This window comes from Filicampus tigris, chromosome 15 (assembly GCF_054856515.1).
Source record: "Filicampus tigris isolate MCC_2025a chromosome 15, RoL_Ftig_1.0, whole genome shotgun sequence".
NCBI classification, from domain to species: Eukaryota; Metazoa; Chordata; class Actinopteri; order Syngnathiformes; family Syngnathidae; genus Filicampus; species Filicampus tigris.
In genome coordinates, this window is record NC_141231.1 from 11,029,597 (window position 1) to 11,099,498 (window position 69,902).

At 41.5% G+C, this 69,902-nt stretch overlaps 6 protein-coding genes across 24 annotated transcripts in view; 2 read left to right on the forward strand and 4 right to left on the reverse strand.

Moving 5' to 3' along the window:
* Positions 1-7,386: 7,386 nt before the first annotated feature.
* LOC147135465 (uncharacterized) lies at positions 7,387-19,327 on the reverse strand. 6 transcript variants are annotated; one of them, XM_086053784.1, is made up of 8 exons: positions 19,119-19,322; positions 18,305-18,329; positions 18,001-18,042; positions 17,111-17,189; positions 12,432-12,560; positions 12,276-12,335; positions 9,406-9,462; positions 7,387-9,297 (listed from the first exon to the last, which is right to left on the reverse strand). In XM_086053784.1, the coding sequence occupies exon 8, from the start codon at positions 9,179-9,181 to the stop codon at positions 8,396-8,398; it is 786 nt and encodes a 261-aa protein (XP_085909910.1). In that variant the 5' UTR covers positions 9,182-9,297; positions 9,406-9,462; positions 12,276-12,335; positions 12,432-12,560; positions 17,111-17,189; positions 18,001-18,042; positions 18,305-18,329; positions 19,119-19,322; the 3' UTR covers positions 7,387-8,395. The 6 variants fall into 6 exon arrangements, 5 of the variants coding, with proteins under 5 accessions (XP_085909910.1, XP_085909909.1, XP_085909912.1 ...); XR_015089866.1 differs by lacking the exons at positions 7,387-9,297; positions 9,406-9,462 and adding an exon at positions 10,701-11,106 and having other exon boundaries at positions 17,111-18,042; positions 19,119-19,327; XM_086053783.1 differs by lacking the exons at positions 18,001-18,042; positions 18,305-18,329; positions 19,119-19,322 and having other exon boundaries at positions 17,111-17,195.
* dipk1b (divergent protein kinase domain 1B) lies at positions 9,711-17,042 on the forward strand. Of its 6 annotated transcripts, none has more exons than XM_086053777.1 (6): positions 9,711-9,781; positions 11,498-11,747; positions 12,419-12,532; positions 13,146-13,253; positions 14,027-14,203; positions 14,433-17,042. In XM_086053777.1, exons 2-6 carry the CDS (start codon positions 11,682-11,684, stop codon positions 15,243-15,245), a joined length of 1,278 nt encoding a protein of 425 aa, XP_085909903.1. In that variant the 5' UTR covers positions 9,711-9,781; positions 11,498-11,681; the 3' UTR covers positions 15,246-17,042. The 6 variants fall into 6 exon arrangements, with proteins under 6 accessions (XP_085909903.1, XP_085909907.1, XP_085909902.1 ...); XM_086053781.1 differs by having other exon boundaries at positions 9,763-9,781; positions 11,532-11,747; XM_086053776.1 differs by lacking the exon at positions 9,711-9,781 and adding an exon at positions 9,791-10,060.
* A 749-nt stretch (positions 19,328-20,076) lies between the features above and the next one.
* mrps2 (mitochondrial ribosomal protein S2) lies at positions 20,077-21,740 on the reverse strand. The gene is made up of 4 exons (XM_086054049.1): positions 21,594-21,740; positions 21,320-21,406; positions 20,877-20,997; positions 20,077-20,723 (listed from the first exon to the last, which is right to left on the reverse strand). The coding sequence occupies exons 1-4, from the start codon at positions 21,616-21,618 to the stop codon at positions 20,177-20,179; spliced, it is 780 nt and encodes a 259-aa protein (XP_085910175.1). The 5' UTR covers positions 21,619-21,740; the 3' UTR covers positions 20,077-20,176.
* On the reverse strand, positions 21,647-32,442 carry ppp1r26 (protein phosphatase 1, regulatory subunit 26). Of its 2 annotated transcripts, none has more exons than XM_086054047.1 (5): positions 32,241-32,442; positions 26,264-29,139; positions 23,481-23,583; positions 22,486-22,535; positions 21,647-21,774 (listed from the first exon to the last, which is right to left on the reverse strand). In XM_086054047.1, the coding sequence occupies exons 2-5, from the start codon at positions 29,107-29,109 to the stop codon at positions 21,702-21,704; spliced, it is 3,072 nt and encodes a 1,023-aa protein (XP_085910173.1). In that variant the 5' UTR covers positions 29,110-29,139; positions 32,241-32,442; the 3' UTR covers positions 21,647-21,701. The 2 variants fall into 2 exon arrangements, with proteins under 2 accessions (XP_085910173.1, XP_085910174.1); XM_086054048.1 differs by lacking the exon at positions 21,647-21,774 and adding an exon at positions 22,174-22,423.
* Positions 32,443-36,450: 4,008 nt separating this feature from the next.
* ttll11 (tubulin tyrosine ligase-like family, member 11) lies at positions 36,451-47,988 on the forward strand. Its single transcript, XM_086054308.1, has 10 exons — positions 36,451-37,330; positions 40,371-40,470; positions 40,552-40,685; positions 41,080-41,373; positions 42,723-43,007; positions 44,277-44,372; positions 44,435-44,547; positions 44,770-44,994; positions 45,446-45,552; positions 46,291-47,988. The coding sequence occupies exons 1-10, from the start codon at positions 36,929-36,931 to the stop codon at positions 46,614-46,616; spliced, it is 2,082 nt and encodes a 693-aa protein (XP_085910434.1). The 5' UTR covers positions 36,451-36,928; the 3' UTR covers positions 46,617-47,988.
* Positions 47,989-48,430: 442 nt separating this feature from the next.
* The window catches only part of dab2ipb (DAB2 interacting protein b), a 91,153-nt gene continuing 69,681 nt past the window's right edge, over positions 48,431-69,902 (reverse strand). For all 8 annotated transcript variants that reach the window (XM_086053355.1, XM_086053357.1, XM_086053358.1 and 5 more), the window contains 13 exons: positions 68,450-68,548; positions 67,236-67,790; positions 62,036-62,180; positions 60,507-60,651; positions 60,184-60,420; positions 59,353-59,554; positions 57,546-57,733; positions 57,033-57,438; positions 56,488-56,955; positions 54,823-54,960; positions 53,483-53,685; positions 53,325-53,412; positions 48,431-52,994 (listed from right to left, as the gene is read on the reverse strand). In XM_086053355.1, the coding sequence (XP_085909481.1) occupies positions 52,827-52,994; positions 53,325-53,412; positions 53,483-53,685; positions 54,823-54,960; positions 56,488-56,955; positions 57,033-57,438; positions 57,546-57,733; positions 59,353-59,554; positions 60,184-60,420; positions 60,507-60,651; positions 62,036-62,180; positions 67,236-67,790; positions 68,450-68,548 (3,042 nt within the window). In that variant the 3' untranslated portion in view covers positions 48,431-52,826. The remainder of the gene's footprint in view (positions 52,995-53,324; positions 53,413-53,482; positions 53,686-54,822; positions 54,961-56,487; positions 56,956-57,032; positions 57,439-57,545; positions 57,734-59,352; positions 59,555-60,183; positions 60,421-60,506; positions 60,652-62,035; positions 62,181-67,235; positions 67,791-68,449; positions 68,549-69,902) is intronic.

The following is a 69,902-nucleotide window of genomic DNA, read 5'->3' on the forward strand; positions in this document are numbered from 1 at the left end:
GTCAGAAATGATGGTAAATTATAGTACAATTAGGACTGTCGAAGCCTCACAAAATTCCAAACTTTTAAAATTTTCTGTGCCTCCTCTGTATCCATATGCATGATTGTTCTTTTTGTTGTCGTTATGCACGTTGTCCTCTTAAAAGTTTTACCTGTACGCCGAGAGTTTGTTTCTTGGCAGCGTCATGATCTTTGTAATGCTCGTCCAGTCCCATTTTATTTTTAGCTTTTGGCGCTGTGGCGGTTGGCCGTTAACTTCATACTCAGATGCCAGCAAGATGAAACAACCTGAAACCTTTTTTATTTTTTAATCACGCCGCTATTAAGAGTATATTTGCGGTTGCACTCATTGGTTTAATTGCGTTTGAAGATAACCAGTTGTGATATGGTAATAAATTACAACAACAAAAAATACAATAAAGAGCATGTGTGGCTTGAAGCTTTGCCGAGGAAATTGTCTGGCCATGTTCTCTTCTTGATCAACAAACTCCGTCACAGCTTGTATTTGCATAAGCTCTGAATAATACATTACTGTTTTTATGACTGCAGTTTGCTTTTGTTCACAAGCTTCGACAGCACAGGGGCCGCAAAAACGCATTACTTTGGTTTAATAAAGAGACCAAATGGTCTGAGATCAACTATTTGGGTATATCAATCACGCTAATTGTGATAAACTGTTTATTACAGGCTGACATTGACATTTTCTTTTGGTACAAAAATATCAATTTCCGCCAACGCTAGGAGAAAAAATACTAAGTCACTCGAGTTCTCCTGATAAATTAATCATGAAATTAATCGCAGAACAAGAATAAAATAAAGGTTAATGTTTCAGATGAGTAATCATTTGGAAAAATTGATCAAAAATATTTATTTTAGAGTTGGATGATACGAACTAAATATTCATGTGTCATCTTCCAAACCGCTTATCTTATACAGGGTACTAAATATTTATGATAAAGGTTAAAGAATAATTTGAAAATAGTGACACTAACAGTACAAAAAGTATAGTAAAACTAACCCTATGTTTACTTAAATTGTTAAATAGATAGATTGCTAGGTAGCTAGCTAGCTTAGAGTTCCCTGATAGGGGAAATTCACTGTCAAAAACTGTTTATTTCTTTATATTTTATGTCACTGTGTTGTTACTGTGTTATTTTATACTGTAAAATACTGCACTGTGCTATTGTGCTTAAAAAACTATTACAAAAAAATGTCCAGATTGAACAGTAAGTCAAGCTACCAGTGTATTTGCAACTTGTTGCTTCCCATCACTTGCGACAGTTGAAGTCTGGTTAAATGTCTCCATGTTTGACAGCCCTACCTCCGTTTGCCCTGTGAAAAGTTCCAACACGACGCGTAAGCTTATATCAAACTCAACATGAACTGCTTCTTGTTAGCGCAAAACCGAAGCGACGTGCGCGGAGGCTGGGCTCGTAGCATCCATAATTTAGCCCGTGGTGATGTTAAGATGCACGGAATCATGCGGCCTTCTCTTGTCTCTTGTCGCATTTACTTTACTTTCCCATGTAAGACAAAACATCGGCAGAGTTCACCAACGCTAATACGGTTGCGAACAGAGAAAAGCTAATTTCCAAAAGTGCAGTCAATGTATCCAACTTAGCAATTTAGGTGCTGTATTTAGCCATCTTTTTTCACCATTTAGAGGCTAGCAATTTTAATTTGGACAGAATCAGTGGAATCATTTTAAGATTGTTTGCCGTATGACAAGAAAGGGTGGAAGGAAAGTTACGTTAGTTTCTTTGATATTTACGAAAACACGTTTGAAAGGTTCATTTGAGACACTAAACAGTTTTCTATCTTTGCAAAAACACAAATTTTAGGTCCGCTTTCCAAAAATGTGGATCAGCGGTTTGAATAATGGATGGTTCCAGTAATGGATGGTTGGACGTTAGGTTTGTTGAAGACTCAAACTTGTCTTAGATGTTTACAAAAAAACATGCCAGCTGTTTGCAGCTGTTGGACAATTCCGAATATCCGGAAATTTCTGTTAAAACCCATGATGCAACGCACCTTAGTCAGTGAAAACAACCCACCATACTGTATTGCTTTTGTCTAGCATATAAAGCTCGCAGAAAATCATGCCTAGAAGTTGTTGTGCGGTTGGATATAACATATAAACTAAATTATCATTCCATCTTACTGTGTAGAATGTGAAGTCCGGAGAAAGTGGGTAAAAGGAGCGAAGAGAGTTGGGACTGGATGGTCCGCAATGGAACCTAACCAAGACAGCATTGCTTTGGGGTGAGCTCTTCTTAGGTGGTTAGACTCATTCTCGAGTGAGATAAAAATCACACTTTTGCCTCTACAGGCAGATTGTTATAGTAATCAAACATTTCAGCACATTTTGAAATCAAAATAATCTTCACAAATCAAATGACGACGACCCAATGTTGAATGCTATTCAATGAGCGGAGAGTTTGTTCTCACCGACTTGACCGCGATCTTGGCTTGTGATGTCATTTTGACATAAGATCAGAATTGTCCATAGTCCACCTCACCTATGAGTTATTTCTCCAATCCTCGATTTAACACGACAACTGAGCTTGTTCCCCATGTCCCAATTCATCTTGTCAGAAGAGTTGAAAAAAAGGCTACTGGATCACTGCCAGACTTTTTTGTCCCTGACGACCAACCCGAAAACACCATCGAGGCATCTAAGGACCTCCCAAGAGATGAAGATTCTTCTCCCCAATGATCCCATCGGGATGACCCCTGATGGATGTTGTTGACATTGTTAGCTTCGTAGGTTAAGTTCCCAGAGGCTAGCTACTTAGCTTTTTAACCACATTGCTGTATTTATGCTACCAACCACAGGCTTAAGTTACCGTTATTGGTGCTCCTAGCCACCGGCTAAGTACAGTATGTTAACCTTCATTGTTGATGTTGAGAAACATCCTTTAAGTTGAGTGAAGACACTAAATAGACCTTCGATCTTTGCTAAATGCAAGTTTAACTTTTCAAAAGCCCCAGTTGTCTTCAATGTTTACGATTTAGATTTACATTTACATGTTTACATTAGATTTGATTAACCTAATCTTTAATGTTAATGCAAACATATGTTTGGTTTGTTACCGACGATAAATTGTCTCTGATAATTACAAAAAAAAGTTCTTTTTTTTTTTAATGTTTAAGAAAAAAGATCATTAAATTGCCTTGGATGCTTGCAAAAACATGAACGCTAGCATATAACTAAAGACTAAATTGTCATCAGTGATTACGAAAAAGCATGGCAAGTTTGTCAAATACTTTATAGTATCCTAAATGTTCATGATGATGTGCTAGGTTTGTTATGGATTTGAAATTGTCTTTGATTTGTACACAAAACTTACATTGTCGCACTAGATTCAAAACTGGCTTGATGTTTGCAAAAAAAACATTAGGGTCAGTGAAGAAAAGAACCTACATTTTGTTTGATGTTTATGCTAGTGTACATTCGGTTTCGTGGAAGACGCTAGATTGTCTTCAGTGTTTTAAAAAACAACAACATATGTTCACTGAACACTGTCAATATTCTTATGGGGCTTTTTTTCTTCTTTGTTCTTTATTTGGTCAACCTGCGCAAAACACTGTGCTTTGCAAACATGTTTTTTTTAATCCACATTCTAGTCGTTAAAAAAATAATAGGAAAAAAAAAGTAGGACTGAGAACCTTTAGGCACTACAGTGTTGTCTCCTAGCAACCAGCAGTATAAGAAAAAAAAGGGGTAGGCCGTGCAGAAGAAAGGCGACGTTCTGCAAAACTACTATTTAACCATTCCAAGGTGTATTTTTACCATATTAGAAAAAGACAAATTGTCACATTTTCAAGGGTTGAGGCGCTAAGTAGATAAAACCTCACAAAAATCAAAGTAACCTGGAGCCGAACTCACACAAGCAATATTCCCAGCCATTGTGGCAGTTGGATTGATTTTATTTTTATTTTGCTGCGGGGCTACAGGCAAACTTTTCACAGCCTTATTTTATGTTTTCCCAACAAACAAAAAAAAGTGTGGCGCTGTCCTTCCTTTTTTGTGTTGTTTTGTTTTTGTTGAGATGCTGGAGGCATTGTGGAAACAGTGAGAATGGGGAGGATGTGCATCACCATCATTGAAGTGATGTTAAGATGCATGGAATCATGCGGCATTGTCTTGTCTCTCATCACATTTAATTCACTTTCCCAAAAGTACCTTTAACTCCAATTCCGATATCAATTTTGACTCCATTTACGATCATGGGTCAAGACATTCACGGCACATATTGAGTGATTCAGTTCATTCCAAATGATGATGGGATGCGATACGTTTCGTTCCAGTAACGGTACGATTACGAAGATTACGATAGGTTACGTTTATGGTATGAGTCTCCCCATTGTAATACGACATAATCATCGCAACTGATACAATTCACGGCAATTGTGATACGATACACCAATGACAATACAATGTGATACACTCCAATTGCGACCCGATTTTCTCCAATTACGACACAATACATTTGTGGTATGATTCACTCCAATTACGATGAGACACAGTTCATTCCAATACCAATTTGATTCATTCATTTAGAATGTGATAATTTTCCATTACACCCTAATGATGTTGTATGATGACGTGTGTGATTTAAACCCAACACAATCTGATTTATTTAAAAAAATTCGAAAATTGATGGATGGATGTTACACTCCAATGACAATTCTTTGACTTTGATTCACTCCAATTGTCATCCCATTTATTCCAATTCAAATATGATTTACTCAATTACAATATTAGATACAATTCACTGCAAATTATTTTGAGATGTGATATGATTCATTCTACTCCAATTGCATATGATTCACTGAATTACGGTGCGATACGATTCACTCTACTGACAATACGATATGTTCCAGTGGCGATATGATTCAGTGCAACTCCACCATGGTTCACACCAATTACGTTATGATATGCTTCATTTCAATGATGATACCATCATTCCAATTCACCCAATACGATTTACTCGGGTTTCCCCACAAATAACGATCCGACACTCATAATTGTGATCCGAGTCATTCCAAATCCTTTATGATTCCCGCCAATTGTGACGCGATACAATCGACAAATGACAATATGACTTATTACAATTCAGTTACGATTTGCTTCAATGACAATTTGACTAATTAATTCCTTCTCCAATAGGATTCACTCAATTATATCATATGATCAATGTGCAAACTATCGCTTGACACGTTTCACATATTAATTTGAATCATTACGGCTGCTTCATTATTCACATGCATAAATCTTCCTTCTGTCTCACACATGCGCGCGCGCACACACACACACATATAACGCCAGCAGTGCCTGCTGTTACATGCATATTTTATGGGCAACCTTTCACTCCAATTTTCGCTGCACAGTCTGCAGGGGGCATCCTGGTCAAAAAGTCACCAAGACTCAGTGGACGAACGAAAACCTAAACAACAACTCCACTCGTGCGTATCCTCAAATAAACGCCTCAAGTAGACGCCTCCGTTTTCCCCTTAGTGACAGGTCGACAGGGAGGCCACGATGACATCGGAGTCTCATGTGGATGAAGGAGTGAGAAAACAAACGTGTTAAGTATGTGGTTATGGTGTTAAAAATCTTGCCTTTTATACTGTTTTTGTGCTTTCTGAAATGAGCTGGCTGCCACAACAGAGTGCCAAATCGAGTAGCACTAGGATGCCACAAGCTGATGCTGATTATCAGAGCTGGGCATTTGACTAAAAATTCCCGGTCCATTTATTGCGTTCCTCCTGCAACTGGGGTACCCTTCCGCCGTCGGTCTAGTCGCCTTTTTGTCCGGCCGGACCAAATAGTAATGGCCTATAGGCCGGTCCGCCTATCATTTTAAACGGGCTTCTGTTAGCGTTTCCGTGTAGCAACTTCCACTACTTCCACTGTCCGTCCCTCTATTCATCCCTAATCGGGTCAAATACCGACTTGTGTTGTGCTGGGTTCTTTTAAAAAGCAAGACCACTGTCCTCTTCTGCGATACCTCGGAGCCGCCTCAATTAACTGCCTGCGCAACACTTTTCATGTGCCTTCCCTGCAGTAACATTGCACAGGCATAGTCTGCCCTCTAGTGGTTCAATGCATGTAATATCATGGATTACGCCACAGGACTTTCACTCGCGGACTGACAGAAACACGCCCTGCCTGCCTGCCTTGTGTGTGTAATCCAAAATAAAGTATGCATTGAGCAATGCAATTTTGTTTTGTTAACTAGCCGTTAGCATTTAGCACATACCTTTTCCCTATGCATGCAAAGTATACCCATGTGTGGGACATCTTTAGAGCGTAAAAATCTCTGCCAGCGCCTACGCACACTTAAAAACCACGGAAGTGGAAGTCCTTTGTTTCCTCCTAAAATAACCTTGCGTTATTTCGCAAAAACTATTTTATTGCGAAATGACGCAAAAAAACTGAAAACTCATTGCGTTATAATGCAAAAGTTTGGCAATAACGGAATGACGGAAATAAATAATGACAGAAGCTCTTTAAAAGGACGAGGACAATTATTTTTATGAAAAGGAACGGAGGGACGAGGACGGAAGCGTACGCAGGTCGCGGACGGGGGACACGCCTGCAAAAAAGGGTAACGTGCACATCTCTGTTAATTACGATGCAAATACTTCCAATTACTAGATTATGAGGTGCACCCAATTCACTACATTCTCAATACAATACACTCCTATTATGCTCCAGTGTATACATATATATATATATATATATACATATATATATATATATATATATATATATATATACATATATATATACATATACATATATATATATATATATACATATATATATATATATATATATATATATACATAAAACAGATATATGAATTTTAAAATCCAACACCGCATCTGTTAGTGATTGAACTCCAGGCAAAATATAAAAAATGCTTCATTTGCAATCATCAAGTGTGAACCAGGAAAAAAATTCAAATCAATGCGTTTCGACCAAATCATCACATCGTCGGCCTTGAGGGCGTTAATGGGTAGCTATCATGATTTTTTATTTTTTTTTGCATTCTTGAAATAATCCCTAGATTATTCATAAACTGGCCGTATTTTGGGGGTAATTATGAATCGTGCCGAATCAAATTTCTCTGGAAAAAGCAAATAGAAAACACAGCGGATCTCTGCTGTCCTCTGCAGGCCAAACTGCATGAAGTGGTATTAAGTCATTTCATTTGGTTGAGGCATTGAGGTGATTCAAATGCCTGTCATGATGTCATTGTAGTATCTAAATTACTCAAATATAGGAATCCGCGATAGCACTGTTTGTGTCGCAGATTTTTATTTTAATTTAAGTGTTATTGAGAGCTATTACTGTCACGTTTTGTAGTGTGGAGGCAAAAGGTAGCCCGAAATGTTGGGAATTCATTTTTACTTGCAAAAAAAACCTCAAAGGCAAACAAAGCACGTGGAATTATTGAAATACTAAATTAACAAAGTCAATAACAACAAAAAGAAGCAAGTGTCTATGCAACAAAAGAAACACAGAGACCAAATTCATCATGACATGAAACAACACCACAAGACAAGGTTTACATGACATCAACACAATGAACCAACAACTAGAACAAACCAGAGAACTAATACAAGAAAACTAACGAGATAACGAGGCACACCTGGACAAGACCCAAGTAGCTGGAGGGAGATGAGTGGTAGACACACACAAGGAACGGCTAGGGCTAACGAGAACAGGTTGGAATGAAAACCTAACGAGTAGACGTGGCATGAAAAACATCAAAAATAAAAACAAAACTAAACCTAATCAAAACAAAGTCAATAACCTAATCAAAACAAAGTCAACCAAAACACAGATCATAACAGTTACTCTATTTTTTAAATATAGTTTTGTGTTATCCATTCACTGCCATAAATGCTAGAAAAACATGTATCGACATAGGGTATTTCTATTTCATGGATTTCCAATCATTGTTAGCTTCCATAACACATCTTCTACATTTCGTGGACATACATACTTAGTACCATTTTGTATACCTGATCTAGTAGCAACATTTCATACAAACACGTGGCTGAATATTGAATCTTGTTGCAAAACTTTGTAAAGATACTACATGGTATTATTGTTTTTAACCGTATCTGGTTGGCTAGGTTTTGTAGAGATTTGTGGTTCTGCTGTTGTTCAATTTAACTGGTATCTACATGTTGCTAGATGAGATACAATTGTTGTATACCTTATCTGGTAGCAACATTTCATAGAAATATACGTTACACACACCTTTTCAATTAACGACATTTCTTAGAGATAAGTGGCACTGTTCTCAAATAACTTCTCAGATATGTGGTATCATTTCGTAGTGGTACTTGATACTGTTGTGTCCTTTATCTCATAGCTAAATTTCATAGAGATATGTGGTACCATTGTTGTAGACCTTATCAGGCGGACCCTGGTTCGTAAAGGACAGGTAAGTATCATTAGCCTCGATGGTAATGTCATCAGAAAACAAGTATGACCAAAAGTGTCCGCTATGATGGTCCACACCGGTGTGGCAAATGACAGAGGCGAGGCGGTACGTCTGCTTGGTGTTCTCGTCCACGTCCATCTCCAGTTGTTCCGGAGAGTAGACGCGGTCGTGACTCACAAAGCCGTCGCCGGCGATCCGGTTGACGAAGAAGGTCAAAATGTCTGGATGGGTCCAGAACTGCTTGCGGACCGTTTTGTGCCCGCACTTCTTGCACCGGCGCCGACGGCCACCCGTGGCGCGCTTAATCAACGACACCAACGTTTCGCCATTGAGGGGTTTGGGCAACGTGACAATGTTGCCCAAGTTTGCGACGGACGAAGTGGTCAGGTGGCACTGCGGGCACCGGGAGACGTCGCGCACCTTGATGCCGGTGTGGATCCCGCACTGATTGAACCACGACAGGAGTGGCACCAACAGGTCCACTGAGTCGTTGTTCTCGTACAAAATGAGCGCCGGCACGCAGTCGCAGAGCTCGGCCAGCGCCACGCAAAGCTCCGCCGCCGTGAAGCACACGCCCGGGTTCTCCAGGGCGCTCAGGTAGAGGCACGCGAACGCCGGCATCTCAGAGAGTAAAGCCACAAACTGCTGGATACGCTTGGGCAGCTTCTCACGCACCACGTTGAGGTTAAGTGTAGCTTGCAGCGTGGAGTTCATCCAGCAGTTGTTGCAGTAGTTTGCGAAACGGCAGATCTTCTTGAGCGGGCTTTTCTTCCGGTCCGACGCCCCTTCGAGGGGCTCCTCGTCCCACAAGTCGACGCTTCCCGCTCGAACTGTTGGGTTTGGCAAAACGGCGGCACGTTTTAGAACAGCCGAGGGTTTAACCTCGGCGGGTGTGGTGGATGTGATGGATGTGATGGATGCGGTGGTGGTTTTAGTACCGGCGGGTGGACAGGGTTGACCGCCCACGACAGTCCTCAGCGTTTTCGTGGCCACCGCTCCCAGAGCAAAACCCAGGAAGAGAAACGGCATGTTGCCCAGGAAAATCACCGTGATACGATGACAAACAAACAGCCAACATGTCAAGTCAACATGGGGACGAATACCACTTTGTCACATCACAGTACTGTGGTCATTTTTCTGTTGTCTGACATCATGGCCTCTGTGACAAAGCCGCCTCAAAAGGCCTTGTGAGCGACTTGGAGACCAAGCCGCCTTGGGGGTACACCTCTTGATCATGATAGCATGATTCATCTTTATACGGTTCCAAGATTCTCACCATTGCCTCAGACTTAAGACTTAAAAGAAGCTAGGCGGGTAAGAACAGCTACAAGTACGCAGGAGTTGAGTTAAACTACAGGGGGCCCTCATTTTACGAACGAGTTTCGCTCCTACACTGGCGATGTAACGTGAATTTCCGCGTATATGTCGGATTTCACCGTTAAAGTCAAAATTTACGTCAAAATACTTTGAATAAAATCAACAAAAACGCATTCAAATAAAACACATAAGATGCTGTACTTAGCATTACTGCTGAGAAGTGGATGGAGAAAGAGGAGGGCAAAAAAAGGCAAGATATTGCCGGCGTGCAACCAGGTGAGTGATGTGAATATGGTGCGAATATAAAACTAAATAATGTGTAAATAATAAAGTGTTTTATTGACAGTTGAAAGTAACAAGCGGAAATTACGTCCGTTTGAGTCATGACGCCGTGTGTCGCCGTACACAGTGGGTTCTTCAAATGCCGGAGCAACTCTGTCCGCTCAATCATGTAAACGGGATATTCAGAACGTTTTGCTTATTGTTTATAAAAAATGCTTATTGTTGATATAAAATGCTTATTTTATTAAAAACATCTATACACATATTTACCTTATTTTATGCTATTTTAAATAGTACACTATGTACATACGTATATTTAAATAGAATCCAAATTTTAAAAGAGTAATGGTAAAATTATAAATAATAATTTTCCAAATTAAAATACAAAGTACTAAAAATGTAAACTATAAATTACACATGCAGTGATGTATTTTATTCTCATTATATTACTATTGTTATACATTCACTGTGAAATCACATGTACATATAGTAAAGTGATAGAATAGTTTGAATATGAATTAGAAATTTGAATATACACCAAAAATGGCATGTTTAGTCACCCAATAACATTTCATTGTCAAAGAGAGCAAGTCATTGTCAACACTTTAGATTGGTCAATAATTTCTTATATATAAATAAACAAATAAATAAATAAACACATAAATAAAAATAAATCAATAAATACAAATAACACCCACACATTTCGACGGACCAAAAGTGAAGATTTGTGAATAAAATATTAAATTTACTAATGAACAAATGCGTGCATTGTGTTGTATTTAAACAAAATTCTTATCAATGACAACATTTGATAATGTAATATTAGTATTTTATTAAATAAAGTATACATATTGTAAACTGAAAACAATGACGACACGGTGGTAAACTGCTAAGCACGCCCGCCTCAGTGAATGCTTGTTCGTCTATGTGTGCGTCCATGTTCGTCTTGTGTACCCTGCGTTTGGCTGGCAAAACCAGTTCAAGGTGGACCCGCCTGCTGACCGTAGACAGCTGGGAAAAACTCCAGCACACCCGCGACCCTTGTGAGGATAAGCAGATCAGATAATGGATGGATGGATGAATTTAAACGATTTCATTTTCCTTTGCGATAATGAAATAGTGCAGGGGCGTCCCCTTTAAGAGGTCGGCCCTGACGGGGAGAGATGGGAGAAGGGAAGGGGAAGGGGGCGGGGGCGGGGGTGGGGGTGGGGGAGGGGGAGGTCATCCGGGGGAGGAGGTAGAAGAAGGCACCGGCATTTTTTTAAAAATCGTCTTCAAAATGTTTTCCTTAACCTCCCCCAATATAATCCGTCTTCTTAACGGCGGGGGAGAAAAGGGAGGGGGGACGTGTTGTTACGCACGTGACTCAGACGTAACGGGGGAGTGACGTGAAATGACTGATTTTTGTTGCAATGTGCTGCTGGCCTCAAGGTTATTCTTATGCTGCTGCATCGATCAAATGCAGCGCGGCTTGGTAGACATGCGCCGCCCCCGTTGCGGCGTTGAGGCTGCGTCCGGACAGAGGACGTGATCGTCGGATCAAGAGGAAGGAGGAGAGGGGGTGGCGGGGACGGTGGTCGACCCGGTTCTCCGGCCCCTGCGGTTCTCCGCCAACATGGCCAGAGCTCTGCGGAGGCTCATTCATCTAGTGCTCTTCTGCCCTCTATCCAAAGGCCTGCAGGTACACCCGACCATATTGTATGTGCGCGTATGTGAGGTCTGATCAATCAGGCTATCAGTGCATCAAAACCAGTGCAGCACGTGACAGCAGGTCCATTATCGCAGTCCTCTATATCTCTCTTTAAATGTCTAACTTAAAATGGATTTTAAGATGTGATCACTATAATATTTCTTGCGCCAGTAATGCACAATGTAACATAATATAGTCAAATAACTTTACATAAATGCATTATTTTCGAAATATAATGAAAAATTCTGAATGTTAATGAGAATCTTTACTTGCTATTTTTTGCATTTTTACTCTGCCATTGCTGATTAAAACATTTTATAATGAAATGGGAAATATTTTCAAAATTAAAAAAATTACAAGATTAAAATATTTCACATCTGCCTTACAGTTCTTCCCTTGGTTTTCTCTGAGTACAATGCACCGTTGCAAAGATTGACTGAAAACTAAATTGTCCATAGTTGTCAAGGCAAATGTTTGTGTGTTCTGTGAATGCCTGGCCACAGTCCAGGTTGTACTCACCTCATCCGAAATCAACTGGGATAGACTCCAGTTCACCTGCATCCATAATGCGGATATGCGCTGTAGAAAATGGGTGGACACACATAAAATGTGTGTTGCACAATTTCATTCAAAATAAATCCATCTGCCATCCATCCATCAAGGTGAAGTACCTACTCTTGGCGTGGTTGGGCGTCCTGGTGGCCAGTTGGGTGCTATACATGCAGTACGCTTCCTACTCGGAGCTGTGCCGCGGACACGTCTGTCAGGCTGTCATCGTAAGTCCACAGCTGCCTTCTATTTCTACTAATTACATTTAAATGCAAAAAAAAGTTGCCACCTAGAATCGCGATATAAGGGTGACACGGCACATCCAGGAAGCCTTCCAAAGGCAAGTTTCAATGAAAGCAAAATTCAGAAATGCTTTCCAAAGGAGTTACAACCTTAGACTGTAGGTTTTTGAAGTCAATAATGCTAACATGTGGCCACCTAGCACTGTTGAGTAGTGATGTCACTAATGCTGACACCTAGAGCATCTTGATCTAAAGTTGAAGTACCGCAAGTTGCAACCGTGGAAATATCTAGATCATCCCATTCAGTAAGAATTTAAACTGTATTCTGAGATTCTTCTAAAGGCTTCCCATGTGCAGATTTCAGATGAGTCAAACTGACATGTAGCCACGTAGCATTGCATACATCACAGATTTGTAATGTCGCAAATGTTAACGTCGTCAGCAAACAGCAAAGCGCAAGTCTCCCTGAGACTTGACTAGCCTTTTAAAAATAGCTACTAACTCCTTCCACCAAAGACCCGAAACACTTTAGAAGTAGCCACACCCTCCCTCATCCCCTGTCTGTTTCCTGTGGCTGACTTCCTGTTTCCTGTGCCAGTGCGACCACTACAGCAGAGGCGTCATCTCCGGGTCATCCTGCAAGGCTCTGTGTGAGCAGAAAACGTTGACGCTGCGCCACTGCATGTCTACCTCCTCACAACATCAGGTACCGAACATCTACGGAGGAAGTACTCGCGTTCTGTGCTTAAGTAGAAGTACAGACCATTGTCTTAAAAAAAAAAAAAAAAAGACTAGTCTGTTTTCAAATATAGGAAGTAAAGCTATCACTTAACCCATTAAGGACGGAAGCGCAATACCGCGTTTCTACCACTAGATCCAGGAGCGCTGTTGCACCATTCTACCTTTAAAGCCGGGAGAGCGGATACGTCGGTGTCTTTTTTAAATCCAATTCTCCGTCTTTTAGCCAATTTAATTCGTCTGAATATACACGTGAGGGTGGCGCGAGACCGCGGAGGATGTCGTGGAATTTTTTCGAGCAGTAGGTAGGCTAATGGCGGATGCCGTCTATCGCCCGGAGCGCTGATAAGTAACGGCAGTGATATATAGACGACGTGCACGACCAGTGGAACCAGTCGAACGTGATATGATATGGTTTGTAGATAATTACGATATAGACGTCTTTGTAACAGAAGAGATGATGGTAATTACCACTCGATTTTTTTTCTTTTTTAATTAAAATGGTGCTTCTCTTGCACTGACAGATTATTTTTTGCATCTTCGATTGAAACAGTAAATAATAACAAACTCTGCCTGTGTTCGATTTCTGGCAAATCTTCAGGTTTTCAAGAGTAATTCCAAAGGCGACCTTAGGTTTTTGGGAGCTGTTGAGACAGGCGCTTTAGTTCTGAATGGCGTTAAAGAAATTTTGCATAGTAAAGTAACATTTGTACTTGGTTAATTCCCATCACTGCCCTGTAGGTGTACGCCGGCCATTGGAAGGAGAGGCCGGTGGTGATCAAGTGCGGCATCGAGGATGCCGCCAAGGCAGACAGCGTTCCGGACCCCGCAAACCGTCGGAAGAGGAGCATGTTCGAAAAACCCACGCGTGGGACCTCCATGGACGAGTTTAAGGAGATGTTGCACCACTTCCTTAAGGTGGATATTGGGAATGTTATTCGTCCCGCCCCTGTTACGGCTCTGATGCTACATCCCCAAGGCATCATAGCTGTAACAGGCGGGAAAAGGTGGGAGTATTGCACAGTAACTCCTAACCCTAACCTTAACTATTAACCGTAATGCCCAATTCTTAACCCTAACCTTAAAACCTCATTTGAAATCTCTTCCTAACCCCAAAACGGCACATGGCCCACCTCCCCTTCTGCAGGATAACTTTGGGGAGCAGCCATCCTTGAGCGCCCTGGTGGACAGAATCATTTCATTGGCGGACATCAACCAGGACGGCAAACTCTCTCTGGCGGAGGCCAAGTCCATTTGGGCCCTCCTGCGTGTCAACGAGTTCCTCTTGATGGTGGCTCTCCAGGAGAAGGAGCACACCCCAAAACTGCTGGGCTTCTGCGGGGACCTGTACGTGACTGAGCCGCTGGGACACACCTCCCTCTACAAGTTGGAGGTGCCGCCCTACCTGCAGGCTCTGGTGCCGGGTGTCCTGGTGTCCGGCTTGAACCACTGGCTGGCCCCGGCCTGGCCCCGACGGGCGCGCATCACTATCGGCCTGCTGGAATTTGTGGAGGAGGTCTTCCACGGGCCCTACGGCAGCTTCCTGATCTGCGATGCCAGCCCGCGCCATGTGGGCTACAACGCTAAGTACGACTGCAAGATGGCCGACCTGCGCGCCGTGGCCTCTGAGGCAGCGGTTCGGGCCCACCTAAAGGGCCGGCGCTGCGAGACCAATGCCGACTGCACCTACGGCCGCGACTGCACGGCCACCTGCGACCGACTTGCCAAGCGCTGTAACGCGGATGTGGTGCAGCCCAACCTGGCCAAGGTATGCGCCTTGCTCCAGGATTTCCTGCTCTACGGGGCACCGCCCGAGCTGCGGGGTGACCTGGAGCGCCAACTGCGCACCTGCGTCACCCTTAGCGGGCTGGCCAGCCAGATGGAGGTGCACCATTCGCTGGTTCTCAATAACCTTAAGACGTTGCTGTGGAAGAAAATCTCCAACACGCAGTACTCCTGAGGGACGCACGGAACGAATACTTCACTTAGGCTGTGATTTACTAAGGCTCTGCGCTGCTAACGGGCAAACAGATGTGCAATCGGATCTAACCAGACAAATCCAAGATTGTGTTTTGACGGGCAAAGTAGCCATGTGATTCTTTTGGCGTGTTTCTACTAGGGATGCTCCGATCGATCGGGCACTGATCACGATCGGTCGATTTTCGTGAAAAATGACGTGATCGGAATATTCGATCAAAGCCTTTTATTGCCGATCAAAACATCCGAATGCGAATGACGTATTTGCAGCTGTGGGACGCGGAGTGAAGCACCGAAAATCTGTCCGTTCGCCCCATTCATCGCGTATAAAACAAGTCGACTTTTTTGCCATGCCGCCTCACGGTAGCCAATCAGCATCGGGCATACTACGTCACACACAGCCAAACAGAGCCACTGTTAAAACTAGTGAACAGGACGCTGTTTGGCTGTGTGTGACGTAGTATGCCCAATGCTGATTGGCTGCCGCGAGACGAAATGGCAAAAAAGTTGATTTGTTTAATACGCGACGACGTCGCCACCGCTCCAAAAGCATCACTCGCGCCACCCCGCACGCAACCGTGCCCGCCCAGCTACATTGACTTCAATTGAAACACGCGATTATTAATATAGAAAACGCAATGTGATTTATCCAACCTGAGACTAATTCCGGTGGTTGATTTTGCGTTCGATACAACATCTGAAAAGCAGGTAGAAATTGGCACCACTGGAGTAGTAGTTAAGCAAACTGAGAGGCGAAGGCGGATCACTTTCGCAAGTGTTAACATTTTGAAATGCTGTAAACACATCGAGACCTACCATCTATTCAATAACGCAGTGTTGGAGCTTTTGAATTTTGAATCTAAAGACTGACTTGTGCCAGTTACAAGGACTCATGCCAAATTACATCGAACAAAATTCCTTTCAACTCTGCATTTTCTTGAGTCTGGGTCATTTCAGCGTACTAACAATTGGTGATGGCCACACCCAGAGCAGTCACTGGCGTCCTCAAAATCAATGAAGTGATATTTATTTTCTGTAAATCAGTCATAAATTTGTTTGCCTGTTCCATTCACACATGGCGAAAACCACCGGCGCTACCCGGTGTTTAAATTCTCATTTGAATAAAATACTTTTACACCTGTTGCTAATGACATTTTTTAGCAGATCACACGCCACACCCCCGTCAACAGTGCGCGATCTGTTTGCTCGAACATGAAATTTGGCGCCCAACATTTGGGATCTCGTTAAATCAGGCCCTTAGGACTCAAGGATCCTGGCGCCATGAATTGTATTATCATGTAAGAATGTGAAACTGAAGTACCCTGTAAATAGTTTACCTCTGCAAAGGGAAAGTGTCGCAAAACAGGATGGAGAAATGCAACGGGCCCATTCCCAGTAACAATTTTGTTTAGTGGAACCTCTAAAACGTTCCAAATTTGTGGTGCCAACAAAAGAAAAATCTCACAGCATACCACCAAGCAAAATTAACTGGGTACAGTACTGAAATAATGATGATTTTGTCTCTATTTACTCACAAATGTGTGAAATCTGGGTCTGTTCAGATGGCTTAACAAAAAGCTATTTAGTTGTATGAATGGAAACAACTATAAAATTATATTGTATTGTATTGTCACATAGACGGAATGCCCAGCTCTGAATTTAAGTTAGCTTTTTAAGCTAACTTAAATTCATTTGAAAGAGACCTTCAACTCTGTTTATTGTTTGGGGTAAGAATTCAAAATGTGTTCATTTAATAAATAAAATGCAATTTTCGGAAACATGGATGGGCTGCATGAATTTCATAAGCAACACACTATTTTACAATTTTAAAGATATATATACACGTACTTTTTGAGGGTGACAGTTTCCAGGCACGTGCACACACAGCCACATGGTCTTGTTCAAGCACCTACTCTTTTGCTCTGGACTAAAAAAAAAAAAAAGTGGACGTTAGATATTTAGAGGCTCCTCTAAACATAAATTAATTGAACAGTAAACAGAGTTGTAGACAATCAGCTGTGATTTAAAACGTGACTGTACACTTTCATATTTCAGTGTTTATTTGAAGCGCCAACTTCAAACAAATATCCAACACAGTATCGGAAAGGCTGGTGTCACAACATCCATTTTCAGTATAAGTTGATGACAATTCAATCAATGAGTTTGTCCAATGAATCAATACCAGTTCCAGGAATGTTGGTGTCACAGTATTGATTTCTGTCTCTGGTTATAAAACTCTGATTCCAGTCTTGCAAGTCTGATCAGAGTTTCAATGTTTCTGCTCTCATCAATACAGCTACATTTTAAAATAATGCAGTTCTCTATGATTTTGTCCAGGGAATCAAGTTTACTATTAGGAAGGCTGGTATTCACAGTATCAATATTCTATATTGATACAGATCTGTTTTAAAACAGTTAAATTATCAATGTCTCCATATTGGGAATTGATTTCAGGATCCAGAAGACGGATCACACTTTTAATATTTCTTTAGCGAGGCAATATCAATCCATTTAAGTTTATGTTTTTTTTAGTTAGCAATGTTATTTCTATATTGATATGATAGTGATGTTTCATATGACCTTTGTCTTTGCCCTGGGATCACTCTCAGTATTGATTATCGAGTCCAATATCGGCAAGACTATTTGCAGTATCAGTGCTTCTGTAAAGATCTACGACACAATCTTGTGTCCAACAAGATGAAGATGACGTTGAGGAGACATTCTGAATATATATTTACAAATTATTGAAGTCTTGAGGTGAAAATAAGTTGACGTAGCATCTGTGAAGACAAAACAGAATCTTGTCAGCAGCAAAACTAAAGAGTGGCAAATGACAAAGGCTTAGCATGTGTTTGAATGTGCGGCTCGGTTCCAAACCCAAAGTCCACTGAAGGATGACGTCGAGCAATCGTGAGCCCTTTTAATGCTTTTTGCCCCTTTAGCTGCACAAACAAAGGCACTGGAGCCTAGGTTGTGTCTCAATGGGCAAAAAAAAAACAATTGCTGTTAATTTAAAAAAAAAAAAAAAAAAAGTCCACTTACTGTTATCTCTGCTTGCCTAAAAACACTGGGAACACAACAAAACAACAATATAAGCATAGCATCTTTTTATTTGTATTTTAAAAAAATGTTTTAATTTCACATATTAGTCTTTAATTAAATTTCAAAAGCTATTTTTTTTTTAATTGTCCTTGAAGGCCAATTAAATGTGTTGCTAAGTTTATTACCTTTTCATTAGTACACTAATTATAATGGAAATGCATTTCATTTGTAACATTAACTTTAAAAAGACAACTACAATGTTTTTAATGAATAAAATAACATTTATTTATATATTTAGCTTTTAATTGTATTTTTTTTTTCGTTTAAAAAAAATGAAAATTCCAAGCCAATCAAATCTGTACTGTCATTCTTTTTCTTGTTATTGATAACTAACATTTTCAAAGTACTGCTTTACTGTGAATATTGTTAAATTACATTTGTCATCAAAACTAGGGAGGATTATCAGCATAGAAAATGGATAGATGTATTAAAAATCGGGCATGTATATAATTTGTCATTTTTACGTTTCCATTACCCTTTATTCGATTAGATACTTGTATTTATTAATCACGTAATGGCACACAAATGACAGCACAACGAGAATTTTCACATTTTAACTCTAAAATGATGCTGCTACACATTTGGACGAGCCTATAGCCAACGGGCTCGGGAGATCAAAGATATTAGGTATATCCATTGATGATTTATTCAAATACACATTATTAGACGTCTCTAGAGAAGTTCTAAGACAGTTACGTGCAGTGAAGATGTGGTTTTGAGACATCTGAAGGACTTTATATCGACGTCAACTCACCTGTTGCTCTGCTTCCGCTGTTAAATTGTGATTGACAACGCCAACATGTCAAAACTGGATGCAACTACGGCAACTTAGAGAGATCAAACTTTACCATATTTCGCTTTCTAAATAATTAAAGTGGTTAATAAACGTGATGGTGTCATTTAATATACTTGCGTGTTACAGTTCAGTATGTATTACAAACGAGTTTACAATGTACGGCCTGTCATTAAGTTGATGTTATACTGTACTCAAGTGTTTAGTACAGTATATGAGGTATTCTGATTCATGTGGCACCTCTCTGCCTCCCTCTAGTGGATTAGAGACGCCAATGTCTTGTACGGAAAGTCACTCAGGCCAAAATAAGGTGGCCATAAAGGCGGTAAAAGGTGATAGCTAATGTTTTTTTATTTCAATAATGTGAATGTTTTAAATGCCATGTACTATGAAAACAAGCTAAATAAGTTAAAATTAAAATTTGTTAAAAAAAATCTGAATTCTTAAAACGTCACTGAAAAAAAAACAACAGTTTTTAGTCAAGTTTTTAAAGAAGTGCATTTAAATAATAACAGAAATTGAATACATGTGACATATTAAAAATTTAGGCTACCATTAAATAAAAAACATAAATTCAGGTAACTGTCATTAAATTTGACCCCAATGAAATTCTAATTTCTCATCTGAATCATAAGACTATGATTGACTACATGAACTGCATTCTAACATTTTTTAAACATGATTTGATTAATTGCCATTTGTTTAAAAAGTATATTTACTGCATTAACAAAAGTGTCCTTACATTAAAATTGAATGTCATTTAATATATAACACTGTATAAAAACTCATTAATTCCCCCAAAATCTAAATGCCATTCACAAATTAAAAATGTCATGGAATACACAAATTGGTCCGAAAAGAAATAAATATCAGCATAATTTACTTAACCCTCCATGACATATGAACAAGCCAAAACACAGAGCGGTAAACAAATTTATTTAATAGTATGATACATACAGTGAAATTAAAACACGAATGATGATGAGTCTTTTATTGAACCCTAAATAAATAATAGGGGGTTACGGGCTGGGCAAGTTGGGCGCCGTTAGGTCGTAGAGCAGCTCCACTTGCTTCCTCTTGTCCTTACCGCGCCGGATGGCCATCTTAAAGAGTCGGCAGTAGAGCTCTACGGCGACGGGCGTGTCGTCGTTACCGGGCACAGGGTAGGTGACCAGACTGGGGTTGCAGTTGGAGTCCACCACGCCCACCGTGGGTATGTTCATCTTGGCGGCATCGCGCAGGCCTACGTGCGGGCGGAACACGTTGTTGAGCGTGCTCAGGAAGATCAGCAGGTCAGGCAGGCGTACACCGGTGCCGTACTGCACGTGTGCGTTGGTAAGCAGGCCGCCCTGCCAGTAGCGCGTGTGGGCATACTCGCCGCACTCGCGTGCGGTGCTCTCCACCAGGTGACCAAATTGCCGGCGGCGGCTGATGAAGAGGATCACACCGCCGCGGTACGCCACATGCGCCGTGAAGTTGAGGGCCAGGCGCAGGTGCTCCACTGTCTGGTCCAAATCCAGGATGTCCTGGTCCAAGCGGCAGCCATACAGGTAAGGGACCATGAGCCTGAAATGCACAATGTTTTGAACTCCAGTTTCAACTGTGGAATTAGCATCTTAGTCACCCTATGTAAGGATGCACTTCTTTTTTTTTGAATGATAAAATATAACAATTTCTTACAAATTATTTTGCAGAACCATGACATGAGTGAAAACTCACCTGTGCCTGCATCCTTTTTTGTGGCCAAGATGCACTCGGGCATCAAACAAGTCTTTGACCGTGAAAAGCTCAGAGACGCGGAAAAAGTCTGGCTTCTCCAGGGAATGCTTCATAATCTCTTCTGCAATAATAACAATATTAATAAACAATTTTAATTATTGAGTACACATTCATAAAAGAATCAAGTTTAAAAACAATACACAACAATTCTATTTTAAAACATTAAAAATGTTAGTGACGTCACTCCTGCAGCACTTCCACTTATTCCAAACTTTCACAAGGCTAATGATTTATATATATTTATATATATATATATATATATACATACATACATATTTATATGTATATATACACTAACATATATATATATATATACATACATGTATATATACATATATACATACACACACATACATACATACACACACATTTTAATACCTTACCCGAGACTTTGTCGCTTTGCGGTAGTGGCGATTTGACGGACGCCGCAGTGGAATAATTGCAACTACGATGTAGAAACCTCCATGGCACTGAAATAAAACAACATTTTAGCAAATCTGTTTTTAGGACCCAAAAATACACGTCCGCGTTATGACACGAGGGACGCCGTCTACCTAGCGAGTTGATACACGGATCTACCTCACGTCCAAGCGAATTCACATATACAGTGCGTTAAAAATTGTTACGTATATTCAAAATATTAAAGAAATACTGTACCTCTGGTTAGTGTACGAGTAGCCATGCTTGCTTGTAGCACGAAAGGTCAACATAGCGCGCATGCGTCCTGCCTCTTTTTTTTCGTCTTCTTCTTCTTTGACGAACTTGCTACAGTTGGCTGACTGCTGCCACGCGCAGGTTTTGGTCTAACACGTCAGCTTGTTCCTCAGTGTTGTTTCCCCTAATCGTTTGGGAATAATTACTTAAATGTTGTACGTAGTTACTACAAATAAATGAGCAACTATAAACTACTTTTGTTCTTTATACATACGGTATTAAGTCACCCACAGCAAAATGTGTAATATTGTAATAATATAATATATACCGCATAAAGAAGCTCCACTGTAAAAGCATTTTTCCCATACATTTCATTACTGTTTTTACAATCACAAATGATTTAGATTCAATAAATGGCAGCTTTACAGATGCCAGGTGCACGTTGGGGTAACGACGTGCCAGTGAAGCTAATTACAACTACCTAACAGCCACCAATTTGTCAGTAGTATTTTGTATTGGGCAATGTGATATATTTTTAGTGTCATTTTTGCTGAAAACCATCAAGAAACAAGCATTCACTCTGTCTCATAACTGCAACAGATGTTATTATAAGAGACAACTCGAACAATTCAAAGGCAGACAAACGTCAGCAACAGGGATGTAAAGGTCACATTATCAACAGAGGCAAGAGAAAACAAAGACAGAAAACACATCTCCCATTGGCCAACAGGTACAAACGTGGAACTGTGACGTAAAATTGCAAATAAAGCCAAACGTTAATATCACTTCAACGTGTTTCATGGGTAAAGGGTACTCTGCTTTCGTCCATCTTCCTGTAAAAAGATGAGATGATTAGGCCATTGAACACACACACACACACCCACACACACTGTACCTGTGTACCGGAACAAACTGAAGTTTTCTTTTGACGTTTAGCAACTTGGTCTGCAAACAGATGAGTTTTTAAAATAAACACTTCATTAGGTACACCTGCAAGAGCGAATGCAATAAAATACAAGATTCTGCCCTTATAAAGATCATAAAAATAATTTACTTAATGGCTTTGTGCAATATTTTAAAAGAGTATCGAATACAGCAGTATCAATATTGTTGCTGTTTGATTAAAATTGGTAATTGTGCACAACCCGTAAATGTTTTTATTTTATATATTTTGTCATTTTTAAAAGCGCATTCATTTTACCATTTTTAACTTACATAATTTGTATTTACATTTATTCTTTTAAATTAATGCATTTTGATTTTTGTCATTTGTGATCTTATTTTTTTTATTTATATTCTGATTTATTTTAATTAATTTATTTTTTTATATTTCTCATGTTTTAATGTTTTGGTCATTTGTGATTCTGATTTATTGTAATCTGTATTGTACTTTCTAATTCATGTTTAATCTCATTTAATTTTAAAATGTTGTAATTGAATTGAGTTCTATGATTTTTGTTCTATTGATTTAACCAAAATTGTGATTTTTAGTTTCACTTGATTGACCAAAACATGTTCAAACTGCTTTTTAAGATTTCATAGTCAAAATTATGCATGAAAGGTTTGTTGTTCTATTCAAATTACATTTTTGTAGTACATCAGCAAACCTTGTGATACTTCATCTTGACATTAGAAATAAAAAGCCTTTTTTTATTGCATGTTGCAGATACAAAGAATTCTGAAAACAACTGCATGAGTTGGTTTTGCTTTTTCTAGAGCTTTTTTTGGTGGTTTTGTTGTAATAACACAACAGAAGGATGGCAAAGGGGGGAAAGTGTGATGAAGAGATGAGAACCAACAGAGCAGGAAATAGAAGTTGAACTGCAACATAGGAAAGGCTCTGGCCGCTCGGTGTAAAACGAGACGACGACTTCTTAGAAGACATGATACCTCTTTTTGATATCTCCACTGGAACAAGTTTCTGCGATCTTCCGTGGAAAGCGCGATGCAAGGCCGAACGACGAAGCCGGGGTCGATGGCGTACGACATGGACCTGCATGGACGAGTCACATCACGTCAAACTCACCCGTCCCCTCCCGCCCTTACACCTCGAAAAATCATCTGAATACGACGCGATGTATCATGTAGGAATTGAAAAACAATTTGTTGCTTAGATTGCGCTCTCTTTATTACACAGATAAAAGACACAGCAAAAACAAAACAAAAAAAGAAAATAGAAGAAAAGAGTTCATACAAAATATTTACAGGACTGGCAATGCACAGCATGTTCAGTATTTTTTTTTTTTTTTAATAAACAAAAATAAATAAAAGCCTCGTTTGTTTGTTTTTGTTTTTTTTTACTGGGGACAAAAGGCAGAAAGAAGAGAAAATGGTACCGGAGAGGACTGCAACAAGTGGATTTAAGGACAGAGTGTTGAAAAAAGTAAATTTAAACCATGCCAAACATGTCAAACCAGGCCACAAAGCGGCACATCGAAGTATGTGAAAATGTTTGCAGTTGGTAATTACAAAAATGCTGTCAAGTTTGTTATAAATATGTCACATGTCAAAAAATCCATCAATTGTATGGAATCGAAAGTTGATTAATCATGTCTTGGAGCGACAGTCAAATGAAACGGCTGAAGACAAGAAACAGTCGCAGCACGTTAATTCGTTGTCGTCTAAAAAAAGGTTTGTAATGAGCACGTCGGATTTGTCAAGAAATCGGTTGAACGCTTGAAATCGGCGGTTGATTAATAACCTCTGAGTGACTGTCAAACTAAATGGCTGAAGACAAGAATGAATGCATTTAGACGAAAAAACGAGAAATTTGGAACAAATGCATCAGAGGTGTAAATAAATCGGCCGATTGCGCAGAACCTTTGTCGATTAATCGAGTCTTGGAGCGCCAAATAAAATGGCTGTGGACAAGAAACACGGGTACGTCATCGCTCATAAATATTGTTGCAGTTGTGGAAAAAAAAGGTTGTAATGTGTCAGATATGTCAAGAAATTGGTGGAATCAACGTTAATTAATCAATTCAAAGGGTCATAAACAAAACGTCTGGAGACAAACACGGGCATGTCCAATATGTGAATAGCTTTGCAGTTGGCTAAAAAGAAGCAGAAGTTGTCATAAATATGTTACATAGTATATCAGTCAATCAGCCGGTTGCGTGGAAACGACGACTGATAAATCATTTCTCAGAGCGGCAGTCTAAACAGAACGGCTGAAGACAAGAAGCGTGGGTATGTCGTAGCACTTGAATAGATTTGCGGTTGCCTTAAAACGAAGCAAAGGTTTGTTGTAAATAAGTCAGATATATTTAAAGATTAGAAATCTGTGGTTAATGGAGTGCACTGCTACTGAGGCGTCGTTGGTTCACAGTGTCAAGTTTTCGACTGGATACGAAACTGGCACGATTTTCCCTTGCCTTTAAACGGTCGACCAGAATGGTGCAGCCCTTCTGCACAGTACAAAAGTCTGAGGCCAAAACATAGAACTGTGTTGTCACTCAGTCCAGTCGAGTCTCAAGCTGCGACAAGGCCAAACTCTTAACAAAAGATGATGGGTGGCGCTATTATAATTCTTGGGGAGGGGGTCCACACGCCTCCATGTAGTGCCAATGAAAGACCGTCTTAAATGTCAATTAAAATGTGACAGAAAAGTTCACTGTCACTCAAACGTTTGGGGGTAAGTTAGAAATGTCATTTTTAAAAGAAAGGTCCTGTTTTACCCTATTAACAATAACTACAAAGACTATAATTTAATGCTACCTTCATTGCAACAAACAATGATTTAAAAAAAAAAAATAGGACATTTCCAAGTAATCCCAAACTTTTGAACGGTAGTGTGTATTTTTCTATAATTGTCGGTTGTAATCATCATAAGCTGCTCTGCATTGAAATTGCCGTAAAGCAAGATGACCTTATACATTATTCGGTAACAAAAATAAATAAATTAAAAAAACAAAGCAAGGCGAGGCTTGCTACTGTACTTGCCGTTTCTAATTTAAATTATTTTACATTCATGCAAGCATTTACTGTCATCGACTTGATTATTGTGTTAGCGTAGGACAGGTTCATGATAGCCTACAGCACGTTCTGACTTGCATAAAAATTCCGGTTACGTCGCCGCAGTAGGAACGGAAGGTCGCTGTAGGGACCCCCTGTAGTTTAAACCAGATGTCTTTTAATCGTGACCTTGTAATTTCAAATTGATTCGGACCTTCACTAAATTTTAAATGGGAACACTTTCACGGTTACAGATCAGTTAATAACAGAGCTAGTGGTCACCCAATATTTTTGTACTATTCTCCAGCAAACAAAACAATGCTCCTCATTTACATACTTTTTTCACCAGGAAACTGCTGTGAATTGTGTTCATTATCTTGCGAAATCAGTTCTGGTATTAGCTTCTTGTAAAACTGTCTAGGATTAAGTTGTGTCGGGTGATGACAATAACATGGTAATATTTCAAACCGAACATAATAATTGGATTGATGTGTTTTTTTTTTTTATTTCGAGAATCTCTGACGCCTATTTTCTTTTTTTTTTGCACGCCGAAATGTGGCCGTATTGCTTTTCTGTAATTTCATGGCACAATACACACACACTTGTTGTCATCAGCATTCCCAAGAGTCCTGGGTGGTCAAACTTAAATGACGTACAAATAAGGAACACAGAGGATGACGCCGTGTGGGACATGGTCGGTCGGCTAAAAGGATACTTACAAAGTGCTCTGCTTCTCTGGACTTTCACCCTCTGACTCATCTATAAACTCCTCCTCAGCTCCTTCAAGTCGAACGTCTCTAGCGGCTCTGCCCTCGTCTGCCCTGGCCTTTCCCTCATCGCTCTGCCTGCTCTGCACCTGGACGTGGTTGGTCCGACCCGACTCCAGCTCGACAAATACGCTCTTGTCTCGTGGCACGTGCACTGTGCTGGCCGCGCCCTGATGCTGCCTGGCGGAAACCGCGGCGGAGAAGGGATTTAAAGCCGGGCTAATCACGGGGGTCTTCACGGTTTTGTCTGTAGACCACAAGTGTCTCGCAGAGGACCAGACAGAGGCCGGCGTGGGAGGTTTGACTTCACAGCCCTTCCCTTGATGCAGAGACGCCGGTGACGGACTGGCTGTCATTTTGGACGAGCTGATATGAAACTGCGTTCGGTTGAAACTTTTTGGATCAACGATGGGGAGTCCGAAACTCTGGCGCCACTTGATGGACTGATCCAGAGCCGGGACCTTTTCGGTTTGTCCGTTGTCGGCCCTCGCAGGCGTTGGCGGCTTTTGCTCAGCTCGAGCCGACCACGCCGAAGTTCTGGGGCTGCAGGACCAATGCGGAGCAACCGCAGGGACAGCTGAGATGTCTGGTGTCACGGACGCAGGTTTGTTTTGAGGTTGACCTAAAGAACTGACGCTTTGTCTCGGAATTTCAGCCAGCTGATCTTCCCGTTTAACGTCACATGGTAGGGGGGCGCAGTCCACGGCGGCGGTGCCATTCTTGGGCGCCTCGGCGTCATCGTTTGTTTGCTCGGAAACCTTCTCAGCCTTCTCGGCGAGGAACTTTCGGATCTCCTGTTCGATGCTGTCGTCGCTATCGACCGAACTGCTCTCTTCTTTTATCGGCTGAGCAGTTGTGGGCAGAAGGCCTTGGACTTCATTCTCACAACAGTTTGTGTGTCTCTTGCTGACGGGCGTACTTGGCAAAGCAGTCTTCTTAATTGGTCCCAGTGTGTCTTTGGACTCGCTCTTCCTTTTGTGGGCTTTTGTCAAAGCAGTAAGCTTGGCTGAAGGATCAAGTTTTGCCTTTTTGGCGGCTGCTCGCGATTGTTCGACTTCCTGCACTGGGCGCTTTCTGGAATCGCGCTCTGACCTCGTCATCTTCTTGGACTTCTTCTTTGTCTTGAGGAGGGCTTTGATGGCCGTGTCGAGATCCTCGTCGCTGTCAAGTGAGCTGCTCTTGTCTCCGCCGTGCTCCGTCTTGTCTTGCGATCTCTGCAAGGCCACCGGCGGGCTTTGTGCCTTAAAATAAGGTTTGGTAGATGGATGTACGGCGGACATGCAGGAGTTTGTATTGTCTTTGTGCGTCTGCCTCTTTGTTAAGGACAACCTAGGGGTTTTCTTTTGACTTACTTCTTGTGTCGTTGTCATCGCCGGTTCTTGGGGTAGATGTTTGAGCATTTGTGCTTTCTGCTCGAGAAATTTCATAATCTCTTGCTCGATCCCATCTTCACTGTCAACTGAGCTGCCGTCGCTGTCCTGCTCCGCAGTTGTGGATTGCTGCGGGGGTCCGACGAAGCCGCAGCCACTTGGCCCGACGTCCAGATGCGACATGAAGGCTGCAGGCATGACCGTTTTGGAGATGTCCAGGATTGCTTCAGCACACATGAGTTCAGCGGTGGTGTTGGCTTTCGGGATGGCCGGGCTACGCTGGTCAGTAAAGCTTTCGACTCTGAACGAGAGCAAACCATTGCCTTTGCTTCTCTGGCTGACGCTGAGCGAGTCGGTGAAGAGAGTCGGAGATGGCGGCTGCACTGAGTTTGCTGCCTTCTGCGCTCGTTTCTTTTTCTTTTGGAGTTTGTGCCTTTTAGCGTAGTCAATGCTTGTACTTCCGGAGGCGTTGGACGCTGACTTATCTTGTGGTTTGGGAGGACACTTCTCTCGGAGTTGTTCAAGCTGGTAGCTGCGAATGGCCTCCTCGATGCCGTCGTCGCTAGAGGAGTCAGATTCTTCCACAGAAGCAAGCTGCTTGAAAGTGTCGCCCCTCGTCTGCTGCTCAATCCTCTCCATCTGGTACCTCTGGATGGCCTCCTCAATGCCGTCATCGCTGCTGGAGTCGTTGGAAACGTCTTCCACTTTGATATTGCATACCAGACTGTTTCGCTTTATGGAGTTTGTCGATTGATCTCGCAGCATGATGCGAGCCAACTCAGAGTTCCTGACAGCGGCCTCGTGGAGCGAGGCCTTGTGTTTAATGTACTTTTTTACAGGTACAGTCGCTGGTGTCGCTTGGATGACGCTTTTGGGAAAGTGGCTTCTCATTATGGAAAAGGCCTGGCTTTCCGACTTCATTTCAGGAATGGTTTGCTTGGGTGATTGGACAAAAGATTCTGCCTTGTGTTTATGGCCGTCTTTCTCCTTCAGGTATTCAAGGATGGCCTCCTCGATTCCTTTGTCCACAGAGTCATCACTATCACTACTCTGGTCACTGTCCTTGAAAGGAACACCGGCTGGACGTTTTTTTGTTTTGGACTTGGCTGCCATGAGGGAACCCACCGCTGCCTTACAGGCCTGGGGAGGCCCGTCCTGTCTCTGAAGCACATTCCCCTCCACCTCGTCGCTCATTTCGAGTGAGGACTGACTGCTCCTAAGGCTCTCAATGATCATCTGGACCTTATTTGAGATAGAAGAACCCCTTGCGGACAACTCAGTGTCCGAGTCATTGAAGCAGACAGGAATGCTATAGCCTCCGGGCGGTCCGCATGCTCTCCACTCAGTGTGAGGCGCTGCGACAGTGGGCGCGTTCATCAAGTACATTCTACTTAAGTGAGGTGAAATTGTGGACCATTGGGAGTGCATCTGCCTCCTTCTGGTGTCACATTGTTCAATCTGAGGAGAAAACAAAGATAAAAGCAATTGAGACAAACTGGTTGGTGTGTAATCAAACACGTACTGAGGGTCCTCAATAGTTTATGACCGAGTCCTGTTCCTACTTTGGCAAAGTAACATGCTTTAGTAAATCTCTGACACAGTAGTGAAGTAATAATTACGGTAAATATTTGAATGCTATAATATATTATATATAGCTTCAATGCTATAAATAGAACCAATATCTAATATATGATATAACTAGGGATGTTCCGATCAGGTTTTATGACACCGTTACCGATCATGCATGAGTGGGATCGGCCGATACCGATTCCGATCACATGGAATACCTGTACATTTTTCCATTTATTTATGGTGTCTGCTATCATGCAATATTATCTGAAAAAAACCCCAGCCATATTATTGCCGTAATTTTGCCAAAAATCGATATATATTTTCAAAAGCATGAAGAAATACAAAACCGTTGCTGGCACAATACAACAATTACTCAGTCACAAAGATAATTGAAAAAACAGCTTTAAGTAACAGTTTTTAACAGATCAAAAGAATCAGCGGTCTCCAAACACTTAATTAAGCAAAAAGTCAAATAAATAACATGCCACCTAAACATTGCATGTCTCAGAATATAATCAAAGTAGAAAAAATAGTCACATGTAGGCTTCACTCGAATAAACTATTCAGTGAGGTCCTAAATTGAAACGACTCAGGAACTTGGTTTCTTGTCTTGTGCATAGACAAACTATCTTGTCAACGAGAAAAAAGCAACGTATCATGCATAACACATGTACTGAGATCCCATCCAAAGTATATTCGGTCAGAGAGAAGCCCAACAATTGATGATGCAATTACCCTGGGCCGGACCGGTCGGACCCTCCGGCCCGCCCGGATGCCCATTTTTGGGGCGGGGGGTGGGGGCTGAAAAATCTTTAAAAATGGCTGGACTATGCATGGCCGGAAGGGTACCCAGGTCAAGGGTGGAGGGTCGTGGTCGGACCGGCAAAAAAGGGCCAAGTGCCCAGCTCTGCAATTTCCTAAAAAGAAAATATTTCAACTGTTATGTTTTATTTTTGTTTTTTTGCATTTCGTTCCCTTGCTGTACCCAACGTCAAGTGAATCTTGACTTTGAATCAAGGTACATACTGAACTGTGACTCTTGGCGCACCATTTGGCCCATACAAAAATGATGGACGCTACTTGCCAACAACCAGCAGAGACTGTGTTGGTTCACTCTGTTTTAACTTGTGGTACAAATGACAGCTAATGTCTGTCACATACCTGTCAAGTTGTACACTTTTGACATAATTTGTACAGGTGGAAAAACCTTTTCCAAACATGTACACCGTACATCACGAATTACGGCCAATGTTAATTTTATCGGTGTTATCCATTCCTGTTTTTGTCACCTAACCGTAGTCAGAAGATGCAGGCGAAAGCTATCTCCAAACAGTGCGGCTGCCGCACGTCGTCAAAGAGGGGGAGCCCAGTAGTTCAACAACACACGTCTTCCGCGCTCTTCCTCACGCATGTGCACAACACACGCACACGTCCCGCACAAGCTATGACATCTCAAATATCCGCATCATGTTTACTTTTTTCTTTTTCTTTTTTTTCCCCAAGCCGATTTCCGATTACATGATAGCAGCCATTCGAAAATTATCTGTAATGTGTACGATTATATACAGATATGTACAGGCAAATTAAAACTTTTGTTGGATTCAGTACACCCCGGTATGATGTCATAAAATGGTACTTGCACTTGAAAAATTTGACATGAATATTGACATGAAAATGTGTTAAACTATATCAAGAATGGAGCTGGTTGTTGTTACTTTGTTTTTCGTAACTTGTAAATAAGTACGTTTTAGTTAAATCTTTTAAGTTATTTCATTTGTTTGTATGTACCTTTTACAAGACTACTATTGCAGTTTCACCTCCTTCCATAGCTCTTGTGATACACTGTAGATATTATTTTCCCCAATACATAGTACTGTACTTTGTAGAGCCAGAGATAATCACATTTCTCAATCTAATTTGAGCAGTGTCTGACAAAATAACACGTTGCCATCTTATTAAATGTATTAATTGTCAATGGAAGAAAGAGTCTTGTTTATTTAGTGAGCCTATTCTGGAACTTCATTGTAATAAAGAGAGGCACCTGCCACTACCAGAATTTTAGTCTTGTTTAAAAAAAGAAAAAAAAAGTGGAATAGTTCTAAACATAACATACTAGTAAAACATAACCTCCAGCAGAGCTAAATGTTCCTCCATTACATGACTCAAACGATTTGCAGTGGATGCTAATATGGAAGTCGGCGAGTTTCATTCACCCAGCACCCAGCCGGAGGCGGCCGATGTTGAACCACCGTGACCAGGCTATCCAAAGCACATCCACGCCATCAGAAATAAACACCGCCACTAAATTTAAACTCCCACTCCCTCCTCAATGACTATTTAATTGCAACAATGCAAAGCAGGGGGAAAGTGGGCTCGAGTTTGAGGCATATTTATGACCGGCTTCACCCCCGCAGAGGCGGCCGGAAACCAACTGCACCAAGCGGCTATGGCTCGCCCATGGAGCCCCGCGAGTTGACGTGGAAAGGCTAATAAAACAGAGCAGAAAACTTCCTAACTTTGCTTCACGTTTGGGAGAAAGCCACCATAGACTACGTTTATACGGCGTTTAAGGCACGTCATGTCCACCACCCGGGACGTTTTGCCACGGAGCAACCCTCGCTCTCCTAGTCATACTCTAGCGGCGTCGAGGGCTCGGCTTCTCGGCGTGGGGGAGCTACGAGACGCCGCAAAGCTACCATGTTTCACTGCGCGCAGAGCGGTTGTCTGCCAGTGACGAAATGTATTAAAACAGTTCAAATACATGATTCTGCTTCACGGTGGGGTAAGCGTGTCCGGCGGAGAATATGGTGGCGGTGGGGGGTGTAGGAAGACGGCCAGTAGAAAGGCGGGAGTGGGGCCTCTCTGCTGCCGCAGCCCCGGCATTTTCTCCGGCTAAGAAAGCCTTTGTACTGACACCCCCAGCCTCAGTTACCACGCCACGCTTGGAGAACTTACAAAAAATCCACAAAGGTGAAGTGAAAACTTACCGGTTGAGAATGGAGCAAATGCGAAGAGTGAGCATCCGAGCCCTGCGGTGCTGAACACCGGGGTGATGGTGATTCAAGTGGCCGCTTTTTGAGCTCGAGCACCGGCCGCGCGGTTCTGTCGACGTCGCGTCCTCCTCCGACTGGCGGGCGGGCGGCTGCTACTTGGCTCTAGCCGAAAGGACCCCTTTCAAATATGGCTACAGTTTTCTTCCACCACCTCCACCCTACGGAAAATGTGTTTGCTGCTATTTAATATTTGAATAACTCCGATTTAAAACAGTAACTAAACTAAACAGTGTATATAATTTTAAAAAATGATTTAAATTAACTTTGGACGTAAAATTGATATGTTTTAGCACACTTTAGTAAAAAAATCATTTTAAAGAAAGACAATTGGCAAAATACACCCACTGAACGTTAGATTAGGTACACTAAACCAAAAAAAGTAACAAGAAAAACATAAAATAGAAACATGTTGAAATAATACCTTGTGTTTGAGCCCATTACATTATACAAGTGTGGCTAAAAGTACCTGTTTAATATCACTAAATTACGTTTCTAACTAAGTAGTGCCTACCTTTAGTGTCAAGAAAATGTAAAATAAATGACAATATATAAGTGTCCTCACCACAAATGACATGGATATGCAATAAGAGGAACCTGGATTAACTGTAAAATACAACCCAAGTGTGTATTTAAGCGTTGTCCCTGTACATGACACACGGTGTTTTTAATTCTTCTTACCTTTGTATATTGCAGCATATCCAAATGAGGAAAACACTATATTTAAAGTTCTAATTGGAAAATAATTTTCAAAAACACAACTCAGCGACCCCTGTATAGGATAAGCGGTTTGGAAAATGACATGACATGACAACTCAGCGACAATACCACATCTATTATTTTCTGTAGTCTATTAGCAAGCTCACTGTGTACTACGCTAGTACTAGAATACAGAATATGGAGTATATTTTGAATTTCATCGACTAAAAAGAACCAGTGACGGAAAGTCAAAGCGTAAACTGTAAGTGTACGACACATTACAGACTGTCAAAACAAATGAAGAATATAGCTGCACTCTGAATGCTAATGCTAAAACCTGTTCTAACAACAAAAAAGAATAGTGGTTCCGTCATGAGTACTATGACGAAATGAAATTAGCAGTGGCTCTAGCTACGAGCCCTGAAGAACACCAGAGTTGAAGATGTTTCAGTCTAGACCTGGTAGTTCAGTTCAGAGAGTGGTATTACTTAATTTACTATTACTGTTCAAGCTGATGTTACACACTTTGTTATTACATAATATTCACTGCATCACAAATCGAAATAAAAAAAGTAAAGCAAATCATCAGATAGGTTACAGGTGTCAAACTTGAGGCCTGGGGGCGACATCCTGCCCGCCACATCATTATGTGGCTCGTGAAAACTAATAATTGCGTCAACTTCTATGATTCTTTCTAAAATCTTTACAAACATTTCTAATTGTCATGTGTAAAATAGTAATGCTGACATATTAAAAGTATATTTTGATAACCAAACATTTGGAATAATTGAACAAACTACTATTCTTGACTGATTTCAAAACTAGTTCTCCACCAAGTTGTGTATATGTAATTCTATGATGAGGCGATAAAACATTTATATGGTTTCAAAGTCATAATGGCCCGTTGAGGGAAACTGTGCCAACAATATGGCCCGCGACAAAAATGATTTGACACCCTAGCTTTAAAGCATGGACGCCGCCTCAAAGATCGGACGTCCCCGGAATTGTCGGAATTCAAACTTTGCTTATTCATTTTTTGTCACATACCCTGAACACATTCAAATAGAGTTTGATTGAATGGAACACCCACCCTCCCCAAAAAGGTGTTTAACTAGCTCAATAAACTGAATTATTGTCGAAAGAGGATAAGAATTCTGTGACAGCAAAACGTGAGGAAGGAAAACACCCCAAAACAAATTCATGGGATGACTTCAGGGGTGATGGTGAGTAATATGAAGAAATGTGAAATTAGCAGTGGCTCTAGCTATGAGCTCTGAGGGACAACTGAGTTGAAGATGCCGATTTGTATTGCATACTGCATACTGTTGTCATTGTTACACTGTCTCTCTCGCTCACCTAAAGCACAAATGCAAAAATAGTCAAACAAATCATCAGAGAGGATGGAATGGTTTAGCTGGATAGCACTGTAAGGTAGGCAAGGCAGCTTTATCTATGTAGCACATTTCATACTCAAGGCAACTCAATGTGCTTCACACAAGCAAAGACACAACACAAAAAAGCATTTACAAACAGAACAGTTAACGACATTCAGAAGAAAAGCAGAGAAAACAAAAGTAGCTTGCCAAAATTACTAAAATAACGTACAATGATCACATTTAAACACATTAAAGTGGAAGTCAACCCAAACATTTTCTTGACAATAGCCAGGTTTACATGGAGCCATGTATTCCGATTAGAAAGATCTGAATGACCAATCGGAATGAAAATGCTCCATATAAACACCCCAATCGGAATAAAAAGGCTGAATCCGAATAGAATTTCATTTGGATTCACAGAGGAGACATATTCCTTCTGCCAATCCGAACGAGCGTCTTGTTCAAACGGTTCAATCGGAATGGCCAGGCTGCGTTTGCTCTGCACATGTTCCGTCTTGAAGCAAATGTGTAGTGACATCGTTGTATGCGCACTTTACAATGGCAGCGTCTTACCAGTGCTCGTCTGTGACGCAAGAACTTGTTTTATAGCAATGGTAACTTGTTTTTATCAAGATGCTGTTTTAATAAAAGTGTTAAAACAATGGCGAATACTGTGCTAAATAGATGAATGAATTCAATCTTGATGTATATGTGATGTTTACATCGATCACACGGCTGTAACACGGCTGTGACACGGCTAATCTAATTAACAAGGTGGAGCAAGTAAACGGCCCATCGGAATAGATCACGTCCCATGTAAACAGGTGAGCACAGTTCTTCATCCGGAATGATTTCAATCCGAATGACAAAAAAGTCTCTATGTTGACCCGTCTAATATGTTCTATGTGCCTCCAATTGTCTAAACTGATTATTGTGTTTGTGGAATATGAGTTAATTAAGCAGCAAAATCCACCGTTTTTATCTATCTCATGGGTCGGCCATTTTGTCATTTTCTGTCAATTGAAAATGACATCACAATTGCTGAGGGCTCAGGTAACGACGAATCGCGGCTCACCTATTTTCTGAAGCTGAGCCATGATTAGTCATTACCTGAGCCCTGAGCAACTGTGAGGTCATTTTCAGTCGACAGTTGCAAAATGACCGCCCCAAGAGATGGACAAAAACGGGTGGATTTTACTGCTTAACTCATATTCCACAAACCAACGTATCACTAATCAGAATGTAGTGTTTAGACTAGTGGAGCTACATAGAACATAATATTGTAAAGTAAATGTTTAGTTCCACTTTAGACAACATTTTCAAAGTGAAGGTTTCTAAAACTACTCAAATGTGAAGGCCTTAATCAAATGTATCTGAAAAAAAGCTGTGTTTTAACCTGGATTTAAGCATTTACGTTAGGGGCTGAATGCAGCTCCACCATGGGCTCCACTAATTTATAGGGCTAGAGATTGTCATTCTATAGGATGGAGCTGAGCTCAAAATAACATATCTTAAGATGTTAACTTCTGGGGAAATACGTGCTCCTAAAATGTATTTATGTATTGTATATTTTGTTTGCACAATACGGGACATTAGTACACCCTCGAGGGCCGGTGTCCTGCCTGTTTTCCATCTCTCCCTGCCACAGATATTCACCAAAGGTCTTCAGAAGATGGATAACGATCCTGATCATTTAAATCAGGTGTGTGTTGCAGCAGGGACGGATGGAAAACAGGTAGGACACCGGCCCTCGGGGAACAGGATTGAAGACCCCTGATGTACAGGAACATGTGCAAGGAAATATTTTGGTTAACCATTTAAAATCGCTGTTAAAGGGTGGATGCAGACTCGAAGATGTGGCATTCCACGCCTTTTAATACTGTTGGAAATAATACTTACAATTACTTTGGAACATCTGGAATACGTTTGAGCGAAACATAAGCCCCCAGAAAGTTGTATAAATAATTCAAAACATAACAATAATAATAGAAAGATGATTAGAGCTCTGTGACAGCATGACGTGAGCGAGAGAAAACGTCCGCAGGCAAACTACGGGAAGCGTGACGGTATTAACGAGGATCCCTGAATACAACACTGCCCCCAGCTCACACACACAGATGGAGCCTGGACTGGTAGCGGCTGCTCGGCGACCAGCAGCCCGGCTACTGCCCCTTTGTATAGCGGCGCGGTGTGGGTCGTAGCCGGGGAGTGTGGGCATTCACTGACGGATATAACCTCTCGGTACCCGGCCAGGTTAGCGTCACCGGACCTCTAGCTCTCCCGGCTAGCCAACAGCAGGTGTCACGTATGGAACTTTATGCATTGAATTGTTAGCATCAGCTAGCGTTGCTACCTAGCCCGGAGATGTCTCGGTGTTCGGCACTTAGCTGACCCACCCTCCCCTCCCACCGCACCGCACACACACACAAAAAATTGATTTACAGCCGCTCCAAAGTAGACAGCAATGCGGGAGACGTTACGGTCCGCCGGTGTCGGATTACTGGACGTGTTGGTGGTACGACTGCAACCGGCCCGGCAGCGTCGAGCATCATGAGCGACTGCTATGGCGGCACGGTGCAGCTGCCTGATGTTGAGGGCGGGGAAGACGACGAATGTTTGGTGCCCCTCTCCCCGGTGTTGCTCGACGCTTCCGGGGTGCCCATCATCCCGGTGCCCGCCCTAGAATGCCGCACTACGGGGACGGAGGGGGTCGTTGTTAGGGAGAATCTTAACAAACAAGGGAGTGAGCAACAGCGGGTCCTCGTTAAAGGCACCGGGAAAGTGGTGGGGGGCAAGTGGGAGGCAAACGGGAACTACTCGACTGGCATCCACGCCCAGGAGGATGGAAGCAAACTCGGCAAGAAGAGGAGGCCGGTGACGGTGGACACTTCCAAAGCCAAAACCTCCCTGGAAGGACTCAAGATCAGCATCAGGCAGCTCAAGTGGAAAGAGGTTTGTACAATGAAAAGTGGAAATGTGACATATTTTGAGTTAAAAAGTAGGAGTCCTTTCGAGAATTTAGTCACTTTTTCAAGACAAAACGTTTACATTTTCAAACAATGATTTCATGTGGGTTATTTTTCTATCTAAAATGAAACATATCGATCCTCAAGCAAACCAAAAAAAATCTTAAAAATAAAAAGCACAATACAATGAGATTGAAGTTTAAATTTTAGTTATATGGTGTTAATATCACCAGCTAAAATTTAGCAAGTGATTTTTTTAAGCAAAAAAAAAAAAAGCAGCAACATCATGCAAATAAAGTCCTTTTTATATCTCTTTTGTAAAAAAACCAACAACTTTTAAGCCTGTATGGATTTTTTTCAAAATAAATGTTTGGTTTTGCCTGCGTTGTTTTCTTTTAGAAAAAAAATGTCATATTACAAATTTAAAGTTGGAAAATGTATTTTTTCTCGTGAAAAAAAGTTGTGATTAAAAAGTAAACATGTACTGGGAGTGACACTCATTTGAAGCTATGTTAGCTCTTTGTGAAACGGACTCTGCACATTCAGGCAGGGCAGAATATTGGACGTTTTTTGAAGTAATTTACCCGTTCTACCCTCCTAACAGTCTTTGGAATGTGAGATTTGTTGTACTTGGAGAAAAGAGCAGGGCCTCTATCTGTGAACCTTGTAGGACACCAACTGCTGACAAGGCAGCACAAGGGCGTTATTGATTAATTTAACTCATTCACTGCCAGACATTTTCAGACCCTCTTTTACCCTAACGTTCAAAACATTTAAAAAATATATATACCGGTAAATCAATTCCTGGGATTGAATGGCTGGAGCTGTCAAAAGACAAGTACGTTTGTCAATGGCAGTGAATGAGTTAATGGCATCATGCTGTTTCTGGCATGAAGGAGGTGTCGACAATTTGAGGATTACTTGCAACCCGATTGCGACAGGTTGTTAAACTTTCATGAAGCTGTTAATTGAGTCCGTTCTTCTTACTCTATTATCGGCCATTGTGATCGTGGCCCTGCCATGAACCCACTGCGTGAAACGATAGACAGGCCTCTTGGTCCGCATGGCAAACATTGCATTTTGCTACCTGTCAACTTGGCTACATCTGCACGATTCAGCACACACAGAACTGTCCAGGTGTCATCTGATTTTTCAGGCATATGGCACTCTCTCGACCAGTGGAAATGATTAGCTGTAAACTGGTCTAATCCAATAGTCTTTAAATCCTCTTTCAGGCAACAGAGAACGAACCAAATTGTTGGCATGACGACAGCAGAAACGAGAGTGGCAACATCGCTTATAATCATCGTGGAGGTAGTTTGGGAAAGCATTTTAGGTTATTCTACTAACTAAAAGATTATTTTTTGAGAATATTCATTTTCTGTGCAATGAAATATAGTCTTTTGAGATTATAGTTAGAATTTAACTAGCAATTTTTGAAATGTTACATGTAAAAATACTGGAATTAAATTCTTATACCTGGAAAATAGCCTTATTTGTTTGAACAGAAAATAACATGAACGGTGTCTTTTAAAAAAAAATATTTTTAGGAAAAAAGGTGATTTTACAAAAATACTGCTTTGTGTTCTGAATTCGTTTTTTTTGACAAGATTAAAATGTAATTGTGATTTTTGGAGGTAATATTTGTATCTATTTGAAAGGATAAACGGTTCAGGTAATAGATGGATACATTATATAACAAGATCAAAATATTAAATAAAAATACGACTAGAATAAGACGTAACGAAGTAAAAAAAAAACTTATTTTTTGCGTCACACTGCATTAATAATTTCATATTTTTACGAGGATAAAAAGTCATCATAATATGTCAAGTTTATTTTCTGTGCAATAAAGTTGGTATAAAGTCCAAATTTTTGCAGTTAGTGAAACGGCACTTGAGATTTTCCATACATTTTCCTGTAGTAGCAGCAGCCCTCCCTCCTCCACGCACTAGCATGCTGACTCACTAATGGGATGCTCTTTTCAAAATCTATCTGGGATCATCCTCATGCTGAAGTCCAGGTGGCTCGTGCCGAAATGGATGAGACCGCCAAGTGCAAGATGTCTAATAAGCTCTTGTCGTGCCAGGATGCACACAATTCAAACCGAGAACCCCCTGGAAATGGCCGACTACCTATATGTTTCACAGCATAGGGTATTTGGTTGATTTCATGTGTTCTGTCATGCTGAACATTTCGGATTTTGCATTTGGTGCTGCTCCTGTTGGGGATTTCAGAACCTCTAAACTGATTTTTTTTTTTTTTTTTCCCACGCTCCAAAAATCTGAATCTTAGTAGGATAAAGTTGTAATTCTTTGTTGTGTATGTGTGTGTTTAGCCATGTGCCTAATTTTGTGCTTCACATTCTCCTGGGCGAGTCTTGTCTGGCACACTTAAAATACATTAGAAACAACAAAGCCGCTTACAAAAAAACAAACATGTATAGGTTCTTTTTTTTTTCTTCTTTTTTGTGTGCATTTTGTCACGAGGAAGATGAGTATTGGATATTCATGGTAATTGGATACACTGGTGGTGACATTTTCCAAAGCGAATCGCACGAATATGTTATGAGAACAAAGATATATTTTTTGCCTTTGAATTTTTGAGTGTGTGAAGGTGCCGGATTTCATGTTTATTGGGAGCAGTGGTGTCGGATGTGAATACTTCCCTAACGCGAGTCATGTCTGGCACATTTTGTTTCTGTCTCTAGGCACTTAAATTTTTTTTATTTATTTATTTATTTATTTTTGGAACGCTCATGATGAATTTGTCGGATTCAGTGTTAATTGGATTCACCGTTCTTTATGGCCAAACGATCTTTAGAACCTGGGTATAGTGTCACTTTCACGGCGCAATGCAAAGTAACATGTCCTAGCTACAGTTAATCAAGATTATCCTTCCAAGAGAATAAGCTAACGCACTAATCCTGCGCTCTGGGGTAAACGTGAGTATGTTTTGTGCTTGATTGTCCTAAATAACCCCCCCCCCCCACACACACACACACACACTTCAATTCGTATCTGCAGATTCCCACAGGAAGAAGAGCGCCATGTGACATCTACTGGCACGGCGTCTCCTTCCACGACAATGAGAACATCACATCAGGCCAGGTGAACAAGTTCCCAGGTACTTAACGGCCTTTGATGACTTTGAACCTCGTCCCCAGGATGGAGTGTGCGTCCGTTGTAACCCTCACTCGCTTGTCAGGAATGCTGGAAATGTCGCGCAAGATCAACCTGAGTCGAGCGGTGCGCATAATGCAGGAGCTGTTCCCCATGGAGTACGACTTCTACCCTCAGTCGTGGATCATGCCTGATGAGTACCAGCAGTTCTCCACGCAGGTATGCGCAATAAAGACACTCTCCAAATGGCTTTGGTTGCTCAGCGTTAATTGCAAAAAGGAAATTGAAAGTTACTAAAAAATGCACTGAAGCTGTGGACAAATGACATCCGAATGTTTTCTTAAAGAAAATTGGGAGGGGGGGGGATTCACCCCAATAACCCGTCGATGCTATCAAAATTGTAGGTGAATTTAGACCCCTGCATACTTGGCAATTTGGCATCTGTGAATTCACATATTCATAGATTAAAAAAAAAAAAAAAAAAAAGTTCATCATTTTTATTTATTTTTGTTTTTTGTGGGGGCTGTCTGGGGGTTCGGATTTTCCAACATCCACTCCCAAGCCCCTAATTATGAATTATTTTCACTGCCTTTTCTTTTTGGCCTTTTGTCAGCTTCGCATGGTGAAGGAGAGCGACGCCACGCTCACCCCCACGTTCATCGTCAAGCCCGACGGCGGCTCTCAGGGCGAAGGCATCTACCTCATCCGCGACCCCGGCGAGCTGAGGCTGGCAGTGGCGGGCGCTCAGGCCCGACAGGCCGTGGTGCAGGAGTATATCCACAAGCCGCTACTGGTGGACAAGCTCAAGTTCGACATCCGCCTCTATGTGCTGCTCAAGTCACTGGAGCCGCTGGAGATTTACATTGCCAAGGAGGGCCTGACGCGCTTCTGCACTGAACCCTACCAGGTACTCCGCCCAGGCTCCTTGTCTTTCATTTTCCTTCCTAGTCTTATGAATGCACTCCTGATCAGCAGGGAATGCTTTTTTTGTTTGATTGATTTTTTTTTTTGGGAGTGAGGCGTGGGGTGTATTTTGTCTTTCATATTTTTGAATGGTTTGTATGACTTGAAAATCTTGACCAATGTGTATAAATGGCAGCAAAACTCTTGAAATAGAGACAATCATAAAAAGGGCAAAATGATTATGGAAAATAATCCTAATTGCGATTCCCCCCCCCCCCCCCAAAAAAAAAATTGTGATTGCGATATGAGCAGCAATTAATCTCAATTACAACAAACAATATCAGAATACAATATAAGATTCTATTGTTTATTTTTAAATGGACTGCCCCCAAACTACATTACTCACCTCATTAAGGTTTACAGTCCACTGAGTTTCGGGGGACAGCACCTTCTTGTGGAGACAAGGACAAACCTTAAAACCCGGGGGAGGACAGGGCTTTTTCAGTGGTCGCCCCCAGACTCTGGAACGCTCTGCCCTTCCATATTAGAACGGCCTCCTCAGTCGAGTGTTTTAAATCTCATTTTAAGAGACCCACTTCTATTCTCTGGCTTATAACATTGCATGAGTTGTGTGTTCCTCTGTGTTTTTTAAAATCTTTATTCATTTTTTTTATTTTATGTATTTATTTATTTTATTTTATTTTTTCATGTATTCAATGGTTGTAATTTCACAACCAGATACTCTGTGCAGCACTTTGCAACTGTATTGTTTTCAAAATGTGCTTTATAAATACATTGGACTGGATTGGATTGTGCAGTATTCAGTTGTTAAATTATTCAATGCAAACAAAGCACACTCACATGAGACTCATCAGTAATATTAGCTAGTATAGTAGGCTAACTGGTGCAAAAAAAAAAAAAAACACATGGGAAAACAAATATGTGCACTAGCTTTTTATGTATAAAGTCATTAAAGTGTCCTTCTGGCAGATACACACAATAATCAATGTTAGGGAATGTAGGCAAACTGGAACAGTTAACTAGACTACACTGAGCAAAACAGAACCAAACTTTCACTTATATTGTTGATGGTGCACGAGGGGAATTCAAGGACCACCAAGAAAATCAACAAACGAAAAAAGAGCTATCGATGCATTAAATCTTACAACGCCGTGTACCCACCAGATGGCGCCAAGTAATACTTAATTGCTTTATCCTGAGCACAAAACGGGATGTAAAATATTTTAAGCAAATAACGAAGCCTCGTTCCAAAACAATCTGCATTTTTGTATTTATGTGGAACTTTCCACACCTCACCCACACTTTCAATGACGCTCTGCTGTTGTGCATCAGGAGCCGAGCCAGAAGAATCTGGGCCACGTGTTCATGCACCTGACCAACTACTCGCTCAATGTGCACAGCGGCAACTTCGTGCACTCGGAAAGCCAGAGCACGGGCAGCAAGCGCACGCTATCCAGCGTGCTGCAGCGGCTGGCGACCAAGGGCGTGGATGTCAAGAGGGTTTGGTCGGACATCATCGCCCTGGTCATCAAGACCGTCGTCGCCGTGCTGCCTCAACTCAAAGTTTACTACCAGGCCGACATCCCTCCCGGGAAGCCCGGACCCTCATGCTTCCAGGTGATGCATTCGCGTTGTTGACCTGCTGCAACAATACAACCAAGATACAGCAGTTCCTTCACTTGCCGATGCACTTTTCTTTGAAAGTATTACTTTTTGGGAGGAAAATACATATGAATATCCTCATAATAATGTTGACTTTTCCCGGGGGGAAAAAAATACCCTTATTGTCAAACAAATCTAACGTTTGTCCTTTCTAAAGTAGAGTCTTTAAAAAAAAAAAAAAAAAAATTCACCCCCAAAAATTCATTTTTTTCTAAAAAGTATACATTTTTTGCCAAAAGTAAAAAAAAAAAAAAAAATGAAAATAACAATAGAATAAAAATAAAATGGAACAAATCCCAATCCTAAAAACATTACCTTTAAAAACGGACATATTCTTGGAAAAATATAACTTCTTTACCCCAAAAAATACCTTTTCTCAGAAAAAGGGAAATGTTTGTTCCTGTATTTTTCATCCCCCAAATTATTTTTTGTTAATAATTACTTAAAAAAAGAAAAAAATATTCTTGTAAAAACTACAACTTTTTTTTTCTAATAAAACCAAACCCTTTTCTCTTGGAAAAAAATATCTTCAGTTGAAGTAATACAATACAGTTTGTGTTCAAATTAATCTCCCGAAATAAATTACAATGCAATTCTTGCAAAATCACCCCGCCCCTCCAGTTAAAATAAAGAAAAAACAACAACTTCAGAAAAACGACTTCCTCCTTCTAAATTACATTTACTTAAAAAGATGAGTGTAGAAAAAAACACACGTTAAGAAAAAAGGAAAAACAATTTTTTTTTTCTAATAAAAATACATTTTTGTTCCTAAAAGACATTTTTTTAAAGGTATTTTTTTCTGCCCAAGAACTAAGACAATTTAAAAAAAATGACTTTACACACATAAAAATCAAACTTTAAAAAAACGTTTTCCCTCATTCGCCCCCTGATTTTTTTCCTACATTCCAAAAAACCCTCTAACTTTTTTCCTCCCAAAAATCTTACTATGTGACAAAAAAAACAACAGCAACATGTAACAATAAAAATGAGTCTTTATTCGAAAGCACCAGTAGGTGACAGTGTTGTTCTGTAAAAAAAAAAAAAAAAAAAAAAAATCCTTCCCATTTCTTCTCCATACTTTCTCAGACATTTTCAAAAGGTGAGTAGTTTAACTTTACTTTACTTTCAGTTTATTTTATACTTGAATTTATTTTAAACCTTGTTGTACAGGTAACAGAATGTAAAACAATGCCTGAATGTTGTCGAATGACCTTTTGTTGTCAGATCTTAGGTTTCGATATCCTTCTGATGAAGAACTTGAAGCCCGTCCTTCTCGAGGTCAACGCCAACCCGAGCATGCGCATCGAACACGAGCAAGAGGTAAGGAAGGCGCTCCTCTCAACCTCTTCGGCTCTTCCTGATTATCCGTGTCCGTGTTGTAGGTGGCGCCGGGAGTGTTCGAATGCGTTCCCAGTCCGGTGGATGAGGAGGTGAAAGTGGGCGTGATCAGGGACACGCTACGCCTGGTGGACCCCGGACTCAAGAGAGCATCCTCGTACGTGCTGCCCATCTCGTTTCCTTCTCTTCTTTGTTCTCGAATACGTATCCGCTTTTTTTCTCTTAAAATATGCACTAATCGTCGTTTCCTCCCAAAAGAAATACAAATTAATTCACATATGGTTGTACGTTTTTCTAGGATGTCTTCATAAAAATGTCATAATTGTCGATTAAAAAGCATCTGCATTGGAATTGTCATTTGGGGGCATGTGTCGAAAAGTTGCCACCGGAGGTCGACATGCGCCGAGGAGGCGGCGGGCGATGGCCAAGTCAGGAAGCATCCCGACGGCATGCCCTCGCCGTGCCTGAAGCAGGTGTACCCCAAGTACAGCCGGCAGTTCAACTACCTTCGGCTGGTGGAGCGCATCGCCGCCCTCTTCGTCCGCTTCCTCGGCGTCAAGGGGAACATGCGCCTCGGGCCCACCGCCTTCAGAACCTTCATCAGGTACCCAAAGCTCTGCTTGGACATGTGCTTTACACAATTTAAGTTAATTTAACATTTTAAGGTGACTTCATTCGAAAAAAAAATCCGAACCTTCCACTACAGTGGCTACCACCTATAAAATGCTGCATGTCCAACATTATAGATGTATTCATTATTGCACATAAACCTTTTCATTTTTTCTATTTTTCAAAGAGTAAATGCAAATATGGTGTGCTAAAAAGTTAAATATAACAGTTTTTTTTATACCACAAGGTAACCCGTCTACCACTAGTAGTCATACAAATACAGCACTACTACTACTAATACTATACAACGCTACTAGTACAATACCTGTAAAGTATCACATTTAGTTTCATTACCGTGACACCAATGACACACAAATGAGTCATTTTCACATGTTGTTCAAAAAACATTGTATGATTTTTCTGCATTGTGTCCTGATTGTGTGCAGGAACTGCAAGCTGAGTAGCAGCAACTTGACCATGGCGTCCGTTGACATCCTCTACATTGACATCGCACGGCGCTGGTCCGGAGCTTTGCCGGACTCTCGGGAAGCAGGTATTGAGAAGGACGCGGCTCATCAATTGCTCAGCTCAAAACAAGTTTTCGCAGAATCTAAAACACGGTTTGTGCGTTTAGAGGGGGCATATTTTAATTCTGGCTTGGTGATGATTCACTTTTTTGCGGTTCGTATTTGTGCTTTCCCTCATGCTGCACCACCTCGTTTCCCTTCCAAAAAAAATGATGAAAGGATCACATCACCTTTTGTCATCGCCTTGAAGCTTTTCACGAACGAGCACACTTCTTGGCTTTAATGAGTGCGAAGTCAGAGGCTTTTCGTCTGTAGAACAAGACAAAGGCAGTTGAAGGGAAAATATCACTTTCATGGAAAAAGTCAAATATTTAGAGTCACTCTTTCAAGAATAAACTTTTTTCTTGAACAAGTAAAATATTTCAATTTTGGGGGGTGATATTCTTGAATATATATATTTTTTTCTAAGTGAAGAATGAGTTTTGATTCAAGTGGTACTGCTTACCGGTATAGAAAAAAATGTTATATTAATTTTAAGAGAATGGTGTACTTTTTATAGGACTTTTGAAATTATAAGAATGTCACCTTACTGTAAAGGTGAATCATTAAACAAAGAATTAAACAAAAACCGTAATCTTATGCTAACATATATTGTATTATAACCTTTCAAACAACTACTGCTTGACACACACGGAGCAGCGACACATAAAAACAGAGCATATGACAATACTCATAGGCATACTGCACATTCCTTTTTTCCCCAGGCATGGGCCTTCAGGCCTTTGTGGAGGCCTTCTTGTATCTGGCGGCGCGCAGATTCAAGTCACAGACACCCCGGGAGCAGGTGGCGTCCCTCCTGGATCTGTGCGAGGTCCAGCTGGAGTCGCCAACGCCGGGCCCCGAGGAGCGCCGCTCGCTGAGTTGCGGGCGGGCGGCGTCCCGCAGCAGCAGTGGGGTGCCCAAGCCCCACGTCCAGCACCTTGGGTTGGCCCCGCCCTCACCCGCGGCTGCATCTCTATCGCGCAGGGCCTCCAGCCAGGACTGCCGCAGAGCCAAGCCTCGCTCGCGAGAGGCCCATGCTGAGAACTGAGGTTGCTTGCCTTCCCCTTTTCCTGGTAAACATGCACATGCTACTCCAGGGGGTGGGCAATATATGACCCGGGGGCCACATAGTAGAGGCGGGGGGCAGCTCACATTGACATTATCAAGAGTCCTGTAATATCATTTCTCCAAAATTACTTAAAGATTATTAATTGTAGATTGTTAAAAAAAACAAATGATTATTTCCTGTAAATAAAATAAATATTACTAATTAAATGAAAATTTTACATATACATTTAACATTTTTGAATTTGGTGAATTCAATATAATTGCTTTCAGTAATGCAGTATGCATACAGTACATTTATAATAAAATAAAAACATGAACATTCTATTATTAGAATAAATATTTTACCTGTGCTTGTATTGTTTTTAATTTGACATTTCATAATTCGTCGCATAATTTATTGTAATATAATTTTGAAAAAAGTAAAACCATTTTACAAAATTGTTCACTGTATCCGTGTTTTATTTCATCATTTGTTTCAATTATATCATTTAAAAAATAAAGTTTATTAAAATGAATTTTTACAATTTTTACGTGTTCATTTAAAATGCCATTTAATAACTGATAAAGGGATTTATTTTGCGTATATTTTGGAAAAAATGTAAAAGAATTTTACGGTTTTATTTTCTTAAATTACATGAATCATAAGCAAAACTGAAAAAAAATGAGTTACTTTATTATTAAAATGAATGTTTACATATTTTACATATTTTTTAAAAAGAAGTGTTTAATGTAAATTCATAATTGGCCAATAAAAAAAAAGTAGTACGGTACAATTATGTCTTCATTCGATAAATTCAGTGTTTATGAAATTCTGATGGAATTTTCCAAGTTCCGACTGTCTGTGAGGCCATAAAGAGATCTCAATGTGATTGTTATGAACAAGATGGGGTGGGCGGGAGTGTACAAGCACGGTCAGCGGGCACAGCAAGTGAACAAATTGCTGTTTGGAAGCGAAGGCGGCCACAGCCAGTTGATTACTGTAAAAACAAAAAAATCAATGATGTCATCGATAAATGATGTCGCCCGTTTTGAAACCCAAAGGTGGCCCTTGAGCACAAACATTTGCCCACCCCTACCCTGCGCTCACGATTAGTCAGCTCTTGGTTTTGCACAAAGACACATTAGCACACAAATGTATGCATGCGTCTATAAAAAAAATAAAAACTTAAAAAGAAAAACATGGAAGGTAGGTAGAGGAAAAAGTCTTCAATAAATTCTATCCATTTTATTTGAATGCCAAGATGATTGAAACTGGGCAGCTGTTCAATTTGTTTGATGTGGACATGAAGTAGATACTACTAGTGCACTAGTTTCAGAAAGTTTGACCAAATAAAGATTTGTATGCACCTTAAGCTTCATTTTGTAGCATTTCTACCTCGCCTAGTTCCGCCTTGCATGGAAAGATTTGACAGGCTGCGTATGGACTTTCTGCTAGTGGCTTCAGGGAATAACAATCCTGCAACATCTAGATCATCCTATGGAGGCTTAACATTTGATTAAATGCAACAAGAGACCACAGCACAACTTTCTGTGTGCATATTAGAGTAAATTTCTTTCTAGAAGAAAATGCCAGGATCTTGAAGAATGTTTTTCAGAGAGAGTTTTATTTACTTTTTGTCAAAAACAATTTGATAAGAGGGATTCCAGAGGTTATTTTAGTTTTTTTTTTTTAATAAGTGATTTATTTTTTGCAAAACAGTTCAACTAAAATCTGAATTAAAGTTTAGCTTTTTTTTTTTTTAAAGAAAAATATCACTTTGCATTTTTTGAGAGAAAGAGAGGCACAAGCAGATCTTAAAATAGCTAAATAAAACTTTAATAATAGGTCTTGTTGCAAATGTACATACATTGCACGGCCACATTTGGACAACACAAGTTTCTCTGTACATTATTGTTTTGTCACGTTTTGCTGCCAAAAGGGAAAACAAACAACAACAAAAAAACCTAATAAACAACAGAATTCAACAAATACGGGTACTTTGAACATAATTACAAAAGGTATTTTCTACAAGTTCATAGAAAACATACAACATATTTTGCTATATATATATATAGCTGATTCATCTTGGAGCTCATCCTGACTGTAAACTTGTTGGTGTTATCTTAGCGCAGCATAACATAGCAGGGGCTAAACCAGCTCATTTCAATTGAAACTGACGAGTCTTTCATCTATGGGAGCAGCATCGACAGTAGTGACGCAGCTGTTTTTTGTTTGGTTTTTTTTTTTAACAAGAGACTGTGCAACTTTTTGGCCACCGGGCTGAAAATGAGTTTGCTGTTTGTACAAGTGAGTTGGGCACACCAAAATACCAGGATGTATATTAAAAAAAAAAAAAAGTAAAATCGGCATTCAATAGCATTAGGTAACACAATAAGTTGTTGATCACTAATTCCCAAATATTCATATTAGGAAAATAAAACAAAAAAACCTGGTTCCCAAAATCCAAGCAGATAAATCCAAAAAATTAATAAAAACAATGAGTGCTGGAGAGAGCTCATGGAATCTGCTATTGTAGGTGCTTTAAAAATACTGGACGTATTTCATAATAGTATAATTATTATCTTAGACAAATTTTAAAAAAGGGCTCATTGTCTATTATAATCCGGCACCAAAATTCTAAAAAAGCTGGTGTTTAATGAGGTTTACAAAAAAAAATCAAACGAAATGAAATCATGTTATGTAAACAAAAAGAGGGTAGAAAAAATGTTAGTCTTAAAAAAAATGGTACGTCTAAAGTGAACAAAGTAAACACAACTGGTCGTTAACTTCCAACCTTGTTGGTCGATAATTATCCTACTCTGGAATCAGGGTCATGTGTTGTAAAAAGAAAAAAAAAAGGGGTAGATTTTATTTTTTTTTTTTCATTTTTTTAGTAGATTAAAAAAAAAAATCATAGCATCTTAAGTAAATGAAACAAAAGGTCAAGGTCACTGGTTGTTAATGCCGTACAATTCTGGGAGTAAAAAAACAACACAAATTTAAGAAAAAAGGGTTTTTGGACATTTAAAAAAAAAAGATGTATTTGGCAATTAATACAAAAAGTCGGCAGTAGCTAATAGCCCCAAATGTGATTTTTGGTAGTCTTGGTCAAGTATCTTAAAGTTTTGGTGAAATCACATAACTGAACTAGCAAAAAAAAAAAAAAAAATGAAGCCGGGTTAAAAAGCTGCATAGTCTCTGGTCTTGATATTTATGTGGCATCTTTTGATATTTTACAAATAACCGCAGTCCTTGCGCTCCCTTTCTTTAGTTAATAATAAACAAAAAAACAAGCTTACACCAGCCGCTTAACGTAAAAGTGCATAGACGTTTGAGCCATGAGAAAGCCACAATTGTGCTCGCCAATCTCAAGCTCAAGAATGCGTGACTCCCAAACCGGACCCTCCCTCCATCCCCCCACAAAAACTCATCTTGTTTTTGATAGCAATAGCAGCACACTGCTAGCGGTGCTAGTTTGTATTTACAACACCCAGGATGACGATACAGCAGAGTTTGAGCGCAAGGTAACACTTGACAAGAAAAAAACAAAACAAATAACTTTAGGTCAGAATTAATGTAGGCGTCTGCATTTAAAAATGTATTTTTTTAATAATGTTTTTACACTTTCCTGCTGCAGTCAGTAACCAGTGATTCATAACCAATTATCCAACTTCACTTTTTTGAGTACAAATATGTGGTCTATTCATTCGTATGCGTCTTCAACGAGCCATTGGACCTCCCAATTGGTAACATAGCGTAGCGACTGCCACTGAATGGGTAGGATTAAAGATTAGCAGCGGGTGAAGTAGCAGGACACATTGAGGATCACCCTGGGTTCCAGAGTTGCGCTGGTTTCTCACAGAATCTGTAGTCATTAGTCGGGTTTTGTTTATTTTAGTAGGTTTAAAAGTACGAAGGTAATAGTGATAGGGTATTGGGTACTGTAAAGCGCTTAAGTTTTAGGGAAGGATTTAGGATTTGGGTTAAGGGGTAAATTGGGTTCAGAAAACCAGCATTCAGGTAGAGGTAAATTGTTGGTTTTAGGGAAGGGGGAAAAAGAATGGGTTTGATTTTGGTATCAAACCAAAAGGGTAGGACAGGATTGTGGGATAAGGGTGGAAGGGTTTGGGGAATCAGTCTTAGAGTAGGGTCAAGTGTTTGCTTTTATGGAAGCACTTTGGGTATGATTTTGGTGTAGGACAGGTTGTGGTTTTACGAAATCAGAGCCAAGATAGAGTTCATGAGTAGAGGTTAGCGTTTGTAAAACCAGACCCAAGGTAGAGTTCAGGGGTAGAGGGTCGTGTTCAGAGTCTGTGGTTGTAATGAAAAACTTTCGGTTTTGGTTTAGGGGTAAATTTAAGATTCCAGAATCAGTCTTCAGGTCGGGATACGGTTTGGTTTTAGGGAGGAGACACAAATACAGGGTTTGATTTTAGAGCATTGATGAGGGTAGGACAGGATAAGGGAAAAATCTTGGAAGTACGGTAAGTGTCTGTCTTAGGGGAACTGAAATGAGTTTGGGTTTGATTTATGTTTGGGGTAAAGGTGGAAGGGTTTGATGTTGGGTTTTTGGAGGAATAAATTCTTCAGGTAGGTTTTGAGTCGAACCTGGAAAGAATATTCTGCTTTAGCCAAGACAGGATTTGCATTTTGTATTTTCAAGTCTGGTTAAGGGTAGGACTTGATTAGAGGGTTTGTGTTTGGGTAGGGTTACAGTAGATTAGAGTTGGGTACGATTTGGTATTTGGTGGTGTAGTAGTGGAGATTAGGTCACACCTTGAAAGAATTTTCTGCTTTAACCAAGCCACATTTTAGAATTTCAAGTTGGGTTAAAGGTAGGACTGACTGGGAGGATTTGTTTTGGGGTATACAGGAGATAAACTTTGGGGTTTGGTGGTACAGTGGTATGGTTTTGTTTGTCAGGGGAGGTTTAGGGAAGATCCAAACAACCTGGAAAGAATAAGACTCTTCAAATCAGGTCCAGGGTAGGCTGCGGGAGAAGGGAATAGGGTATGGTTTGGGATTAGGGAGTGTAGTGATAGGGTTGGGGTTTAGGTCAACTTTGGAGGAATAGGTTCCTCAGGTAGGAGATTCTGCATAAGTAGTTCACATTTTGCGTTTTGTAGTCGGGTCAACGGTAAGACTGAGTATGAGGCTTTGTGTTGGGTTATCCAGGAAATAAAGCCTTGGGGTATGGTTTGGCGATTTCTGTGGTAGAATTTTACAGGATTAGGTTGTCTGGCCAGATTTAGAAAAAGATCCAACAACCCGGAAAGTAGAAGACTGTGCTTTCACCAATCACATTTTTGGATCTAAATGAATCATCAGACAGGTAAGGAAAGGTCCGTTCCTTGGTGGTCTGGCCAGTCCAGTGTATAGCGTGTCCATCACCACAACATCCAGCCGGTGCAAGAAAACCTACGCGCTCTCGTTAGTCATCCTTTTAGAAGCATAAAAATAAAACTCCTAAATACAAGTCTGCTTTTACCTTTGACATTATCAAATATAGCCGCATGTGTGTGTATGTGTGTGTGTGTGTGTATAGTCTAGAAGCCCAAAAAAGGAAATGCATACATCTATATTAAATTGCATCAATATAGTATCACATAAATCTCATTTACTTACATATGTTTGTACAAGTTCTATCCTTTACAAATCCACAGTATATATTTGTGCCTTTTTTTTTCTTTCTTCTTAAACTCTTTGCAGGAATAGGGAGCTGTTGAATAAAGTCACCATCCTTAGCTTAAGGCGTTGCATGTACCAATAAAAGCTTTCACAAAGTGCACTACCAGGGAGGTCCGAGTGGAGCTGTAGTGGGTGTGACAGGGGACCCGCCCAATGGCTGAAGAGGTTGTTTCCGATTTTTAGCTCCCATTTGGTTCTTTAGAAACGTGGACTTGAAGCTAAAGCGCTAGCGAAGCGTCCTCATCTGCCGTGTAAGTAGTCGTCGAGAAAGACGTAGTGGTTTGTCCCCGGTCCTCAAATTGTCTTTTTGTACGTATGCATTCATATGTACAAGCGCCAAACCTGCCCTGATAGCCGAAACCCCATCTGGCGAATCTCCACCCTTGAAGTCCGCCTCTTCCCTTCCGACTCGCACGAGTGGTACAGATTGTCCCTTCCTGTAGGTGGGGAAATGTCTCCCCTGAGAAGAAAACGTTGCCGTGGTGGGTCCCGCTTTTTTTGTTTGTTTGTTTTTTTTTGCATCTAACAGTTGCTGCTGTTGCGGAACTCTCCGTTCTCGGTGATCTGCAGCTTGGTGGGATTGGTAGGTGAGATGCCATTGCGCGACTGCGTGCTGTAGCGCTCCTTCAGCTGCGTCAGGGCGCTCATGAGGCGAGCGTTGGCAGCGTCCAGGGACGCTATGCGCTTCTCCTGCGAGGAGACAGAACCAAAAAAAAAAGCCGTTTTCGGTAACACTTCCTTTGTACGGACAAATGACCCAGCATAGTAACATGAGTCGAGAGCAGGTTAATAATAGTTTTGAATTTTTCATTCAAGTCATTTTGTTTTGACTTTTTGATTTCGGTTGGTTTTAATTTGTTTTTAGAGCAAGTTTGTTAGTTTTTATTTTTTCAAAAATGCTTAGTTTGTAGTTTTTATTAGTATTATGGCCGTGTCAGACTACACGAATCTAGCTCAATTTTGGGCCGACAGACAAGGTAAACGTAGTGTCTCATAAACTGGGAGTCTGCTGGACTTTACCTGCGCATCGATGATTTTCTGCTTGGAGTCCACCACTGCCTGCATGTCTGAGTGATCTTTCTTCAGCTCCTCCTCCACCGACATCAACCTGGAAAAGGCATGCGGCGTCAAGACGGCGGTAAGAAAATGCTGCTCCCAGACTCCACGGATCTTCCTACCTGCTGATGATGCCTTTCATCTGGAGGTCCTTGTCATCCTGCTGCCGGCGCAGGCGCTCCTCCGACTCTTCCAGCCGGGCCTGGTATTCCATCAGGACCTTCTGGGCCTGCTCGTCCTGGCCCTTGAGACGGGCCTCATACTCCTCCAGCTTCTGCACCGAGGCCCGCAGCTTCTCTTGCAGCAGCGCAACCTCCTGCTGGTACTGCACCATTGGAAAGAGTCAGCGTTAAAAGTATGTCAAGCTCCAGGATGATCTTGCCTGGATTTAATGACATTTGTTCAGGAGCCCCTCGCAGGAGAGATTTTATTTCCCCCACGCAAGGACCCCCCTTCATAATCCTCACAATTAAATATTACGGTAGTATGTACCCTTTGCTGTTAAACGTATTCCACCCCAAAAATAAATTGGGTTTTTTTAAAAGCTGGAATATGTGAATAAAGGTGTATTAAAAAAAAGGATAAATCTTAATAAAGATGAGTCTTGTCAGGATAAAAATGTGTAATAGTAGAATAAGTTGCAATATATTAGAAGCAAAGTTGAATTAATTTTGCCTTTTATTCTAGGACTATATTCTTGGAAATAAAATATGCCCAATTATCAAAAATAAAGCTTAAGTCTCGTAATATGTATGTCTTTTCACAGTCCAGCTATTCAATCCCAGGAACTTATTTATAAATATTTTTTTCAACATTTTTCTAACGTTAGGGTAAAAGTGGGGCCTGAAAATGCCTGGCATTTGTTTTTTTTGGGGGGGGGAAGTTGGCTTTATTAATTTCTCATCCCCCATATGAAAGTAAGCACATTTTTAATATAGGTCAAGCATAATTTGTGACAAATTATTTTGCAGACACCCAAATTACAGTTCGTGGGGCCCCAAGGGGACCCAGGTTTGAAAACCGCCTCTTGTACATCCATATCGAGTAACGGTCTTCCTCAGCACGAGCGCCACCCGCAGGTGCAGCTCACATCTTCTTTCCAGAATGGAGACAGTTAAAGGCGCAAGGATGGCGGGATTTTTTTGTTGTTGTTGTCGTTTTTGCTGTTGCTGACAAAAATGCAGACGCACAGAAGCTGTTTTGCAAATGTACACAAAAAGACACACATGCATACACACACTTTGTCCACTCGTGCCGAGAAATTGCTGTACTGCATTCCCTCAAATAGTGGCTGTTGGGGCATATATATATATATATATATATATATATATATATATATATATATATATATATATATGAAAAAAAACTACTTCATACAGAGTTTGTGGGAGAATTTAAAAAAGGGAAGGCGGGGCATTGAGGGTGGAAGGAAGTTGAAAAAGAGGTAAGGCAGGCAGGTTACCTTCTGCACCTGCGTCAGATCCTCTCTGTGCCTCAGTGAGTCGTGCTCCATGGCCTCATGGTCTAAATACTGCACATTCATATTCAAAAGCCACGCTGCCGTGCGGTCCAGCGCACTGGGGTTCACGGGGGAGGGGGCCTAGTGGGAACCAACACACACACACACACAGACACGCACACACATGAGCGGAGTGCACGTAGGGGGTGGGAGGAGGAGGAGGAGTGGGGTGGGGAGGGGGGGGGGGGTTTGCAAACAAAAGCACAGGTACAACAAAGAAGCTCGTAGTGCACATCTGGAACACAAAAAGCGGGTGGAATGGACACACATTCCTCAAGAGCGGCGGCCATTCCGCCGAGACGGCCTGCACGTTGTGTCCATCAAGGAAGTGGGAAGACCGCGAGCCCACAAGTAACATTTCTGATGATGTTTATGTTGTTTTATCCATCCCACGCACTCCATTGCATGTAAACATATTATAAAAAAAAGAAAAACAAAAAACACTGTGAACCCCCACATATTCAGACTTAAGCTTTTTTTGAAGCAGTTACACCCATCTTTTCGCTGGCTAAAGCTCTAATAAAAAAATTGTGCTTTGGCACCATCTTGTGGCATCTGCGTGCTGAGAAACTATGTCAAAGTGAGTCGAGGAGCTTCATTTTTAGGCAAAAACAGTGCTTTCATGCCATCCTGTGGCATCATAGTGCCACAGAGCTATGCTGATGTGACTTGAGGAACAATTTGTTTTTGTATTGTGGTAAACACGGTAACAAAGAATTATGTTGAAATGAGTTCAGTCAGAATAAAAATAGTGCTTTGCTGCCATTTTGCAGAATCTGATTGCCAAGGAACTATGTTGAAATGAGTTGAGGAATCAAACTTACACCAAGTAGTTTTAAATGAGTTGTATTTTGCCACCATCCTGTGGCACCTTGGTGTCACTATGTTGAAGTGGGGTGATGAGCTTCAGTTAGACAAAAACAGTGCTTGGCCGCTTTCTTACTGCATCTTGGTGTCAAGGAAATATGTTGACGTGAGTTAAGCAGCTTCATTTATGCTGCGGCTTCTTAATGCCAAGAGACTACGTTGAAGTGAGTTAAAGGAGATTCATTTAGACAAAAATAGTACATTGGTGCCATCTTGTGGTATCTACCGGCAATCATAAACCTCAACCAATTGCTCGTGGATCGTCGCAATATCGTACGTATTATAGAGCCTGTGTACTGCACATGTAGATGTCTTTAAGAGGCGGGGCCTGGTGGGGTGCCGTGGGATGACATTGAGCCTGTGTGAACGTGTGGCCGGCAGCAGCTGCGGTGTGAGGCTAGTGATTGTGCCGACGTGTTTTACGGTGTATATGATTGAGGAACACTGTAATGCTCGTTGCAACTTCACACACACACACACACACACACATGAATGCCAAGCCAGCTGTTAGCCCCCTCATGCAAGGAGGTCTGTTTCCCGTCACCTTGTGTACACGTGTGAGTGTGAATATGACTCGTTAATAACACGAGTAGTGAGCATGCAAATTAGATGAGTGGAAGGGGTCCGCCCACGTTTTCTTTTTGGAAACAAGTTCATTTCTGATATCCACCGACATGGGCGACTACCGTCTCCGTCTACCACCTTTGTTGTGTCATTGCCAAGCGCTAACTCGGCGCTAACCTGTTTGTGCTGCGCTCTCTGCTTGGTCTCCGGACTGTCCCCCTTGGATGAGGACGACTGTTGCCGCAAGCGGGCGCCACCCATGGGCCAGTCCGGCGACGAGGTCATCATGCCGCCGCCCGAGCCGGGCCGGGCGTAGGCGCCGCTGTTGAGCAGATTGGGCGGCGTGCGGCCCCGCGTCACGCTCTGGGGTGGAGGTGGCTGGTCTATCCGCCGCTGGGGGCCAGCGCTGTTCTGCCGGGGCACGGCAGGCTGGTGCTGAGCCTCCGTGAGGGACAGCTGTCGGCGGGTGAACTCGCCCGAGCGTCTGGTGTACTCGTCGCTGCTGCTCCCGCCGCCGTGGTTCAGGAAGGGGATCTTCCCGCCTGACAGGCCGTCCTCGTTGTTGCTGTGCGAGCTGACCGAGCTGTGGCACTCGGAGCCCGAGTCGGTCAGACCCCGAGGGGACACCGGAAGGCAGGTGGCCATCTGGTAGAAACAAATGTGAAGACGGAATTGCAATAGTCAAAACATGAGGGGACAAAAGCGTTATAATTTTTGGCTACCTGGTAGACCGGGTTCTGGAAGGACAGAGGGGCGAGTAACTGGGCGGGCCGGCCTGGAGCGCTTTCCGTGCTCGGGGTGGTCGGGGTCTGACCGGGCCGCCTCATGTTGGGACCGCCGGGGATGTTGCACTGCGGCACTCTGGCGGACCAACCTCCCGCGGAGACCGGAACTTCTGCCAGGGCGTCCGAGGGGCCGGGACTCGGACCACCTTCCATACTGCGGGGGTCTTGCAGGTCCACCATGGACAGACTCTTGCTGCCGTTGGCCATGCCCAAGTCGGGTTCATTGGTCTCGGAGTAACTAGAGCTGCGCGCCGGGGAAGGCTGGATCCCTGAGCTCCTTGTCACGAAAAATAGGTCCTTGTTTTCAGGGGTGGGGGAGGGTAGCCGTGTGAAGTCAACCAATCTGATGGGGGGGCGGGGTTGAACAAATGTAGCGATTAATTATCATTATTGGTTTGAAATGTACATCATCTAGCTCAGAACTGACAAGAACCGACAGCAGCTTTTTACCCTGTGAGGTCGTTGTCGATGACCATCTTCTGCAGCCCTGTGGAGATGCTGCAGCCAGCCTCGGCGGGCGACGAGCCCGTCTGCTCCGGCGTCCCTGCGGGCGCCGCGTGGACACCGGACGGGTTGCTCAGCGCCACGCTCACTTCCCGCAGGATCCTGGGCAGGGGTCCCAGCTTGGAGGTGGCGCTCTTTTAAGGAAGGAAATCGCATTCGTTGAATGTCATGAGCACCAGAGGCAGAATCCAACTCAACACCTGATTCAGAGCCTGCGACCACTAGGGGGCCTCCAAGCAAATAACAGCGAACAGTGCTTTGTGTTTTGAGGAAGAACGGAGGAACGTAAAAATAAGTTCAGGTTGTCAACGTGGATTTTTGATTGACTACTTTTAACCATCTCTGTTCTATGCAGGCCGACGAGACCGCACCAAGAAAACAGGTGAGCTGTCATCTTGAGAGTAAAACAAACATCCATGGGTAAATACATGTCCGACAATAGGATAATGTAAACAACACTACCAGAGCTGCACCATTGACAATGAGTCGTAGTTGGTATATGAATGATCAATAATCCATCATTTTTGGCAGAAATAGAGGGCCCGAAAATCAAATTTTGCTTATGGCCCGAAGGAGACGTTGGAGGACTCTGGTGAGCACTGAATTACAAAGCCACTCTGACCGACTGATGCCTGAATTATTGAATTTTCTTTCTTCCCCAACAGATGGAACACTTTATCTAATGATTACCAGCTTCCCCATCTGCAACCGAAGCGAATGTCCCCCAAAAAAACATTATTACGACCTCCCAGGCCTTTCGCAGTGTTCCGTGCTTCCACGCTGTTTATGTAACGCCATCATAAATTATTGATCGACGCCCAGATAAATATCTCGACGTATTCCGAGCACGATTCGAAGGAGCCACATTCTTAGCAGCTGCGGTAAATTATGCACCAACAAATCTGAAATACAGGTCTTTTTTTGGGGGGGTTTCAAACAAAATGTAGAAACCCGAAACAAAAAAGATGAATAATAATAAGCCATGTGATGGATAATAAATTGGGTCGTGTCTAACTAGGATCCCGTAACAATTCATAAGGATGTCACCGATACATCCATAAAAGTATGGGATGGCATTTCACATCGGGAAAAACAAGCGACACATTTCTCTTGTCGGGATTCATTTGAGGAAAATTAATTAGTTCGAGCTCAATCACAAATACGTACAAATATTGTAATAAATAAGTGAAAAGAAAAAAATAATTACTCTTCATCAAAATATCAACATCTTGACCATACATTTTTGAGTCTTCAATTTACTATATATTAATTTAAAAGCGTACAAGTACTGTGTCAATAAATATATCAGCAAGTTGTTTGCGCAACATCATCACTTGCTAACCCTCTGGTTCAGATGCAGGTCAAATTGAACTGTTTTGAGTTTTTAAGTCAAAAATGTTTTTTTGTAAACAAAAACAGATGTAAACAAAATGCAAAATAAAATGTATTATTTGTTTTTTGTTTTGGACACTTTTGAATTATTAAATAAACTACCAGGTCAAATTGACCCTGAACATTATTGCTTTATCATTTGCATGTGTGTAAATGTATAATAACATGTTATGTAGTAAGCGGGTCACATTGACCCAATGTGCATTTTGGAGCGTACAACAGGAACAAATTTCACATGAGGGTTAAGTTATGTCTACTGAGGGTTAGTCCGGATATTTGCGCACTAATCTGTGTCAACTTCAACCTGATCAGCCGGTATTTCCCACATTCCCGTGATCCGCAAAACGGCCGCGGTCTGTACCTGGTCCATCTGGGAGACCACCTCAGAGAGGAGGGAGTGCAGCGTGGAGAGCTCGCGGCCCAGGTCGATGTAGCCCTCGAAGCCGGCCGTGTTGGAGATGGTCTCCGGGTTGGAGATCTCCAGCAGGAAGCGCTGCATGTTGGTCCACTCGTGCTCCAGGAACTGGTTCATGAAGGACATGTACTCCTCCTTGTTCCCGAATCTGACAAGTGCAACAACACCCCAGGTTGGCACTCAAAATTCTCAAGTCTTAAATACGGTGGTGCCTTGAACGAAGTTTAATTTGCCCTTACAAATGAATGGAAATGACAATCTGTTCCAGCCCACCCGCCCAACACTCCCAAAAATATAACATATCCATCCATTATATGGACCGCTTATCCTCTTTACTTCTTTTTTCTCCCAATAAATTTCAATGGACATCAGTTACGTGCAGATTATTGATACTCGAGGGCCAGCCCGGTCCCGATCTCCATGAATAGACTACGACTACGTTTAAATACAGTCAATAATATTCCAAATGTTTCAGAAATCAGAAATAACCCGAACTTTGACTGAATGTAAATGTAGTCTGTCTACATGTATTGATGCATTTTTTGAAGGTAACCGTTGCCAACAACCACGTGACTGTTGATGCTATTTGTTAGCATGTCAATGGAGTTTTGCATTGTGTGTTAGCATTCAGCTAGCGGAAAGCAAAGTTGTGGTTGTTTTAAATCCATGTGTCTTTTTTCTGTGAGTTTAGCTAAGTTAACTGCTAAATTTGTCGCTACCAAGTGTGTCCCAAATGTGCAAGTGTCTGACATTAACCTTGACTTTTCAAACACTCACTTGGCGAAATTGGCCAGGTTCTGCGTGACCTTGGCGATGAGAGTGAGGGTGCGCGCCGTGCGGTCGTCGGGATACTCCTGCATTAGGTTGAAAAGCGACGGTGACATGATGGCCGGGCACAGGAAGCGCAGGAAGAGCGAGGCGCTGATCAGCCGCTCGCTGATGTCCGGCCGGCCGCGGTTGCCGCACTCCTGTCGCCAGGACGCGAAAACCTCCTTCAGCTCTCGTGGGAAAACGCTGATTTGAAAGGACAAAGCCCAAGTTCATTTTAGGGAGCACAAATGCGGCGGCGGGGCAGTTTTGAGCCACGTCCCGCTGCTCACCAGTATGAGTTGATGATCTTGCAGAAGGCCAGCTCGCAGCACATTTTCAGGTTGCTCTGGTGCTCGGGGAGGTCCCCCGAGGAGCACTTAGATGGGTCCACCTCGCAGTTTTCGTCAGACTCGTACAGAGCCTTTATGAACTCGCCTAGAAAACAACAAGTGAAATTGTAACTTAATGTAGCTTGCTGTGGCAATACTTCTGATATCATTGCCATAAACACCAAGAGTTGCTGCTTTGTGAGGCTGGTCAATCAGTGGATCCCACTTCTGACACTAACTGTTGTTGCAGTATTTTCCACATTGCTGTAACAAACACGTTTTTCTCATTTTGTGGGGCTGGTAAAACCTTGGATCCAATTCTGACACCAGTTCAAGTGGCAGTATTTCCTATATTACCGTAATAACCGGGAAAATGTGAAACGGCAACAGTCGCCATTTTGTTGGCCTGGGCACCAACACGTGACTTTATGTCATTTTCTGGGGGTGGTCAATTCTTGGATCGAACCTATTGTTGTGACAATACTTTCTATACTTCTGTAATAAACACTGAAATAACAACAGTTGTCATTTTTTGTCGGGCTGGTCAATGGGTCCCACTTCTGACACCAATTGTGTAGCAATACTGTGTCTATATTACAGTTATACTAATACTGGGACACATAATTGTTGTCTTTTTGTCATTTTCTGAAGTTGGTCAATCCTTGGATCTCACTTCTGACACCAAGTATTATGAGAGTATTGCCTATAGTACTGCAATAAACAGTGGGAAATGCCAGTAAACAATTGTGCTTTGGCATTTTCTGGAGGTGACCAATTCCTGTATCCCACTTCTGGTACTTATTTTTCTGGCATATTTTCTGCATTCAAATAATATTGTAAAACACCACATGTCTGTTTTGTTGTTGTGTTCTGGTGGTGGTCAATCATTGTATCCTACTTCTGACACCAATTGCTTCTGCAATATTTTAGTTGATATTTTGTGTATTTTCTGGGAGTGGTCAAGTCTTGGATCCCACTTTTGACACCAATTGTAACACAAGAGCTTGCTTATATTACGGTCATTAACCCAGGGAAATACCAAGGTTAGTGTTTAAATCCCACTTCTAACACCAACTGTTGTAGCAATATTTTCTGTTATAATTTCCTTGGTAATTAAAGTAATCAAAACATAGATTGATACTCAACAACCAAAACATACAAAAAGATCTAGAATGTGGAGGCAAACGAGGACAACAGTTTTTTCACAAGGGAACTGGCGGATCTGTTTTTTGTCTGTTTTTGTTTTTGCTAAACCAGAAATCTTGAGCTTTCCAAAGATTTCAATAGTTTAGCTGACGTCAAACAAACCACATAAACTTCGCCAGTGCAGTGATGCATAATTTACTAGGCTGCTCCAATATTCCCGGCCAATCATCCCGTTGAGACGAGCCGCTTTTAACAAACAAACCTCGGCTGTGAAGAAACTCCAATATTGAAGTAAACATTCACCGACTATTAGTATAAGTGCCAGAAAACTGCTGGCCACTCACCAAGAGCATCCTGTAGGTACTTCTGGCCCACCAGTTTGAGGTACTCCTCGATGGCTTTGGTTGCCAATGTGTTCTCGCGGAAGATCAGATGCTCGTTCTCCCCGCAGCGGTCCACTTCCGACATCATCAGGTCTGTCAGGAAGTCCTGAAGGACAAACAGATGCAAGGTCAAATGACTTCCGAGTCTTGAACGAACCTTACGTACATGATTTAGCCACCATGGATGGTCACAGTGTTAGAAGTGCTGTCTCATCAATCATCATCTTGAGGGCAACCATTTTACCCTTTGTCTGTATTATGTGATTAATTGCAGGAACGGACACAGGCGCTGGAGAGGAGACACCTGTGTTCTATGGTTTAGAGCAGGGGTCACCGACCTTTTTGAGGCTGAGAACTACTTGGGCACAGATTATTGCGAAGGGCTACCAGTTTGATTCACAATTCTGAAACAACACACCTGCTCAAATGAATTTTATTAATGTTACTCGGCTATATGTTATTATTAATAATTAATTATATTCGTTTATGTGACATTGGACAGTTTAAAGAGGTCTCACAATAATAAACAAACAGATAATTACGTTTTACAACAATATTTCTATTCATCTCTGCCAATGTTTACATTTTCAAATTATCACTTTCACAACATTCCTAGGAAATCACCACGTTACAATACTTGGTGAGCTTCTAATTATTTATTATTCTTATAGAATAGCCTAGCGCTTTTGTGTACGAATCTTACGATCTTACGTACATTTTTTTTTTATCAATTCCAAGGGGAAACAGGCCATTTCAGTAACATCGGAGGAGCCTACGGCTGCAAGGAATTAAATGGACTGGACCAAGGACATACTCAGGACTGCCCGTGTATGCGCTGCTCATTTCATACCTGGCAAGTTATCGTGGCCATTTGGTTTAATTTAGCCTCTGTGTCTTAATGATGAGTAAGTGGTCAGAAATTGTGGAATTATGGCTAGGTGTTTGCTACTTGGGCGAGCTAGCAAATTGTACCGAACTCATTCAACCTCTATGAGCTAAAGTGCACACTAGCTCCATGTAATTTCAGACTAGCTGGCTATGTGGCTACGTTTCTCACCCTGCCATGAAAGTAGAATTAGCTGTGAGGATGTATTTATCCTTTCTGTTGGCGATGGCCCAAGCAGGGCTCGCAGTTTTCTCTCTCATTTAAACACTAGGTTTCTCCACTAACTGAAGATGAATATGTGGTCATTAGACGTTGGGCAACTTTGTAGCATCTTCCTCCCACTCTGTAATCCCATAAGGATCGGAAAGTTGCTTGCCGTTTGGCAATGTTAGGTTTTTAAATTAATTTTCGCGAGCCTTTACAGTTAGTCGGCTTGTGTATATTACAAGGATTATTTCTAGTCCATTTATCCAGACTTATCCAAGTCTGTGACATATTAGCATACCCCACCATTTCTTTCTGTACTACTATGCACACGCATCCAGATTGTCATCTTTGTTTACAAACTGAACATTTTTTGGAGAATGTCCGCTGATAGTGTAGTGGTACACACGCCTGAGTTGTGTGCGGGCAGCGTGGGATCGATTCCCGCTCAGTGACAGTGTCTATGTGTGCCCTGCGACTGGCTGGCGACCAGTTCGGGGTGTAGTCTGCCTTCGCCCATTGACGGCTGGGATAGGCTCCAGCAACTCCCCGCGACCCTATATAGGATAAGCGGTTTGGAAGATGACATGACATGACATGACATTTTTTGGAGTTCAATTGCAGCTTCTTCTGTTCTCATAAGTGTGTACTCCATCCATGCACAACACTGCCCCTAAGAGACCAAAACGTACAAAACATCTGGTATTTGTTTTTGAATTGCTATTATTGTTGTATGTTTTTATTTACCTTCTTTACACATTTTTTTCTTGTTGTCCTTTGTAGTCATATTTTTTATTTAAGTTGAGTTTTCAAGGATTTCACGAACTTTTCCTTTCTTCAAAATTCAAGGATACAACGATCGAAGGACTTTTTTTTGTCGTACCAACACACATGTTCACATGATTATGGCACGCAATACAATCCCCAAAGATCCCAGGTTAGTTCCAAGACTTGTGAAAATAACACAAGATAAAATATGATCAAGAGATAAGGGTAATGCTTATTCGAGGCTTCAATGTATGCGCACATCGTTGCTGTCCGGTGAAAAACACTTATGTCCATTTCTTTTTTTAATTTTTTTTTATGTGAATGGGGTTTCTGCGTTACAGACATCACATTAAGGTGAAAATTGAAAAAAAATAAATAAATCATTGGACATACCGGTATGTGTTTTTCACAGGACAGCGACTATATGCGAGGCATCAAAGGAGTGGAAGTAGCAGAATGAAATTGTAAGAGGCTTGAATTTCACATATTTGCAAGGTCATTTTGTACTTGTCAAAAAGAATAGAGTGTTCAAGAATAAAGATGATAGTTTTGAGTAGTTCAGTTTTAGTACAGTAGTTGAAAAATACAAATATCGTTTTAATAATCGTGATTTCAATTGTAATGAAAATAATCGTGATTATATTTTTTTTCCATACTCGTCGAGCCTTATTTCAAAGACAATCTCCCCCGAGTGAAAATTGATTTGCGAGGGCCAGGACAACAACTAACTGGGTCGCCTTGGTGGAGGTTTGAGGGTGTTCTGTCTTTTGATTTGATTGTGAACGCTTTGTGGTTACAAAAGGAACTGCAAGACAACATTTTTCCTTTGCTTAAAAAGGAAGTGGTGCATTCTCCTTTCCCTTTTGTCCTCTGCGCATGCATCCATCCATTCGCTTCTTCGGTAATCAGCACAAGTGGAACGCGCTTTGTATCGCTGCCACATCTCATCAAGCATCAAGCTTGTCTCAAAAAAAAAAGGAAAAAAAAGGAGGGTGGTATGAAGACACGGCTGATGGCATCTAATGAATAGAGTCCGAGATGCTACTAGTGGACCGGCTTACTTGCCAAAAGAACTCCAGTGACATGTAGATGAATTATTAATATATATTCTTAATATGGCTGCCACTGATTCCATTGATGGGACAGGATCATTATTGCAATGACTGTCTGGTTTAACGGAGTGTGACTCTACTTGGGAAGGGAAGAGTTGTCAGAAATAACTTGGCGTGGTCTGTCTGATGTTATTTTTTTCATTTTATTTTTACGTGGCAAATAAATAGAAGCAACACACCTTAGAAGGGGAAAGGAATGAGCCAGAGATTAAAAATAGTGTTCTAAATTTGGACTCTTAGTAGTGTCTTGAGTATGCAGTGGAAAAAAATGTGATATGACATAAATAACACACAAGCTAATATTAGCTTAGCCCTGTTGCCTTACCCATGGTCGATGGCATTATTAAAATCCACAATCTCCACTTTGCTGCACAAACACACATGCTAACATTGACTCATTTCAAAGTCAAAAAGAAAAGATAAGCAACCTCCAAATGTCCCCGACTTTGCTGCCGGAATCATGCCGCCCCGGGACGTGCAAAGGAACTCCAAATGCACTGCACGGAAGAAGGGAATTAATGCTAAGTAATTAAGGATGCCAACATCTCTCCAGGGGCGGGGAGATGCTATGCCGACTTCTCCCTCATCAATCAGCCGAAGATAGACATGGCTTCTTAAGCGCTAATCAGTCACCGCGCCAACGAACTGCGATCAAGTCAAAGAAAGTTTCAAAAAGCTCCTCTCCGGTATCAAGAGACTGTGACTGATGAGGCAGCAAAAGACAAAGACAATGATGACAGTCGACTAAAAGCTGACAAGTAATTTTAGTCTCCAACAACAAGATCAACACAACGTCCAATTTCCTGTCCTCATCTTATCGACACTTAAATAAATCTGAGAGTCAAAAAGTGGGAGGGAGGGTGTGGTCATCCTACAAACGATCGCATAGAATTTGCATTGTCATTTGTATCATGTAACCTTATCACTGAGTTCAGCGCTGGAACTATCCGGTTACGATTTCATGGCTACGACTTTTGGTCTTTGACTTCCGGGCTATGACTTTTTGGCCATGACTCTGATGCCACAACTTCGGGGCTACGACCTCCCGGCGACAACTTCAGGCATAGGCCTATATAACTTCAGACCTATAGATCTATGACTATACAGCTACAAATCTAAGACTACAACTTACAAATAGATCTGTTAATCGGAGGCCTCTGGCCTTCCGTCATGGGAGTCTTGCTGGCAAATTTCCACGAATTGCTACATAAAATTTGTCACAGTGGGGTTCAGATCAGGTACGCAGACTTGTGGGACAGCGATAGCATCACATCACACCCTTCACAGACCTTAGCCTACACAACTCTACTGAAGCAATTAGCACCCAATGTAATCGTATTGAAAAGTTGGATGATTCAAGTGAGGTGTTTTAGGATGCTTTATAATGAAAATGCAACAAAACATGCAATGTACCGACCGGAAATGTACCACTTGGTGGTAGAAATGGATCATAGCGCATCTCGCCAAGCTAGCATATGGTGCGTGATTGTGTCTTGCGCTGGAATGTCGCAAGGGGTGCGGGGGATACGCGTAATGGATTAGTCTGTGCTAAAAATGCAATATCGGCTGTTGCATGCAGGAGGAAATCACCATCCTGTCTAGTCTCTTGTCTGCAGTATTAGAGTTGCGGGGGTGAAAAGTTCACCGCAAGAGCAGCCGCCGGTGCAAGAATATTTAACCTTTATGTGCGTCAACAGTCTCTCCACGGTACCCTGGTGAAACATACCGCTTGGATATCCTGGTTCGCTAGACATTGGTTATCCATGGAGGGTACATTTGCAAGGCATAAAATAAAGCCAGATCGTCTTGCATAGTCTGTATTTTGGGGAATCAAGTAGACTTGGGTGCAAATATTAAAAGCCAAATTATTTTTTTATACTTTTGTGCAAGACATGCAAAGTGAGAGTTTGCCACTTCTGGGCTAATATTTACGCGCTACAACGACTTTCAGTCTATGACTTTAGGACAATGATTTCAGGGCAATAACTTCACTTCCAACTCTTGGGCCATAACTTCATGGTTCTGACTTTCGAGCTCCAACTTTTAAACTACAATTTTTGGGGTACGATTTTAAGACTTGACTTTTGTGGAAAGACTTTTCGGCTAGTCTGTTATGATTTCAGAACATATTTCCGATCATAGAATCGTACTTGACGTTTTTTGTACATTCTCGCGATATCACGAGACTTACTTTGGCTTTGCCGGTGCTCTGCAGAATATGAACCAGCGCACACGCCATCTCTTCCTTGTTCTTGACACTAATGCTGGGCTCGAGCACGGAACAAAGCAGCATGTAGTTGTTCGTGGTGTACTCGGCAAACTCCTTATACATCTCCATGGGTAGGATGTTCATGCTCTGGTACCGCGCCTTAATGCGGATCATGGGTCCGGACGTCTTGCCCTTGGTGGGGTTGGTCGTGCTGACCGGGTACCACTTCTCCACAAACTGCCGTCCGGTCACCGCCGCCACGGGGATGCTGACCACACCCACATAGTTGTTCTTGTCCTTCTTTTTCTTTTTGTCCGTGTCCTTGTAGAGGTGCGCCGTGATGCCATGCACCGCCGGCAGGTTGTTGAACTCAAAGTGCTCGCCCCAGAAGACATTGTCCGTCTTGAGCTTGCAGGTAGTGCGGGCGTACAGCGCGTCATCCAAGCACAGCTCACAGAAGTACTTCTTTTTGGCAGGGAGGTCCTTGGCCTCGATGAGCCACAGTCGCAGCATGTTCTCCACCCGCCGGCTGTTGTCCTGCAGATAGGATGGTGACAGAAAAAGTGGTTGCGAAAAGATGCTAAATTGTCATCCGGGAAAAAAAATGCAACAATTACGCTGTCTCCTCTGTCCTCATCCATTTCGGATAGCCAGGGGAGATAAGAACACAATTTGAAGACAGAAATAAATTGATTTGAGGGCCTTTTTCATGTCAGAAATACTGGCACACCTAGAGGCAATAACATCATCAGAGTAACTGCCAATACAAAAACCATGATCACATTTTGCCTGATGCTACTGTCGTAGCAACTAACGTTGGAAAAAAATGATATTCTATGATATTCAATACATATGAACACTGTCTGATATATGTATTTGAAGGAAGTAAAAAAAGTATCATAAACATATAGTCAGATGAAAAGAGAAGATACTGAAGATACTTGTTGCTTGTGTATCAATATTGTAAATTGGAAGCCTCATATTAAAAATGACAAGGTGTTGGGAATTCAAGTATGAAATCGATTTCGGCAGCTCCGCAACCCAAGCTCTTTGCTTGGGTTTGTAATGTTTTTACATTTTGAAACACATCACCATTTTTTTCATTTTTCCATCCGTCAATCATAAGTTTCCTCAACACCCACTGAATGACCTTCTGATCACGTCACTGGTTAGTTAAAAATGTGCATCCTTCTCACCTTGTTTGGCTGCACAGCTCTCCTCAGGTTCTCCATCCATTTGTCCCTCTCGGCTGATGAGCGACAGGAAAAGCACTTGCTCCCCGAGGAGGTAGTCACCTGCAGAGACAAATGCGAAAATGAGTGGGAAAGAACGGGATACTTTGTGAGTTTCACAAGGCAGTGTCAGATGCTGTGTATTGAGAATTGACTTTTTATTTTTGGTACCTAACTGCTCTCCTCTTGCAGCATTGAGCTGATTACATAAATAACAGTGAGATAGCTAGGTAGCTACCTTTAAGCTATTGGTCTATCTAATTAACCAATTAATTAGTGTTGACTAAAACTAAGTAGCTAACAACATTAAATAAACAATCGAACTATTAAGATAACTACCTAACTATCTAGTAGTAGTAACTATAGCTTAAGTAATTATAAGCTAACCTATTGACTATTGAGCTAACTGGTGACACCATTTATAATCTTGTGCTGTTGAGTTAACTAATGAGCTAATATAAATAACTTTAGCACGGTTGAGTGTACTAATTCTCTAACTCCCCATCTAACTAACTAATTACTGCCACACATTTTAAGACCCTCTTTTATCCTAACGTTGGAAAAAATTTGAAAAAAAATTACATTTTTCTCCTGGGATTGAATGTCTGGACTGTGAAAAGACATAGATGTGTTTTTTGGCAGTGAATGAGTTAACTAAAAACTAACTAACCAACCAACCAATTGACTGACTAACATCAATTATAACCCACAGTCCCACCTTGCATTATTGAACACAAGCAACATCATAAATAACCTTGCGCCATTGAGCTAACTAGTCATCTGATTGCTATTCTTAAAGCATTTTTTCGCCTCTTTTTAAAGCACCGCCTTACTGTATTTTGCCAAACGTATCTATTCTTCACCGCATGCCTGCCTTGCACACCCACCCACTATCTCCACTTGCAAAGCTGTGTGGTACAGCGTGATGGGCATGTGACTTGCGGTGCTAATCAGAGCCAGCGTTGTACGCAGCACGTTGCAAATTACAGCGGGTTATCAAGAGGTTAAATCCCACTACCGGCGACGCAACAGATTACCCCCCGCCACACTTGCGTTTATTTTCAACCAGCCATAAAAAAAAAAAAAACGCAATAATTTCCGATTGCGTTCACCCTGAGCGCTTGTTACGTCACTGTCGCCTTAATCCGAAATCCAAATAAAAAGCGATTTAAGGTGCTTAATGTGTTCTCAGCGTTATAATCTTTATGTAATCTTAAAAAAGCCTTAGCTGGTCGCAGTGTGCTTATTCCGGCTTAAGGGTGGGGGCATTCCTCCGCCAGAAAACTTAGCATTAGTGGCTATGATGCCATTGTAGACACAACAACCTTGAGCTAAATATCAAAGCATAACCTCTCACCTTGCGCTATTGAGCTAACTTGCTAACTAACAGCCATCAAGTCATAAACACTCATCGTAT

Coding starts and splice junctions, on each gene's coding strand:
- mrps2 (XM_086054049.1), bottom strand. CDS start 21,618: ATGGCTACTCGTACACTAACCAGAG. Junction 21,407..21,593: donor TACTCGTACACTAACCAGAG/GTACAGTATTTC, acceptor GTTTTATTTCAG/TGCCATGGAGGTTTCTACAT. Junction 20,998..21,319: donor GCAAAGCGACAAAGTCTCGG/GTAAGGTATTAA, acceptor TTATTATTGCAG/AAGAGATTATGAAGCATTCC.
- ttll11 (XM_086054308.1), top strand. CDS start 36,929: ATGAGCGACTGCTATGGCGGCACGGTGCAGCTGCCTGATGTTGAGGGC. Junction 43,008..44,276: donor CCGGACCCTCATGCTTCCAG/GTGATGCATTCG, acceptor TTTTGTTGTCAG/ATCTTAGGTTTCGATATCCT. Junction 44,548..44,769: donor GGACTCAAGAGAGCATCCTC/GTACGTGCTGCC, acceptor TGTGTCGAAAAG/TTGCCACCGGAGGTCGACAT.
- LOC147135465 (XM_086053784.1), bottom strand. CDS start 9,181: ATGAACTCCACGCTGCAAGCTACACTTAACCTCAACGTGGTGCGTGAG.
- dipk1b (XM_086053777.1), top strand. CDS start 11,682: ATGGCCAGAGCTCTGCGGAGGCTCATTCATCTAGTGCTCTTCTGCCCT. Junction 11,748..12,418: donor CTCTATCCAAAGGCCTGCAG/GTACACCCGACC, acceptor CCATCCATCAAG/GTGAAGTACCTACTCTTGGC. Junction 14,204..14,432: donor TGTTGCACCACTTCCTTAAG/GTGGATATTGGG, acceptor CCCCTTCTGCAG/GATAACTTTGGGGAGCAGCC.
- ppp1r26 (XM_086054047.1), bottom strand. CDS start 29,109: ATGCACTCCCAATGGTCCACAATTTCACCTCACTTAAGTAGAATGTAC. Junction 23,584..26,263: donor CCAGAGAAGCAGAGCACTTT/GTAAGTATCCTT, acceptor TCGTCCATGCAG/GTCCATGTCGTACGCCATCG. Junction 21,775..22,485: donor CAGTTTGTTCCGGTACACAG/GTACAGTGTGTG, acceptor CCAAACGATTAG/GGGAAACAACACTGAGGAAC.